The 72,089-nt window shown below is 43.5% G+C and overlaps 1 protein-coding gene across 1 annotated transcript; it reads right to left on the reverse strand.

Moving 5' to 3' along the window:
• Positions 1-735: 735 nt before the first annotated feature.
• On the reverse strand, positions 736-40,410 carry LOC115666824 (leucine-rich repeat extensin-like protein 2). Its single transcript, XM_056307817.1, is given in 4 exon segments — positions 736-1,076; positions 1,124-1,212; positions 1,214-2,179; positions 40,154-40,410. Coding segments are annotated over 4 exon segments (1,653 nt in total).
• Positions 40,411-72,089: the final 31,679 nt, after the last annotated feature.

Below are 72,089 nucleotides of genomic sequence, written 5' to 3' on the forward strand. Positions count from 1 at the left end.
AGGGCGTGGGGGGTGGAGGAGCTTGGTCATGCTGAGTCTGACTTGGAGGTGCATAGTAATGATCTGTAGGGGTTGTTGACGGTGCAGCAGCCAAGGGGCTACGTGATTGTACAGGGGGCATTAATCCTGGAATATCGATGCAACCAGAGGAAGGAGATGGAGTATCTTGCTCTGACAGTTTGGACGGAGGAGCTGATGCAACAAGTGGTGGCAGTGCCGAATGCTCATGTTCTCTTGGTGAGGGTGGAGGCACGTTTGCTGTTGAATACTCATGCTGCGGAAGCAGCAGCGGCGGCGGTGGCATTGAGTACTGGTGTTGTGTGGGTGGCGGCGGCGGTGGCGGCAGTGTTGAGTATTGGTGTTTTGTGGGGGGTGGTGGTGGGGGATAAGCAACCATAATTGGCGAGGGGGCAAGGAGAGGTGTGTTAGGAGGGGGAATCGTTAAGTCCTTGTAGGGTGGAGGAGGAGGAGGAGGAGAGTACTCTTCAGGAGGTGTATACTCTGACGTTGGTGGGGGCGGCACAAGATGTTTGCTCCGTGAAACCTTTTCTGCTGGAGGTGGAGGCGGTGGTGTGAAGGTTGTTGAAGTGCAGCAGCCATAGGGCTAGGTGATTGTATAGGGGGCATTGATCCTGGAATATTGATGCAACCAGATGAAGGAGATGGAGTATCTTGCTCTGACGGTTTGGGGAGATGAGCTGATGCAGCAAGTGGTGTCCGTGTCAAATGCTCATGTTATCTTGGTGAAGGTGGAGGCAGGGGTGTTGTTGAATACTCGTGCTGCGGCGGTGGCAGCGGCAGTGGCGGCGGCGGCATTGAGTACTGGTGTTGTGTGGGGGGTGGTGGTGGGGGATAAGTAGCACGAATTGGCGAGGGGGCAAGGAGAGGTGTGTTAGGCAGGGGAGTTGTTAAATGCTTGTAGGTAGGAGGAGGAGGAGGAGGAAGAGGAGGAGGAGGAGGACGAGAGTACTCTTCAGGAGTTGCATACTCTGATGTTGGTGGGGGCGGCATAAGATGTTCGCTCGGTGACACCTTTTCTGCTGGAGGTGGAGGCAATGGTGTGAAGGATGGTGGAACTTAAGCCTGAGCATGAGGTGGACTTGAAGGAACAATGAGTGGCAACGGTGGTGGTGGGGGAAGACGGGTAACAGCTGAAACTTTGTGGGGGGTGGCGGAGGCTGGTGGGATCTCGTGGAAGGAGAAGACTGAGGATGGTGGTGGGGGTGAAGGGCCAATGAAAGAGCGAGGCGAGTGGGATTGAGCAGGTGGCGGTGGGCGAGGACTTCTAATTCTTGACTCTGGAGATGAAGCGGATCGATAAGAGCATTTCAACTGGCTGCACTTCACATGGCTTGCAGTTGCAGAGGAGCACTCTCTTGAAGATCTCTGGTATATCTTTCTAGGAATGCAATTTTGATGTCCATCTAGTGTTCTAATTTGAGCATTAGAACAAGTTGGGGCTTCCCCATTGAAATAGTTGAAAGAGTAGGTGAAGTTTTGCAGCATAGGCAGGCGGCACACTCTGCTTGGTATGATCCCAGTGAAGCCATTGTGGGCGACATTGAGCTGCTCCAACTTCTTCATAGCCCCAATGCCAGAGGGGAGTGGTCCTTGGAGGCGGTTGAAGCTCACGTCGAAGACGGTGAGTTGCTTGAGCAATCCCACCCGTGGAGGAAGGCACCCCGTGAGGTTGTCATTTAGCAGGATGATCTCGTTTAGGGTCTTGCCCATCTCCCCAATGTTACTTGGAATGCATCCCCCAAGGTCGTTGTTTGCCAACACAAGCACTGACACTGGCGACTTGCCCAGGTTCCGTGGGATGCCGAATCGGAACCTGTTGTCATTGAGGAAGCTGGCGTCCAGATCTTTGTCAAAGAGCTGGGAAGGCACGCCACCCTCAAACTCATTGTATCGGAGATCCGAGTACTTGAGGGATGGCAACCTCAGAACCACCTCTGGGAACTTGCCAACGAAGTGGTTGTTGCTGAGGTCAAGCTCTCGTAGCAGCTTCATGTGGCGGAAGGTGGAGGGCACGCTACCGCAGAAGTGGTTGGAGTTGAGGTGGAATAGAGCAATATATTTCAACAGGCCAAGCCCCGGAGGCAAGTGTCCAGCGATGTCGGCATGGTTAAGATCGATGCCGGCTACCACTCGGAGGGAAGAATTAGATGGAGAGGGAATGATGCCGGAGAAAGCTTAGAGAAGTAGGAAGCAACATAAGTGAGAACTGAAATGGAAAGGTCACTCGCCACTCATAAGTAATTAACCTAAGAGATAAGAGCAATACTCGCCATCCGTAGGAATCCATCCGAGGGATAAGAGTAAAACAAGAACTCTTTCTTGTTCTCAAGCTAAAAGCTCAATTAGTTTTTATCAAAATATCTCTCTTTCTGTTATTCGTCATAGCACGTCTATATAGAGCATGGAACAACCCTCCAAGCTTGAGTAATTACTAAGACTCTTTGGGAAGACAAAAGACTCAAAGAAAAGACAAACAACATTCACAGCCATAAATAAACAAGGACTTTAGAAACTTGAACAACATTAAGTAGACCCTGAAAATATACGAGAATTAAATTTAACCAATTGAAAGTCCCCATGACTTTACCATTTCCAAAATAGACAATTAATGGCCATCTAAGGAACCGAATAGCCTTCGGTTCGTTGTGATCGAAAAGTTGACTAGGAATGACAATATCAACAAGAGCCGACTTGGTATCGATAACATCGACAAGAGCAGACTTGGTACCGATAATATCGACAAGAACTCGATGTCTAAAAAATTCTCCGGCATCAGACGCTTCTAGTGCGCGTAAACTCGTCCCTGAGTTTTCTTAGTCTTCATCATCATGGTAGGGAGAAAGATCCGCAACATTGAACGTTGCAGAAACAACATACTTACCATGAAGTTCAATTTTGTAGGCATTGTCGCCAATCCTTTGCAACACCTTGAAAAGACCATCAGCCCTAGGCTTCAGCTTCCCGTGTTGACCCCGAGGAAATCTTTCCTTTGTAATATTGTCGCGACCTACCTCACGAGGGCCGAACTCGATGAAGCAGGTTTAGATGTAAGTGTTCATGAAATGGTCCGTATGGCACATCATAAAAGACGGCTTACCGAAGCGTCAATCTTTTGGTCATCCATACGGTCCATTGATCATGAACGTGGATTTTCCCTAAATCCAACCTCGCGTGACAGCGGATCGATTTTATCTTTTTTAGGAGTCGCCACTAGCCTAGGTTGGGGGTCGGCTAGAATACTTAATCGGAACGCAGGAGCTTCGTTTCGATTTCTATGAAAATCAGAGATTATGGGTTTAGGGACTACCTTACGTTAATATTTCTATTAACGCCCTTTCGGTACCGCTAAACTTATCGTGGTTGTTATCTAAGTTGTCATGCATTTGTTTTTTACCACTTTTCATGCCAAAGTCTTAATCTACTAGATGATCATGCATCTTGTTTTTTGTGTTTTCTTTTAAAATTCTAAACTAATCCTATCTTAGTCTAGAAAGGAAAGAAACAATCAATTGTATTGAAAGACATTGCGTAAAGTAAACAACCAAGGTATTGAAAGGACAAGTTAATTCTAAGTGCAAGAAATTAAAATCTGCAACTTGTCGGGTGTTTATTACAACACGAATTGAAAACCCGAGACATGATTGGGAATGAATGATTTGAATACAAATTGAGACCGGATCGGACATCGGTCTATCGCCTCCATCAATTGAATACAAATTGAGGCTGGATTGTCCATCGGTCTATCGCCTTGGTCTTTTACTATTTTGGACTATTCCCTCCATGGACCGCCTCTTGGGTGTCGGTGTTTACATCCATAAGATACATTCACGACAAACAATGCACAAAGGAACAACAAAGCAAGGCAACGATGCAAGTAATTCACTAATCAAACACGGGCCTCGAGATCGGCCGTTGCTTTTCATATATTTCAATTTACCTACCCACATAATCATCGGCAAAAGTACACCACAAGTGCCATAACTTGTGTACGGCGATCACTTTGGTGCCATAACTTTTTTTCGGATCACTTTGATGCCAAGTCGGAGGAAAAGAGACCACTTTAGTGCCAATTTGGCCGGAAATCTGACGTGGCATTTTTTATTAATTTTTGACGCTGACGTGGCTCGGCGGAGGCTGAGTCAGCGTGTACAGTCAGCATTTTTTATTTTAAATAATTTTTTCCAGCGTGTACAGTCAGCATTTTTAATTTTAAATATTTTTTTTCCTTTTTTTTTTCTTCTTTCCTTTTCTTTTCTCCCCTTGCCGGCCGGTTGCCGGTGGCCGGCCGGCCACCGGCGAAGCCCGGGAAGGGCTGGGCGAGGGCGGCCTTGCCCATGGCCGGCAAGGGGCGGCCTCGCCAGATCTGGGCGAGGTGACCCTCGCTGGCGATAGGCGAGGCCGGCCCTCACCGGCCCAGGGGAGGGCGACCCTCGCCGGCGTCGGGCGAGGGTCGCCCTCGCCCAGATCCGGCAAGGGCGACCCTCGCCCGCCTAGGCGAGGGCTTCCCTTGCCCAACGCCGGCGAGGGTCACCGGACGCCGGCGAGGGTCGCCCTTGCGATCCGGCGAGAGCGACCTCGCCGGCGCGTAGGGCGAGGAAGCCCTCGCCCGGGCGGGCGAGGGTCGCCCTCGCCTCGAGTCGGGCGTGGCGACCTCGCCCGATGCCGGCGAGGGTCGCCCTCGCCCGATGCCGGCGAGGGTCGCCTTCGCGCATTCGACGAGGGTGACCGTCGCCCGCCCGTGCGAGGGCTTCCCTCGCCGGATCTCGGGCGAGGGCGACCCTCACCGGTGTCGGGCGAGGGAAGCCCTCGCCCGGGCGGGCGAGGCTCATCCACGCCCGACTCAAGGGCGAGGCGACCTCGCCCGCCTGTGCGAGGGCTTCACTCGCCAGATCCGGCGAGGGCAGCCCTCGCCTGGGCCGGCGAGGGGCGGCCTCGGCCTCGCCTGTTGCTGGCGAGGGTCCCCTCGCCCAGATCTGGCGAGGCCGCCCCTCACCGGCCATGGGCAAGGCCGCCCTCGCCCAGCCCTTCCCGGGCTTCTCCGGTGGCCGGCCATCGGCAACCGGCCGGCGAGGGGAGAACAGAAAAAAAAAGAAAAGAAAAGAAAAAGGAAAGAAGAAAAAAAAAGGAAAAAAAAATATTTAAAATTAAAAATGTTGACTGTATACGCTGGAAAAAATTATTTAAAATAAAAAATGCTGACTGTACATGCTGACTCAGCCTCCGGTGAGCCACGTCAGCGTAAAAAATTAATAAAAAATGCCACGTCGGATTTCCTGCCAAATTGGCACTAAAGTGATCTCTTTTCCTCCGACTTGGCACCAAAGTGATCCGAAAAAAAGTTATGGCACCAAAGTGATCGCCGTACACAAGTTATGGCACTTGTGGTGTACTTTTGCCCTTAATCATCTAACATTATTTGATTAATGGTTAACGATAACGAGCTACCATTTGCATTCACAAAATGGCAACTTGTATCAGTTAACCCCTAAAGTCGGGTTCTAAGTGACCACCGTGGGCTATCCGCCGAACATGCACTGTGTCTAATATACATCTAGCAAACACATACAAGACAATGGATAATGCATGCATTTAGGCCCATGGGCCTTGTTTCTCAACTAATCAAGCAATGGGAAGTGGGCCTCATAAGAGGACTACTTATTCAGTTATTGTTATCAAATTCGAACCCTTTATGTTTAGATGTGATTAATCAGTCTAATGATGTTCAAATGAAGTGATTTAGGTATCATTAGAAAGGTTATGTCATGAGGATCAAAAGTTAAGAATACCACTTTTCTAATTCTCCACGATTTTCATGAAAATGACAAATTTACCCTCGGGGACAGTTTGGACCCAGTTTGAATTTGAATTCAAAAAATTGCGGGAAAAATAGTGAACGTTATCAAAACCCAGCCAAAATTTTTTGACAGTTAGGATTCTCTGTGTGTGACAGCTTTTATGTTTTGAATTTTCACTAAAAAAGCCCTCCAAATTTTTATAAAATTCGGTTTTCACCGAGGACTCATTTGCAAATCGGATTTTAGCCCGGGAGGATCTTATCTGAGACTTTTAGCAAATTGACTCCCTAAAAATTTCTATTAGATCCCCAAAATTTCCGGTCTATATAATAAGTCCCTAATGAACAACTTTGTAGTTTTTAGTTTTAGAAAAAGAGGACTTTAACTTTATCAAATTCGGAGAAACATATTTTGGATTTCAGAGAAAGGAAAATCAGATCTGAATACGGATACTGACTAAATCATAAAAATTAGTTTGAAAATAAAAATGAAATCCGATTTTGATGAAATTGATGTCAAAGGAAATCTCTAGATCTCAGTATGAACTTTCATGAAGAACACTTTTTCAGATTTTGAATACACGAATTTATAAAAATCGAAGAACACATGAAGGTCAGTCAGAAACTCATCTATCACAAGAACTGAGGCTAGATGACGTTGCTAATCGTCCTAACCTAACATGCTTGGAATTTTATGAAATTTTTACGGTGGACATATCTGAATGTTCTTGACAACTTGCATGAAGGAAGTTTTCTCAAATAACGAACTTAGAAAATCATAAAAATCATCAAACTGAGCAAGGTCATTCAGTATCATAGAAGAAGAGAATACAACATTCTCATTCAGTATCTCGACTTTCGAACGAGTTTTGACCTAGCAAACAATATCTGTTTAAGGCATGCAACATATCAAATTGAAGCTCGAGACGTATTCTACGACTCTCTAGTTCATCTTTTCACAAGATTTCGACATTTATGAGCTAAAATCAACATTTCAAGCATGCAGACCTCTCTGCACATGATTTTACAGGATACAATCCAAGAGTACCTACCTTGTTCAATGATGTTGCTGAGCTCAAACGAGTTATTTTGGCCACCAATGAACTTCGAAATGGCGCCAAATATAGCTCCCGATAAATATGTCACAAGGTAAGAAAATTGACATAAGATTGTGATCTAAAGAAGAAGAAATAAAATCAATCTTAAAATTGAACTCTGGTGACTTTTCCGGTGGAAGCCGGCCACCACAGCTTCAAGATGAAGTTGAGGATGCTGATCGCAAGTCTCGGACTACTTAGGAAAGATATCGAGATGCCGGAATAGCCAGAATCACTAGCAGGACAGATCACCGGCAGTAGCGCCGGTGATTGTGTCGTGATGAAAACGAGGCCGGCGAGGAAGCTTTGGCCACCAGAGATGGCGACCAACCTTGCAACCAACTCTGGGATGTCCGAGGGTTGTCGGAGTAGCGACGGTGCGCCGGAAACCGATCGGCAAGTGTCCGACGTGAGTAAGGAGAGCTCACGACCAAGAGTAGAGGGGAGAGAACGTGAGATAGAGAGAGAGGGAGGGAGAAGAGAGAGAACATATCTGAAAATGAGAGTTCCTTCTCCAATTTTGGAGGGAAAAAGCTTATATACCCCCAAACTTTGAATCCTAGCCGTTAGATCAATCTAATGGCCTAAAATGCATCATTAATGATTAAGAATATTCTTTAAGGGCTAAGGATAGGTGACATGGCATTATGGATGGCCATGATCTGTTCTAAATGAATGGCTATGATTGATTTGCTTAAGCCCTAAGTAATTTGCTTAATCCTTAAGTAAGGGTATTTTGGTAATTTTGCTTTTGGGGTATTTTTGTAATTTCTATTTAAGGGCATTTGTGTCATTTTGGGCACAAAGGGATGTGGCCGGCCTTGGCTGGTCGGAATGACCGCCGACCGCCAGATTTTTGATCGAAAAATGGTCGGTTCGATTGGACCGGTTCAATTCTAATCCAACAGAGTTGAACCGGTTAGACCGGTTTAACTCGATTTTGACCGGGTTGAACCGGTTCAATTCCTGGACCGATTTGTTCCAATTTTGTACAATTTAATCCCTATTATGTTTAATTGACCCGATTAATATTGAATTCGATTAAATTGGATTGAACCAATTTTAAATTCAAGCACAAATTAATCCAATTTAACTTGTTTGGCCCAATTGTTCTTTAATTTGAGTTAAATTGCATGGCCAAGCTACACTGATGGATTTAATTGAAGTCCAATTGGCCAAATTGAGCTTCAATTCATCAAATTAGTGCTAGTCTAGAGTGGGTCGAATTGAATTGCACTAATTGGACTAATAACGCTTAGATTTCTCAATCATTGGATCACTAAATTGATCAAATTGGCTCAAATTCATGTGAATCTTCCAAAATTAATTTCGAATTTAAATTTCATATAAGAAATTAGGCTCATTCATGGCTCAATTGTGCAAATCATGAAGAACTGATCGGAATCACTAATTAGGGTCTAAATTGGGAGTTTTCATTCTTGGCTTGAAATTCTAAAATTCACTTAAAAATTGAATGTAATACGACCTCTAGATCAAATGTCGTGAAGGAAATCGTCCTAAATAATGATTACTGTGACATTCTGAAATCCGACCCACTTGGGATTTATGAAATGAATAGTTTATGGACGTGCTTGTAGTTAGATCTCGCTCGGAATTGATCACTTCGGGAATACTAACCGTTAGGGAAAGGCTAATTGGGGATTTAGATTCGCACGATCAAAGAACTCGATCGTGAACTGACTTTCGACCATGAAAATCATCGAGGTGACATTTTGAGCCAATGTAGGCCGATCCAAGGATAGTTAGGGATCAGTTCGCCATTGTCATACGAGTGGATCGCGGGTGATTCCGCTTGACCACAAAATGAATTGACGAATGACCTTAAATCTATACCAAACGATCGTGCCCGTCGGATCTAGCGATCGATCCTCGCGATTAAGTGACAACCGAGGTCATCACGACCCGAGTAAACTTGAACGTGGTTTGATTTAGTATCGGCCACGGGTCGACAATGTGAATTTCCCCAAAAGCCACCCGTTAGTATGAGATATGCGCAAGTTACGTTATTTAGAACTTAGTCATTAATTAGAGACCAAGTTGGGCATTGGAATTTTGGAAAGTCACGACAGATCATTTGGACGATGTTGTCATTTGCTCGGGTAGCCTCGGATTTGCCCGAATCCTTCAGAAAAAATCGAATTTCGGCGAGAAATGGAAAATGACCGTTTTACCCCTGGAGGTTTGTTAAGGCCAAGTGTATTTGGGGAAGGGCAATTTGGTCATTTCGCCCTAGCCTTATAAATAGAGATTTTTGGACAATTTTGCCCTTGGACTTTTTGTGAAATCCCCAAATTACCCTTGGATATTTTGAAAAAGATTCGATCTGGACCGTCGATCTTAGGATAAGATCGAATCCTGACCGTTGATTTGATTTTAGAGAGGAGGGCATGATGGTCAATTGGCATCTCAATTATTTGCCTTGGACTATTTAGTTCAAATTACCTCTCTCTCTCTTCTCACTCTCTCTCTCGTCCAAAACCCCCCTCACCGACCGACCGTCTCCCCTCCCCCTTGGCCGTACTGCCGCCGTGCCGGCCACCGTCCGCCCATCGCCGCCCGTCCGGTCAAGAGCCGTGCCCTCGCCACCCTCTCATCGCTGTCTCTCTCTCTCTCCCTTCCGTGGCCGGGAGAAGCCGGCCTAGCAAGCCGGCCGTCCACCGCCTGGCCGGAGCAGCCGCTCGCCGGAGCCGCCAATCGCCCCCACTGCCGCTCACCTCACCATCTCTCTCTCCCCTGTTCTACCTCACCGAATCACCTTCATCCCCATCTTGTCCTGTTCAGCCGCCGTCCAGCCAGCAAACCGCCGCTCGCTGCCGCCGCCGCCGAGCCGCTCGCCGCCGCCGTGAGGCCGACCCATTTCCACTCTAGCCAAGCTAGCCTAGAGTTCGTGTAAGTCGCCCTCTAAACCCTATTTAGAGTGTCGGGTATCGATAGACGTAATTATGGGTGGATTTAATTGGATTAGGGGCTATTTAGAGGTTAAATTAGTGGACTGAATTGGAGACTGATATGAACTGATTTGAGGCTAAGTTTGTGATGTTTCGGGACTGAATTAACGTCGAATTGAATGCTGAAAATTGGGACTCGTAGTGACGAGCATATGGTTCGGTTTAAGGGCAAATGGTGTCGGTTTGGTGCGTTGAATAGTGGCTGACTTGTGATGTTGGTTGTGACTTGAAATGAATTTAGAAATGCCGAATTTATGCTCACGATATTGGCTGTGATTGTGGGCCCGTTAGTGGCCTTGTATGTTTGTTGAATCGTGAGCTGAGTGATTTAAATGTGGGCTATTATGTGTGCGCATGGGCTGAATTGATTTAATTGGTAATCGGCCATCATTTAGTGTTGATTGAGCATGAGAAATGTATGTGGTTTGGTGTGTGCACGGGCCAAGTGTGATTGGCTAATATATTGGCCTGTTAGTGTTGAGCAAGTGAACGAGTGAGGAATCGTGTGTGGTGTGGTATGCGTGGTTACGAAAATCCCTGAGACGGTACCTTTACGCGGGGAATTGATCCGTCTTGATGCGGTATGACTACGCGGGACGATGCCCGGTATTACCGGAGGATGGCCAACCTGAGGCGGTACTATTACGTGGGTTGTGTCGTGGGTGGTGGGTGTTGAGCCTGAGGTGGTACCATTACGCATGCAAGATACACGGCATGAGGCGGTACCATTACGTAGGCCACGAAGTATTGTTTTCATGAGTTAGTCACAGTGAACCTGAGGCGGTACTATTACGCGGGTCACTGGCGAGTTAAATGGAAAATATGAGCTGGTCGCAGTGAACCTGAGGCGGTACCATTACGCGGGTCACTGGCGAGTTGGATGAAAAGAATATGATGAGGCAGGAACGAGTGCGTAAAATATAATTAGAATGTGCATGTGGTTGGAATTGTGCTATTGTGGCTAACGTGCAGGTTGCACGTAAGAAAGGCCTAGGAAAGTATAAATTGTGTGCCTGTTATGTTATGGCTGAGTGTGGTTGTGTTTGTGATTGTCTGGAGGTACGTGATAGCCTAGGTGGGGTTTAGGGGTGTACTTATTGAGATGTGATCTCATGGTTGTTTCAACAAAAAATTTCAGAACCCCGGCCTGAGTCATGAATCTTCCGCCACCGCCGCCGCAGCGTTTTGGGATTCCTATGCACACCGACCACGATGTTGTAGAATACCCGATAGATGACAATATGACCTGGGTTAAGCATACGACGGTAGTTTGGGTAGACATAGGACTACCCCTCTGGCAAGCCCATACATACACAGCCTGGATGTTTAGAGACGGGGTGGATGAGTTTGGTCCCGTCCGTGGCTTCGATGTCCCCTTTGATGGAGTTGGGGATTGGGATCCATCAGCCATACCCCTTCCTGATGGTGAGATGACTAGTTTGGAAACTAGTCTAGCGCAGTCCGGACTTCAGCCTGTGCCTGCAGCACCTGAGCCCCCAGGGGCCGAGCATGATCCGGAGCCGGAAGAATCCCAGGCGGGGTATGATCCTATGGACGTGGATCTCGAGGTGATACCAGAGGAAGAAGAAGACCCTGAAGTAGAACCTGAAGATGCCCCAGAAGTAGAGCTTGAAGATGAGCCTGAAGAGGAACCAGATGACGTACCCAAGTATGAGCCAGAGTACAATCCCGAGTATGAGCCAGAGTACGGTCCCGAGTTTGTGCCAGAGGACGAGTCAGATGAGGAGCCAGTTGAAAAGGAGTTGGTCGAGGTTCTAATGAAGTCGGGTGATATAAACAACCCGATTGAGATCGAGGCCAAGCTGGAGTCCTCGAAGGAGCAGACAGTTTAGGGGGATTCAGATTCAGGTGCCGAGGAGTCGGATTCAGAGTGGACGCCGTCTCGAGGACGTAGGGACTAGCGTAGGGGCTAGTGTAGGGGCTAAGTATAGGATTTTTGAAGTGTACCATTTTTGGAGATAGGGTACCCAGGCTGCTGATCCTTTTTGACATCGGTGGCATATAGTGTAGAGGTTCGGTGTGCTTGTATATATTGTGGTTTTGTAAATAGTGGATGTTGTAAAACCTTGAATCGATAATGGATGTGTTTAATCTCCCATTTTTACTCTAGTTGTTATTGTCCGGGTATTTGTGGTTTTCGCTGATTGATATAAATCTCTGATAAGTCTAATTGGGTAGGCGATACCCTGGGACGTCGCATTATTCGACCAGAGAAGTGTGTCGCGTGCTCGATGGGGTTCGGGGCGTGACATCACGGTTTGATTTGGTATCAGAGCGAGGACAGCTCGATCTAAGTTGGTCGAAGTCTGGAGTGATAAGGAGCAGAGACCCTGGGGTAGTAATCTAGGGAGACCTTAGCGAGTCATAGGGTGGAATAAGCTACACGTGCCTCCAGATTGTTTGTTGTGATTGTTGGGTGAATTGATTGTTATAACAATTGAAATGCAGGTGCGTCTGGACCTGAGGTAAGTGCACAGACCCTATTGATTGTAGCCTTGTGCTGTGGTGATTGATTGCATGCTGAGTGAATTATTGTGTTAATTCACTGCCTAGGACTAGACTGATATAGCTGGCCTAGGTTTCTAATTCCTAAGTGGAATTATAGTAGGTAGACGAGTGGTAGAAATCGTGAGAATGAGTTCATGAGGTAGAGGAACTGGGGGTCCGTCCAGCTCACGAGCCCGACCTGCAGGAGATCCTAGGATGGATGCGGTCATGAGGACCCTATAAGAAATTGGTAATCTGATAGGACGGCAGACTTAGGAACGAACTGCCACTATTGCCCAAGCTGCCGAGGCTGCTGCTGCCAATAATAATAATAATGAGAATCAAGGGCAGGGGCAGGTGAATGCGAATAGGCAAATGCACTAATTAGTCGAGCAGTTTCTGAAATTAAAGCCTCCTAAGTTTGATGGTAGAGGCGATCTTGAGGGTGCATCGCTGTGGGTGGAGGAATTAAAAAAGGCTTTTGAAGTATTGGGGTGTACAAACGAGGAGAAAGTGACATTAGCAGTATATCAATTGCAAGGAAATGCCAATGATTGGTGGAAAGCCACCAGAGGAAGGATATTCCCAGCTGGTACCGCCCAGACTTGGGCGATGTTTGTGGAAACCTTTAATGGTAAATATTTTTCTAAGAGCGCCCTGGAACAGAAATTATCTGAGTTTATGAGGCTACGTTAGGGGCAGAGAACTGTAGATCAGTACGAGGCTAAATTTGCTCGGTTGTCTAAGTTCGCCCCGAAGATGGTTGAGGACCCGTTGGATAGGGCTCGAAGGTTCCGAGACGGTTTGAAATCGGACCTTCGCAGCCAAATGATTTTATTGAATTTAAGAGAGTATAATGAGATCTATGACAGGGCTCAAGCGATTGAGCGGGACTTGGCGGATAGGGCCGCTGCTTCTGGGTCGAGGTTTGCCTAGGGTAGGGACAACCGACAGTTAGGAAAGAGGCCAATGACGGGTAATCGACGTTTTGTCTCTCCTGTTAGAAGGAATATAGGGAAACCGGCCACGTAATCAGAATGGTCCATATCGGGTGTGTGGGGAAAGACATGGAAATGGACCTTGTCCAACCAGGGGCGGAGCATGTTTCGGACGTGATGGATTTGGTCATCACATAAGGTTTTGCCCCAACCTCAAGCAGAATAGATCGCCTGCGTTGCCGCCATCCCGGAACGGGAACCCAACCGGAGCTGCCCAGACAGCTAATCAGACTAGGCCACAGGCGCAAGGACGGGTGTACGCCATGGCCAGAAGAGAGATTGAGAATGCGCCAGGGATTGTCACAGGTACGGTTTCTCAGTGCGATCATGCTGCGTACGCTTTATTTGACCATGGGGCATCACATTCATTAATATCTAAGCAATTTGTTGAGTTGACTGGTATAGAACTGCAGTTACTTGATGTTGTGTTATGTGTTACAACTCCCTTGAATGATAAGATGCTAGTCTCGTTGGGGTGCCCGAATTGTAAGATTGTGATTGGGGATAGGGAGGAAAGGATTGATTTAGCGGTTCTAGCCATGTATGATTTTGATGTGATAGTGGGTATGGATTGGCTATCTAAGCATAGGGCCGTAATGGATTATAGTAGCAGGGTGATCCAATTTAATCCTGTTGGACATCCGGAATTCAAGTTTGGGGGAAATCGAGGGGGACCCTCGATTCCATGGATTTCGTCGCTAGAATTGACTAAGTTGTTGAACGAAGGGTGTCAAGGATTTCTAGCGGCTGTAGTGGATTCGACGGCTGAGGAGCTGAGGCTAGAGGACATAGCCGTGGTGTGCGATTATCCTGATGTATTTCCTCAGGACTTGCCGGAATTGCCACCAAAAAGAGAAGTAGAGTTTGTAATCAAGTTGGCCCCTGGAACTGAGCCAATCTCGAAGGCACCTTATGAAATGTCGTTGTCGGAGTTAAAAGAGTTAAAGGTGCAAATGCAAGAATTATTGGACAAAGGATTTATTCGTCCGAGTGCGTCCCCGTGGGGAGCGCCGGTTTTATTTGTGAGGAAGAAAGATGGATCGTTGAGGTTATGTATTGACTACAGGCAGCTAAATCAGGTAACGATAAAAAATAAATATCCCCTGCCGAGGATTGATGATTTGTTTGATCAATTACAAGGGGCTTCGGTGTTTTCTAAAATTGATTTGAGAACGAGATATCATCAATTGAGGATTAGGAAGGAGGATATACCGAAGACGACATTTAGGACGAGATATGGACATTATGAATTTACGGTAATGCCGTTCGGATTGACAAACGCCCATGCTGCCTTTACGAACTTAATGAATCAGGTGTTTAAGGAGTTCTTCGATCAATTTGTGATCGTTTTCATAGACGACATACTGGTGTACTCGAGGAGCCTAGAGGAGCATGAGTTTCACTTGAGTAAAGTTTTGCAGACTTTAAGAGAGAATGCACTGTATGCTAAGTTTAGCAAGTGCGAGTTCTGGCTCAATCGAGTAGCATTTCTCGGACACGTGATCTCTAGGGAAGGAATCTCAGTGGATCCAACGAAGATTGAGGCAGTAATGAAGTGGCTGAGACCGACGATGGTAACAGAGGTTAGAAGCTTTCTGGGTTTGGCAGGATATTACCGACGCTTCGTGGAAGGATTTTCGGCAATAGCAACATCGTTGACACATTTGTTGAAAAAGGAAATAAGGTTTGAATGGACCGATAAATGTGAAAAGGAGCTTTCAGGAATTAAAACATAGATTGACCACGGCACCGGTGTTGACTATTCCATCAGGACTAGGAGGATATGAGATTTATAGTGATGTGTCATTAAAAGGACTGGGGTGTGTACTCATGCGAAATGGACAAGTAGTGGCCTACGCGTCAAGACAGTTAAGACCGCATGAGCTGAACTACCCGACGCATGATTTAGAATTAGCCGTTATAGTATTCGCCCATAAAATTTGGCGACATTATCTATGCGGAGAGAAATTTCAGATATATACAGATCACCAGAGCCTTAAATATCTGTTTTCTCAAAAGGAGTTAAACATGAGGCAGTGTCGGTGGATGGAGTTGTTGAAGGATTATGATTGTGATATATTATATCATCCCGGGAAGGCCAACCGGGTAGTCGATGCATTGAGTCGGAAGTCAAGCATCGCACACTTGATAGTTAAGGAATGGGCATTGTTGGAAAAAGTGCGAGACTCGGAGTTTAGATTCAAAGTAAGTCAAGTCTCGAGCTTGCTAGCCACGCTAAGGATTGAACTAGAGATCCAGGCAAAAATTAGGACTTTACAGTCTACGGATCAAGAAATCCAAAGGATTCTAGAAATGGATGATACCAAGAGAAAACCGGACTTCCAGATATCCGAAGACGGGATATTGAAGTTCCGTGGACGATTATGCGTACCTGACGATGCGAAACTTAAGGAAGAAATTTTGTCAGAAGCGCATCGTAGTAGTTATAGTATCCACCTAGGTAGTACCAAAATCTATCAGAATTTGAGGCAGTATTATTGGTGGAATGGCATGAAGATGGATATAGCCAGGCATGTGGCCAAGTGTCTGACGTGCCAGCAAGTGAAAGCGCAACATTATAAGCCCGGAGGATTGTTGCGACCTTTGGAAATCCCAGAGTGGAAATGGGAACATATTACTATGGATTTTGTGAAGGGATTACCAAGAAGCCAAAGAGGCCATGATACTATTTGGATGATTGTCGATAGATTGACAAAGTCGACACACTTTTTGGCTGTGCGAAAAGACTTCGCATTGGATCGATATGCTGAGTTGTATGTGCAACAAATAGTTCAATTGCATGGGGTACCAGTGACGATTACCTCAGATCGTGATCCTAGGTTTACCGCCAATTTTTAGAAAAGTCTGCAGACGGCATTAGGATCAAAGCTGCAGTTTAGTACAGCTTACCATCCACAAACGGATGGCTAGTCTGAGAGGACGATTCAGACTTTAGAGGACATGCTTAGGGCATGTGTATTGGATTTTCAAGGTAAGTGGGAAGAGCAATTGCCCTTAGCAGAATTTGCGTATAATAATAGTTTTCAGCAGAGCATCGGAATGGCGCCCTTTGAAGCGCTATATGGCAGGGCTTGTAGGACGCCCGTGTGTTGGGACAAAGTAGGAGAAAGGAGTATAACCGGGCCAGAATTAGTTCAACAGTCAGTTGAGGCTGTTAAGGTAATTCGTGAAAGGCTGAAAATAGCTCAAAGCCGTCAAAAGAGTTAAGCAGACAGAAGGCGAAGACCTTTGGAGTTTCAAGTAGGGGATCATGTATTTCTTAAGCTATCGCCCATGAGAGGACTGTCCAGGTTCGGTAAGAAAGGGAAGTTGAGTCCGAGGTACGTAGGACCTTTTGAGGTTTTAGAAAGGATTGGAGAATTAGCTTATCGCCTTGCACTTCCGCCAAATTTGTCGCAAGTGCATAATGTGTTCCACGTATCGATGTTGAGAAAATATGAACTCGACCCAACTCACGTGTTGAATTATGAAGAGATAGAAGTCGACGATAGGGTGTCTTATGTCGAGAGACCAGTAAGGATTGAAGATCGGAAAGAACGGGTTCTAAGGAACGAGACGATCCCGATGGTCAAGGTTGTTTGGGAACATCACGGGACAGAAGGCGCGACGTGGGAAAATGAAGAGTGAATGCAACGTCAATACCCCCACTTGTTTGAGTAGTTAGTTTGATTTGTAAATTTCGTCCTCGAAATTTTTATAAGGGGGGAAGAATTGTGACATTCTGAAATCCGACCCACTTGGGATTTATGAAATGAATAGTTTATGGACGTGCTTGTAGTTAGATCTCGCTCGGAATTGATCTCTTCGGGAATACTAACCGTTAGGGAAAGGCTAATTGGGGATTTAGATTCGCACGATCAAAGAACTCGATCGTGAACTGACTTTCGACCATGAAAATCGTCGAGGTGACATTTTGAGCCAATGTAGGCCGATCCAAGGATAGTTAGGGATCAGTTTGCCATTGTCATACGAGTGGATCGCGGGTGATTCCGCTTGACCACAAAATGAACTGACGAATGACCCTAAATCTATACCAAACAATCGTGCCCGTCAGATCTAGAGATCGATCCTCGCGATTAAGTGACAACCGAGGTCGTCACGACCTGAGTAAACTTGAACGTGGCTTGATTTAGTATCGGCCACGGGTCGACAATGCGAATTTCCCCAAAAGCCACTCGTTAGTATGAGATATGCGCAAGTTACGTTATTTAGAACTTAGTCATTAATTAGAGACCAAGTTGGGCATTGGAAACTTGGAAAGACACGACAGATCATTTGGACGATGTTGTCATTTGCTCGGGTAGCCTCGGATTTGCCTGAATCCTTTAGAAAAATCGAATTTCGGCGAGAAATGGAAAATGACCGTTTTACCCCTGGAGGTTTGTTAAGGCCAAGTGTATTTGGGGTAGGGCATTTTGGTCATTTCGCCCTAACCTTAGAAATAGAGATTTTTGGATAATTTTGCCCTTGGACTTTTTGTGAAATCCCCAAATTACCCTTGGATATTTTGGAAAAGATTCGATCCGGACCGTCGATCTTAGGATAAGATCGAATCTTGACCGTTGATTTGATTTTAGAGAGGAGGGCATGATGGTCAATTGGCATCTCAATTATTGGCCTTGGACTATTTAGTCCAAATTCCCTCTCTCTCTCTTCTCACTCTCTCTCCCTCTCTATCTCGGCCAAAACACCCCCCTCACCGACCGACCGCCTCCCTTCCCCCTTGGCTATACCGCCGCCGTGCCGGCCACCGTTCGCCCGTCGCCGCCCGTTCGGTCACGAGCCATGCCCTCGCCATCCTCTCATCGTCGTCTCTCTCTCTCTCCCTTCCGTGGCCGTGAACAGCCGGCCGAGCAAGCCAGCCGACCACCGCCTGGCCGGAGTAGCCGCTCGCCGGAGCCGCCGTTTGCCCCCACCACCGCTCACCTCACCATCTCTCTTTCCCCTGTTCTACCTCACCGAATCACCATCATCCCAATCTTGTCCTGTTCAGCCGCCGTCCAGCCAGCAAATCGCCGCTCGCCACTGTCGCCGCCGAGCCATTTGCCGTCGCCGCACGCCGCCGTGAGGCCGCCGGCCCGCCGCCCCATTTCCACTCTAGCCAAGCTAGCCTAGAGTTCGTGTAAGTCGCCCTCTAAACCCTATTTAGGGTGTCGGGTATCGATAGACGTAATTATGGGCGGATTTAATTGGATTAGGGGCTATTTAGAGGTTAAATTAGTGGACTGAATTGGAGACTGATATGAATTGATTTGAGGCTAAGTTTGTGATGTTTCGGGACTGAATTAACGCTGAATTGAATGCTGAAAATTGGGACTCGTAGTGACGAGCATATGGTTCGGTTTAAGGGCAAATGGTGTCGGTTTGGTGCGTTGAATAGTGGCTGACTTGTGATGTTGGTTGTGATTTGAAATGAGTTTAGAAATGCCGAATTTATGCTCACGATATTGGCTGTGATTGTGGGCCCATTAGTGGCCTTGTATGTTTGTTGAATTGTGAGCTGAGTGATTTAAATGTGGGCTATTATGTGTGCGCATGGGCTGAATTGATTTAATTGGTAATCGTCCATGATTGAGTGTTGATTGAGCATGAGAAATGTGTGTGGTTTGGTGCGTGCACGGGCCAAATGTGATTGGCTAATATATTGGCCTGTTAGTGTTGAGCAAGTGAACGAGTGAGGAATCGTGTGTGGTGTGGTATGCGTGGTTACGAAAATCCCTGAGGCGGTACCATTACGCGAGGAATTGATCCGTCCTGAGGTGGTACGACTACGCGGGACGATGCCCGGTATTACTGGAGGATGGCCAACCTGAGGTGGTACTATTACGCGGGTTGTGTCGTGGGTGGTGGGTGTTGAGCCTGAGGCGGTACCATTACACGGGCAAGATACACGGCCTGAGGCGGTGCCATTACGCGGGTCACGAAGTGTTGTTATTATGAGTTAGTCGCAGTGAACCTGAGGCGGTACTATTACGCGGGTCACTGGCGAGTCGAGTGGAAAATATGAGATGGTCGCAGTGAACCTGAGGCGGTATCATTACGCGGGTCACTGGCGAGTTGGATGAAAAGAATATGATGAGGCAGGAACGAGTGCGTAAAATATAATTAGAATGTGCATGTGGTTGGAATTGTGCTATTGTGGCTAATGTGCAGGTTGCATGCAGGAAAGGCCCAGGTAAGTATAAATTGTGTGCCTGTTATGTGATGGCTGAGTGTGGTTGTGTTTGTGATTGTCTGGAGGTACGTGATAGCCTAGGTGGGGTTTAGGGGTGTACTTGTTGAGGTGTGATCTCATGGTTGTTTCAACCAAAAATTTCAGAACCCCAGCCTGAGCCATGAATCTTCCGCCACCGCCGCCGCAGCGTTTTGGGATTCCTATGCACACCGACCACAATGTTGTAGAATACCCGATAGATGACAATATGACCTGGGTTAAGCATACGACGGTAGTTTGGATAGACATAGGACTACCCCTCTGGCAGGCCCACACATACACAGCCTGGATGTTTAGAGACGGGGTGGATGAGTTTGGCCCCTTCCGTGGCTTCGATGTCCCCTTTGATGGAGTTGGGGATTGGGATCCATCAGCCATACCCCCTCCTAACGGTGAGATGACTAGTTTGGAGACTAGTCTAGCGCAGTCCGGACTTCAGCCTGCAGCACCTGAACCCCCAGGGGCCGAGCATGATCCGAAGCCGGAAGAATCCCAGGCGGGATATGATTCTATGGACGTGGATCTCGAGGTGATACCAGAGGAAGAAGAAGACCCTGAAGCAGAACCTGAAGAGGCTCCAGAAGTAGAGCCTGAAGATGAGCCTGAAAAGGAACCAGAGGACGTACCCGAGTATGAGCCAGAGTACGATCCCGAGTTTGTGCCAGAGGACGAGTCAGATGAGGAGCCAGTTGAAGAGGAATGGGTCGAGGTTCTAACGGAGTCGGGTGATATAAACAACCCGATTGAGATCGAGGCCGAGCCGGAGTCCTCGGAGGAGCAGACAGTTCAGGGGGATTCAGATTCAGGTGCCAAGGAGTTGGATTCAGAGTGGACGCCGTCTCGAGGACGTAGGGGCTAGCGTAGGGGCTAGTATAGGGGCTAAGTATAGGCTTTTTGAAGTGTACCATTTTTGGAGACAGGGTACCTAGGCTGCTGATCCTTTTTGACATCGGTGGTATATAGTGTAGAGGTTCGGTGTGCTTGTATATATTGTGGTTTTGTAAATAGTGGATATTGTAAAACCTTGAATCGATAATGGATGTGTTTAATCTCCCCTTTTTACCCTAGTTGTTATTGTCCGGGTATTTGTGGCTTTCGCTGATTGATATAAATCTCTGATAAGTCTAATTGGGTAGGCGATACCCTGGGACATCGCATTATTCGACCAGAGAAATGTGTCGCGTGCTCGATGGGGTTCGGGGCGTGATAATTACAAATGAAGTAATTTCATTTTTGGCCGATTTGAACCAAATTCCGTAAATTGAGGAAAAGTTGATTCTAAACCGATTTTTGTAAAATTGATGATGCCAAAGTGAAATTAAGCTGAAAATGAGTTGATTTAGGGGTTTTGAAATTTTTGAAATTTTTTGAACAAAGTGTTGACCAAAAGTCAACATTTTAGTACTTATGTACTAAAATTTCAATTAATAGGTCAAACTTTGAATTTTTTGAAAATTGATTGTGCAAAAGTGAAGTTGACACTATTTTGGCTTTTTTTTATGCAAAAAACCAAAATTTGACTTTAGGTTGACTTTTGGTCAAAGTTTGATAAAAAAGTCAACTCTTTGACTTTTAAAATTGAAACTCAAAAAGCTAGAAAATGAATGGCTAATGCTAATTTAAATGCTAAATGACTCTTTTTAGTTGAGGATTGGGTTTTGTCGCTAGCAGAAACCCTAATCTCAAGATTTTACTTTTAGGACGCGTTGGTTAAAAATCAGGTGTCAACAATGATGTAGCCAGACCAAATCTCGTTCTTTAAATGCTGCATGCTTTCGATGCATGTTTGCTCTCGCTTGGCACTTCGCATTGTGCTTTATTATCCTTTCCCGAATTTGCTCATGAAGTTTCTTTAGATAGTTGGCATGTTCCTCGGCATCCCCGCTAAAATGTTGAGAGATAGGAAGTGGAGCTAAATCCTTCGGACTAATAGGATTTTTGCCATACACAATCTCGAAAGGACTCTTCCCGGTTGTTTGACTTGAAAACTAGTTGTAAGCAAATTCAGCTTGAGCCAAAGTGAGGTCCAATTGATGTAGGTTACTTCCAATTAAGCTCCTTAAAAGATTTCCCAAACTGCATTAACAACTTCAGATTGCCCATCGGTTGGGGGATGATGAGAAGAGCTAAATTGAAGTGTGGTGCCTAGCTTCTTCCAAAGTGTTCGCAAAAAATGACTAACAAATTTTGAGTCCCGATCAGAAGTCATCGTCTTCGAAATACCATGTAGCTTCACGATCTCCTAAATGTAAAGATTTGCCACATGAGTAGCATCCAAAGTCTTGTTACATGGTACAAAATGTGCTATTTTTGAGAACCGATCAACGACCACCATGATTGAGTCTTTACCCCTATGTGTCCGAGGTAAACCAACCGCAAAATCTAGGCTCACATTTTCCCAAGGGGCTGTTGGTACCAATAATGGAGTATACAAGCCAGTATTTTGAGAATGGCTTTTGGCAATGTGACAAGTTCGGTACTGCTCCACCTATCTCATAACATCTTTCTCCATTCGAGGCCAATAAAATTTTTCTTTGACAAGAGAGAGTGTCTTGTCTCGTCCAAAATGACCGGCCAAGCCTCCACCATGGGCTTCATTGATAATGACCGGCCAAGCCTACGGCTTAATGCATCCACCACTCGATTGAGAGTTCCCGCGTTATGTTTAATAAGAAAAGTGAAAACTTGCAGAAACTCTACCTACTTAGCATATTGATTGTTGAGCTTATGTTGAGTGTTTACATACTTCAAGGCTTCATGATCCAAATAGAGAACAAACTCTTTAAACAACAGATAATGTTGCCAATGACCAAAGCCTGAACAATAGCATAAAATTCCTTATCATAAGTTGAGTAATTCTTGCGGGAATTATTCAACTTTTCACTAAAGAATGCAATATGCCTTCCTTCTTGGCTAAGAACCACACCAATCCCCACATTGGAAGCATCACAAGAAACTTCAAAGACCTTATTAAAATCTGAAAGTGCAAGAATAGGAGCCTCGGTTACCTTCTTTTTAAGGAGTTCGAAGTTCTGTTGCGCCTCTTTGGTCCACTTGAAACTCCCCCCTTTCGAGCATTCGGTGATAGGAGAAATAATGGAGCTGAAATGCTTGATAAAATGACGATAAAATGAGGCCAAACCATGGAAACTCCGAATGTCATGTATAGATGTTGGAACGGCCAGCTGATAATTGCTTCCACCTTGCTAGGATCCATCTTGATGCCATCTTCAGAGACAATATAGCCTAGAAAGACAAGGCTATTAGTAAAGAAGTGACACTTCTTCAAGTTGGCATATAACTTTTGCTCCCGAAGAACCTTGAAAACTTGGCGAAGATGCTCCAAGTGTTGTTATGGAGTAGAACTATAAACAAGAATGTTATCAAAATAAACAAAAATAAAGCTACCGATAAATGGTTTGAAAACATGATTCATGAGGCACATAAATGTACTGGGAGCGTTAGAGAAACCGAAAGGCACAACCATCCACTCATAGAGGCCATCTCTTGTTTTGAAGGCAGTTTTCCACTCATTTCCGGTTCTCATTCGAATTTGATGATATCCACTTCAAAGATCAACCTTGGAAAAGATAGTAGCGCCATGGAGTTGATCGAGAAGATCATCGAGTTGAGGAATGGGAAAGCGGTATTTGATGGTAATCTTATTCACCGCTCTACTATCGATACACATATGCCAACACCCATCCTTCTTTGGCACGAGAAGAGCAGGGACATCACATGGACTCATGCTTTCTCTCACCATTCCTTTAGCCAAGAGTTCATCTATTTGTTGTTGAAGCTCTTCACGCTCCTTAGGACTCATTCGGTAGGCAGCTTTGTTTGGAATGATGGCTCCCGAAACAAAATCGGTACAATGCTGAATGTCTCTTATAGGCGGAAGACCGGATGGAATTTCTTCCGAAACAACATCCTTAAATTCTTGGAGAAGATGTGCTACTTGAGAAGGAACAATATAATGTTCTTCATTTTCTTCTAACACCACAAGGGCATGTCTCCAAGGAATCTTCCAAAGCCTTATCGACTTCAAATTTTGAGAGTAAATTATTTCCTTCCCCATTAGATGGTTTAGGAGTGCTCTTTGTGTTGGAAGGACCCAAGATGATTTTGACTCTATCCTTTTTAAAGGTGTAAGTATTCTTGAACCCATCTTGCTTAGTTTTTCTATTGAATTGCCAAGGCCTCCCAAGAAGCAAATGGCAAAGCAACCATGGGAACAAAATCACACCAAACTTCATCATTATATTTTTTTCCAATGAAGAATTGAATAAGGCATCGTTTATCAACCCTTACCTCATTCTCTTTGCGGCTTGTAAGGTTGTGGGTGTTTCTCCATCTTGAGGTGCAATTTATCCACCATTGTTGTGGCCATGACGTTCTCGCAGCTTTCTCCATCGATAATAACATCACAAACCTTCCCATGGGAAGTACATCTAGTGTGAAAAATGTAGTTGCGAAGCCACGCACCATCTTCACTAGGAATAGCATTCAAAACCGACGAAGAATTAGAGACTCTCAATGATCTCCATAGATAACTTCATTTCCCTCTTTCGATCCTTCATCGGAACTAGGGAAGTCTTCAAGATTGTCTTCTTCATGCTCTTCTTCTACTAGAGAGACAATCTTTCGATTTGGACAATCAGAGGCAATATGTCCAACCCTTGGCACTTGAAACACTGAACAGAGTTAGGACGCTTTGAACTCGATGCTCCTTCATTCTTAGGAGTGGACTTTGGAGTGGCTATTTTATTTTTAGTAGGAATACTCCCACCTTTGAAATAGCCCTCCTTGTCCTGATATCAAGAGCTACTACCACGAGCTTCCTTAAGTTGCCGTTCCACCTTTAGAGCAAGTTGACAAACATCATTATAAGTCCAATAAGGTTGAAGTTGGACAACGTTACCGATTTTGAAGTTGTGACAATACCAACATGAGCCGTGACGTCCCAGGCCGTCATAAAAACTATTTGGCTTAATTATCAAATTTTATTAAAAACGCAAGCGGAAGACAACAATACAAAACAAAGATATTATAAGAACATAACGGACAGCTTTTTATTTAGGTTATAAGTATAATTACAACATAAAGGAAATGACAACTGGGAAGCGAGAATTAGTCTACTCCTTCTACCAGCTACAAAAGTCACATCCACTCCTGACTTGAAGCTGTCATACCAAAAGTCCTAGGAGACTACTAGCCAGTGGCCATGATGTAGCTCAAACAAAAAGGGGTTGCTGTACCAACACCTAGCTTGATCAACCACTGGCCGCGAACCTCCTCATACTCTCGCATGGGAAGGGACTGGGTCTATACAGGCGACCATCTAAGCGAAAGTAGTCTGCTACAAAGCGATATGGAAAACGACCCAAAGGAGTAAAGCAATCGACCCAAACGGTGGTTGAGTAGTGCTCCTACACCACACCAGGAACAACAGGATCGGGATACTCGGCAAACGATCCCTCGATATCTAAAACTAAATCATAAGTGGAGATAGGTCCAGTCGACGGAAAGAAAGCCATGCTAACGGTATGAAAAGCATGGAAAGCAACAACAGTGAGATAAACTCAGCAAGTAAATCAAGCCATGACTATTCAATCTAAACAGTTATATCACAATTAAAGGGTCTACCACGAGATTATCGATTGCCATCATGATATGAATAATGATAATATGCATATGAGAATGCATATGATATGCCCATGAATTCCTCACGAATGCCACTCCATTCATAATCATCAGTTTTAAGAACCGATCTTCTGCAGACCACACAGCAGCAGGCATCTCGCTTCTACTTCGAGGTTATGCGACTTACTTGCGCATTTGCCACCAAGACCACGAAGCACGGCCTCAAGGTATACGACCTTGAGCTTCCCGATTTCCCTCGCTGACTCTCACAGGGCATCATCGGTTCGCCATTCGATGATCCTTACCGTAATCCTCTCGATGTAATGTATATGTATGAAATGACGGAAATGCAAAATACCACTTCAATGCTCGACAATAATTACATCGATATCGTCAGTAAGATATGTTCAACAATCATCGAAATAACCATCATACAAAGCATCCACGGCTATATTATTAACCAAACCATCTCGATCCCAACACCACCGAAAGTTCTAATATAAATCACATCATTGTGATAATCACAACCAGCTCGCTATACATATAGAAAGTTGTAGAAGCATGTAAATAGTGAAAGCTAATCATGCAAAGCAATTCACGTTCGTCTTTCATGCACATAATCATTACACGATCCCATTGTGCCAATTTAACTATGAAATGAGTGTTTTCTCTTCTTCAAAATAAGCACCAGCCGCAACATCAACATGGTCAGCTACCAACGGAATTTCCGAATCGATGGAAAATCGCATCTTTCCTCCATCTCTAAAGCAAACAATCTCATTATCACAAACCACTTCATTTCGAAGTTTCCACCATCAATCACAAGTTCCGCATGACTACCGGTCGGCTTCATACACATCACATAACCCAAGCTCCACCTCTAACTATAACATAAAAGGTTGAAAAGAAGAGAAATGGCGAGAATACTTGCCTTAAACACAAACGTAAACTCCGTCCTCCGTCTTCCTCGAGGTACATCGGAACCCAAGCTTCAACGATTGAGATTTTCAAGAAGCAAAACATGAGGAAATGAGAGAAAAGGGAGAGCACAGTGGAGTGAGGGGGCTGTTCGGTGATGAAGAAGAAGATGTGAGAGAGCAAGAGAAAGAAGAAGAAAGATGAGAAGAAGAGAGCACAAAGTCAATATCATCATAAATTTTCAATCAATGCTACCTAAAACATTATCCAATGTAATATATCAATTGATATAAGACAAGAACAATGAAGGGGAAGGGATAGCTTCAGCCGAGTGAAAGGAGAGGAGAGAGAGAGGGAGACTTTCTTGGCAAATTCATTATCACTTCTCAATTAATTGAAAAAGGAGACTTTCTTGGCTAAGTCATCATCACTTCTCAAATAATTGAACTCCAAAATATCCAATGAAGCTTATAAAGTGATGAGGAGAGAGAGAGAGAGTAATGGCCGGTTAGTCTTGAGCGTGAGAAGGGAGAGAGAGAGGGGCAAAAATGCTTTTGGCTTTGTCTCTTCAATTGAAATAATGGGGAAGATGACAATTTAGAAGTTATAATTAAAGACCAGAAGAAGATGGGTGGTGACAGAATCAACGTGAAGAAGGGGGTCAAAGCTTTCCAAATGAAAATCAAATTTGACTTATAATTGGCCTCTTTCCCAAAATACCTTTGAAGTTTCCGAAAATTACGATATTGCCACCGAGCCGATTTTTATAAGCTAATAAACACCATGAGCCAAAAATGCAAGGCACCACCAATACTAGGCCCTTTAGATCACACGCCACAACAACAAAAATTATAAACAGCTCATGTATCTTAAAATCACAATTATCACAAAATTGATAATTTACAGAAGAAAGGTAATTAAATCAGGAATTAATCACTTAAGGATTATTCTTCGATAGCTAAAGCGAAATGGAAAAACCTATCATGCTCCGATCCCCACGAGCACGCGTCATCCCGCCACGGACATCATTTGTGCGACATCCCAGGATTTGTCGTCGACCCAAACTAACGAACTAAAGAGCAGCACACGCGGAAGCAATATCAAACTCTCCATACAACATCAATTAAACATGATAGTAAAGAGACAATGGAATCACATCCACAAAAACACTTTTATAAACAAAGCGTTACAAAATACAATTGCACAGGTACAAGCCTTATTACAGGCCACTAGCTAGGCACCACACACAATAAAAAGGGATCGGTGGTTGGTTAGCCTAGCTTCTCGATCAAAAGGGGTACCCAAAAGACGGTGGAATAAACCTATCTTCAACCAGTGCGGTACCTTGGCGGCATCACCAGATCTTGCATATCATCATAAGGCTCAGGGGTCTGAAATGGTTATAATTCAACAATAAGAATAAATCTCAATAAGTTACTACCTAAGCCTCACTTAGGCTAACGCGTACCGCAGGACAGATTAGAGCATGCAATTCCAACAATCAACGTGCCACATCAATCATAGGCGACCTTACCTCGCCTTGGCACACGCATGCAGCCTGCACATTAGTAAACCGCCACAACATGGCAACCATTCATCGAAACATAATAGCCTGAATCGAGGCAAGCACATGCATAGCACACTTAATAATCCAGACATGCCCAACATTATCTCAAACATGGCATTCCACGATATGGACCACACTCACGAAGTCCAAATTATTAACGGCCGAACCCATGTAAAAACATATCAGGTTGCTAGGCTCCCCCGAGCCCGTGAAAAACGCATCAGGTTGTCGGGCTTCCGACGTAACCGGGCATCGTCCCGGTACGTTGGCGACGACATCGTCTCGCGTCACACGCATCAAGCCGGCTTCCATGAGGAGCATCAATCCGGCCTCCCCACGATTGGCATCCAGTCACCCACTAGGTATCCGATAAATCGGGCATTGTCTTGTGTAAAACGCATCAAGACGGGTTACAACCCCGCGTAAAATGCCTCAGGGTATTATATAAGCATATGGGCATTCAATACTTAAACCAATTTCTCATCTTTCGATTAGCCAATTGCCATTCAATTCATGCTCAGCTCACAACCAGCCACGCCCTCATGGACAACAACAACATTAAAAAGCTCCCGAGAGACAGAAACCACTTTTGCACATAATCGGGCTGAAATTTGGCAATTGCGCAGTAACCGAAATCCTTTCGAAATAAATAGTAATTAAACTCCAAAAATCCTAAATTTTGGATGTCATTGGAAACATCTTGATAAATATTTTTCATGAAGGATGCAAAATCCAATTCCAACTTTAAACTGCTCTTTTTATCACCCAAAGTCAGATCGAAAATTTGCCTACTAGGACAGACAGTTTAGCCTTCAAAATCCATTTCAATTAGTACCCAAATTTCCTTGGAAAACCTTGAAATTTTTATATGTTATAGAAACCAGTATCCTTGATAACTTTCATGAAGGAAGTTTATTGCAAATAGGTTTGAAAAATTTTACAAAAATTCAGAAAGACACACTGGTCGAGTGAATAGTAAATCCGACAGAGTTGTGATGGTTCGAAAATGGACTTCCGAATAACCCAAAACGGTCTCCAAAAATTTCAGATTTAATATATGACATACTTCAAGATGTTAAGGTCAACTTTCATGAAGAACACCTCTTCAAATTAGGTCCACATTGATATCCACAAAAATAACAAAAAAATTAGGCACCTTAGGAGTCATATCTGAGAAATATCTTAGCAGCCACAAATCATTAATCAAGCACAACCAGCCATCAAACTAACTCTAATCAACCCCTAATTAGTCCCTAAACATGCCATTGATAACCCATTATCCTAATCAAGGCTTAGGGAGTACTTACTAGGAGCCTACGCTTAAAACCAGCAAGATCAGCCCAGCAAGCAGCTGCTGTTCTGGCGGCTGGACGAGAAGAACAATGGCGACTTCGGTCACGGCGGTCCACGACTGAGGCAAGCATAAGCTGGTGGTCACGGTGAGGGGTGGTTTTGGCTTCGGTGGTGGTTGGTGAGGTCGGAAAATAGCAAGAACAAGAGGGAAAGAGAGAGGAAGAAGAGGTGGTGGCGGTGTGGTGTGGGATTGGTGGCAAGCGGTTGTTCCGGCGGCTTCACGGTGACTGGTGGTGGCTGAGAAGAGCTGAGCTAAACAGCAAGGTGGAGGGGGAAGTGCTCGGCCGAAATGGAGGGCAAAGGAGGAGAGAAAGTGAGCAAGAGAGAATGAGGGAGAGAGAGAAGACAACATGATTAGATTTTTCTACTAACCCTTTTAACAAAGCCTCATCGCCCACCCCCACTCACCAATCGAAGGGTTAAGATTAAACTTCCCATCTCATCATCCAAATCCAATGGTCAAGATTGGTCAACTCCACTAACTCCTAAGGGCAAAAGAGGAAATGAGCAAGAGGAGAGAGGGGCATGATGGTCCAATATTTTCGGCCAGCATGGGGCAGCAACTTTACCAAAATGCCTTTTCACTTTTCAAATGAACTCAAATAATTTCAGGGGCAAAATGGTTATTTTCCACTCTAGATCCAAATTTCACTTTTTCGACAAATTCGAGTGGCTCTAAGGATGGCCACGCCAAATGTGAAGTCGTCCAATGAATTAGTCGTGGCTTTTGAGAAATTCGATTCCCAAGTCCAGATTCCAAGTAATGGTCAAATTCAATTAAATGCAACTTTAGTGTGTCTCAAACTAATGGGTGGCTTTTAGGAGTCGCGTGTATCGACTCATGGCCAATTCCATATCGGGCCATATTTAAGTTTACTCGAGCCATGATGACCTTGGTGGTCATGTAATTGCGAAGGTCAATCACTAGTTCCAATTGATGTGATCGTTTGGATTAGGTTTAGGATTGTTCGAAATTCATACAATGGTCAAGCGGAATCACCTGCGATCCAATTGTATATCATTTGCGAATCGTTCCGTCGCCATCCTTGGATTGGTCTATAATGGCCCAAAATATCTCATCGTCAATCCTTATGGTCGAAGTGTCGATCCATAGCCAAATTCTTAGGTCCACGTACTTAATTCCTAGCTAGGCATTCCCTAATAGTTAGTCTTTACGAGAGTGATCAATTCCGAGTGAGATTTAACTAAAGTGCATCGATGAGATAATCATTTCATAAATCCCGAAAATGAGTCGAATTTCAGAATGTCACAACTCTTCCCCCTTACAAAAATTTCGTCCTCGAAATTTACAATCAACTACACTACTCAAATAAATGGGGGTGCTGACGTCTTATGATTTCTTCACTTTCCCATGTAGCTCCTTCGGTACCGTGATGTTGCCAAACGACTTTAACTAGTGGGATTATCTTGTTCCGCTTGTTCTTTTCTGTCCTCTATCCGGATAGGTCTCTTCACGTACGACACTCTGTCATCCACGTTTATTTCTTCATAATTTAGCATGTGGGTCCGATCTGGTTCGTACTTCCTTAGCATGGACACGTGGAAGACGTTGTGAACATGAGACAAATTCGGTTCGGATCCGGTTCGTACTTCCAATCTTTTCTAATATCTCAAACGGACCTACGTACCTTTGACTCAACTTTCCTTTCTTTCTAAATCAGGACATTCCTTGCATTGATGACACCTTAAGGAAGACATGATCTCCCACTTGAAATTCTAAAGGTCTACGTCTCCTATCCGCATAACTCTTCTGACAACTCTGAGCGATCTTAAGCCTGTCTTGAATGATCTTAACTGCCTCAACTGACTGCTGTACTAACTCTGGACCTATTATGCTTCGTTCCCCAACTTCATCCTAACAAACTGGAGTTTTGCAAGCTCTGCCATATAATGCCTTAAATGGTGCCATTCTGATACTCTGCAGATAACTATTGTTATAGGTAAACTCGACCAAATGCAACTGTTCTTCCCATCCACCTTTAAAATCTATCACACAGGCTCGTAACATGTCATAGAGTGTTTGAATCGTCCTCTCAGACTAACCATTTATCTGCGGATGATAGGCCGTGCTATATTGCAGCGTCGTCCCCATAGCCGTCTAAAGACTTTTCCAAAAGGTGGCTGTAAACTTAGGGTCTCTGTCTGACGTAATCGTCATTGGCACTCCATGAAGACGGACTAATTGTTGCATACACAGTTCGGCGTACCTATCCATTGCGAAGTCCTTTTGCACTATTAGAAAATGTGCCGACTTAATTAATCTGTCAACGATAACCCAAATTGAGTCGTGACCTCTCTGACTTCTCGATAAACCTATGACGAAGTCCATGGTGATATGCTCCCATTTCCATTCTGAAATTTCCAATGGTCTCAACAGTCCACCAGGCTTGCAATGCTGTGCCTTTACTTGTTGACACGTTAGGCATTTTGCCACGTGTTTGGCTACGTCTACTTTCATTTCGTTCAACCAGTAATGCTAATGCAAATTCTGATATATCTTCGTACTGCCTGGATGAATACTATAGTTGCTACGATGAGCTTCTGCTAAGATTCCCTCCTTAAGCTCCTCATCATTCGACACGCACAATCGTCCTCGAAACTTTAAGATTCCGTCCTCGAAGACTTGAAAGTCGGTTTTCCTCTTAGTTGCATCCATACTCAGAATCATTTGCACCTCAAGGTCCGTGGATTGCAATGCCTTAATCCTCGCCTGAATTTCCGGCTCGATCCTCAAAGTAACTAATAGACTCAAGAGGTGTCCTACCTCGAACTTAAATTCTGAATCTCGTATTCCTTCGAGTAGAGTCCACTCTTTAACCATCATATGCGTGATGCTTGATTTCCTACTAAGCGCATCCACTACTTTATTAGCCTTCCCAGAGTGGTATAAGATGTCGCAGTCGTAGTCTTTAAGAAGTTCCATCTAACGGCGTTGTCTCATATTTAACTCCTTTTGGGAAAACAAGTACTTTAAGCTTTGATGGTCCATGTAGATTTGAAACCTTTCCCCACAAAGATAGTGCCTCCAAATCTTCAAATGCAAAGATGATAGCCGCAAGTTTCAAATCATGCGTTGAGTAGTTCAGCTCATGAGGCCTTAATTGTCGCGATGCGTATGCAACCACTCTTCCATGTTGCATTAGAACACATCCTAATCCGTTTAGCGACGCGTCACTATAGATCTCGTATCCTCCAGGTCTTGATGGTATTGTCAACACTGGGGCAGTCGTCAACCTTTGCTTAAGCTCTTGGAAACTCTTTTCACACTTATCCGTCTATTCGAACCTTGTTTGCTCTTTTCGTAGACGCGTCAAAGGAATAGCTGTCGCCGAGAATCCTTCCACGAAATGCCGATAATAACCCGCCAGACCTAAGAAGCTTCGAACCTCGGTTATTGTTGTAGGTCTTGGCCAATTCATGACGGCTTCGATCTTTGTCGGATCCACTGAAATTCCTTCCCCAGAGAACATATGTCCAAGGAATGCCACTCGATTGAGCCAAAATTCGCACTTACTGACTTGGCATAGAGTGCGTGTTCTCTTAAAGTTCGTAGAACCATCCTTAGATGTTGCTCATGTTCTTTAGGGCTCTTTGAATACACCAAAATGTCGTTGATGAATACAATAACGAACTGATCCAGAAATTCCTTGAATACCCAAATCCATAAAGGCAGCAGGGGCGTTAGTCAATCCGAACGGCATCATTGTAAACTCATAATGCCCATATCTCGTCCGAAATGCCGTTTTTGGTATATCCTCCTTCTTGATTCTCAATTAATGGTAACTAGTCCTTAAGTCAATCTTAGAGAACACTGATGCCCCTTGTAATTGATCGAATAGGTCATCTATCCTTGGCAATGGATACTTATTCTTAATGGTCACTTGATTCAACTGCCAATAGTCAATGCATAAGCGTAATGACCCATCCTTTTTCCTCACAAACAACACTGGTGCTCCCCATGATGACGCACTCGGACGAATAAATCCCTTATCCAGTAGTTCTTGCATCTGAACCTTCAATTCTTTCAACTCTGACAATGCTATTATGTAGGGCGCTCTAGATATTGGCTCCGTCCTAGGTGCCAACTCAATTACGAATTCTACTTCTCTTTCAGGTGGCAATCCCGGCAATTCCTGAAGAAAGACATCGGGAAAATTACACACCATGACTATGTCCTTTAGCCTCGATTCCTCGATCGAAGAATCAACCACAGTCGCTAAGTAACCTTGGCATCCTTCATCTAACAACTTAGTCACCTCAAGTGACAAAATCTAGGGGATCGAGGTTCCTCTTGGTTTCCCACAAATTCATAACTAGGATGATCAATTGGATTAAATTGAATCACCCTGATACCACAATCCATCACAGCTCTATATCTAACCAACCAATCCATAACAATAATAACATCGAAATCAAACATAGCTAAGACAACCGGATCAATCAAATTCTCCTTACCAGCAATAACAATCTTACAGCCTGGGCATCCTAACGAAATTAACACCTTATCATTCAATGAAGTAGTAACACACAACATAACTTCTAGCGGTTTCAATTCAATTTCTGACAATCTAACGAATTGCTCAGATACAAACGAGTGCGACGCCCCCGGATCAAATCAAGCATATGCAGCATGATCATAGAGAGAGACCGTACCTGTGACCACGCCAGGCGCGTCCTCAGCTTCCTTTCTCGCCATAGCATATACTCTTCCTTGGGCCGACGTCCTATTCTGATTAGCTGGCTGAGTAGCTCCAACCTGATTTCCATTCTGGGGCGGTTGCGGCTGCACAGGCAGCCCAGCCTGTCGGTTAGGGCAGTTCCTCACTTGGTGACCTCGTCCACCGCATCCAAAGCACGCTCCACTCCTACTCGGGCAAGGTCCATTTCCATGTCTACCCTCACAACTCCGACATACATCATTTGAGTAGTGAGCTGGCTTCCCGATATTCTTTATGATAGGAGGGACAAAGCGCCTATTTCTTGCCATAGGTTTCTTTTTAAAATGGCGGTTGTCCCTAGCCGGGGCATACCGTGATCCAAAAGTGGCAGCTCTCACCATCATATCTCGTTCCACCACTTGAGGCCGTTCGTACATCTCATTATAATCCCTCAGATTCAACAGTATCAGTTGACTACGGAGGTCCGGCTTCAGTCCATCTCGGAACCTCCAGGCTTTATCCAATGGGTCCTTTACCATCTTCGGTGCAAATTTGGATAGTCTTACAAACTCTGCCTCATATTGGTTCACGTCATCTGACCTTGACGAAGCCTCAAGTTCAGCCATCTTTTGCTCCCGGACACTTTCCAAGAAATACTTTCCATTGAAAGCCTCAGTAAAAGCAATCCAGTTCTAGGCCGTGTTAGTAGGGAAAACTCTACCTCGGGTGGCCTTCCACCAGTCATTTGCATTCCCCTGAAGTTGATACACCGCCATGGTCACTTTTTCTTCTTCTGTGCACCCCAGCAGCGCAAATGCTTTTTCCAACTCTTCAATCCAGAGGGAAGTAGCCTCGGGACCACCTTTTCCATTAAACTTAGGAGGCTTCATCTTTAAAAAAAATGTTCCACCAGCTGATGCATCTGACGATTTCCATTATTCCCATTGTTTCCAGGGTTCCTATTATTTTCGTTATTTCTATTAGCCCGTTGGCGGCGGCAACAGTGGCCTCTGCAGCAACAGTAGTAGTAGTAGCAGCTCACTCTTGGGTCTGTCTACCCATTAAAATTTCAACCTCTTCAAGTGCCCTCAATATCCCATCCACTCTGGGATCCTCTGCAACTCTAGCTCGCGGACCCAATCGGCCTCTTGTCCCTCTTCCTCGGTTGCTCATTCTTACAAGGTTCTCACTACTCACCTACTTGCTATAATTCCATCTAGGAATTATAGACCTAGGCCAACTATTCAAGTCTTTAGTCCTAGGCAGTGAATCACAATAATAATTCACAAAGCAGGCAACCATTCACAACCAGCACAAGGTCACAACCAACAGGTTCGTGCACTTACCTCAAGTTCTGCTACACCTGCAGTTCAAATGTTATAGCATAGAATCATCCAGCGATCACAAACATATACCCAATGAACATTCATAGCACAACTTATACATATGTTTTGCGAGGGTCTCCCTAACTAACTATCCCAAAGGTCAACGCTCCTTATCACTCTAGGCTCCGACCAACTTGGATCGAGCTGACCTTGCTTTCATACCAAATCAATGGGGATGTCACGCCCCAATCCCTACGGGCACGCGTCATCCCGCCACGGTCGTCATTCGTGAGACATCCTAAGATATGTCACCAACCCAAACTAACGAACTAAAGAGCAGCACACGCGGAAGCAATATCGAACTCTCCATAAAACATCAATTAAACGAGATAGTAAAGAGACAATGTAATTACATCCACAAAAACACTTTTATAAACAAAGCATTACTTACAAAATACAATTGCACAAGGTATAAGCCTTACTACAGGCCACTATCTAGGCACCACACATAACAAAAAGGGATCGATGGTTGGTTAACCTAGCTTCTCTACCAAAAAGGATACCTAAAAGACGAGGGACTAGACCTATCTTCAACCATCACGGAACCTTGGCGGCATCCGCAGATCTTCCATATCATCATAAGGCTCAGGGGTCTAAAATGGTTATAATTCAACAATGAGAATAAATCTCAATAAGTCACTGCCTAAGCCTCGCTTAGGCTAACGCATACCGTAGGATAGTTTAGAGATTGCAATTCCAACAATCAACATGCCACATCAATCACAGGTGACCTTACCTCGCCTTGGCACACGCACACGCCCTGCACGTTAGTAAACCGCCACAACATGACAACCATTCATCGAAACATAATAGCCCGAATCGAGGCAAGCACATGCATAGCACACTTAATAATCCAGACATGCTCAACATTATCTCAAACATGGCATTCTATAATGCGGATCACACTCACGAAGTCCAGATTATTAACGGCCGAACCCGAGTAAAAATGCATCAAGTTGTCAAGCTCCCCCGAACCCGCGTAAGATGCATTAGGTTGTCGGGCTTCCGGTGTAACCGGACATGCTCAACATTATCTCAAACATGGCATTCTATAATGCGGATCACACTCACGAAGTCCAGATTATTAACGGCCGAACCCGAGTAAAAACGCATCAAGTTGTCAAGCTCCCCTGAACCCGCGTAAGATGCATTAGGTTGTCGGGCTTCCGGTGTAACCGGGTATCGTCCCGTTACGTCGGCGACAGCATCTTCTCGCGTCACACGCATCAATATGGCATTCCATGAGGAGCATCAATCTAGCCTCCACCGTGATTGGCATCCTGTCACCCACTGGGCATCCGATAAATCGGGCATCGTCTCACGTAAAACGCATCAAGACGGGTTACAACCCCGCGTAAAGCGTCTCAGGGTATTATATGAGCATACGGGCATTCAACACTCAAACCAATTTCTCATCTTTCGATTAGCTAATTGCCATTTAATTCATGCTCAGCTCATAATCAGCCACGCCTTCACGGGCAACAACGACATTAAAAAGCTTATGAGAGTGAGAAACCACTTTTGCATAGAATCGGGCTGAAATTTGGGAATTGTGCAGTAACCGAAACCCTTTCGAAATAAATAGTAATTAAACTCCAAAAATCCTAAATTTTGGATATGTCATTGGAAACATCTTGATAAAAATTTTTCATGAAGGACACGAAATCCAATTCTAACTGTAAAAAATTTGTCCACAAGGGCAGGCTGTTTGGCCTTCAAAATCTATTTCAATCAGTACCCAAATATCCTTGGAAAATATTGAAATTTTTATATGTTATAGAAACCAGTGTCCTTGACAACTTTCATGAAGGAATTTTATTGAAAATAGGTCTGAAAATTGTTATAAAAATTCAGAAAGACACGCTAGTCGGGTGAACAGTAATTCGGTAGAGTTGTGACAGTCCGAAAATGGACTTTCGAATAACCCAAAACGGTCTCCAAAAATTCCAGATTTAATATATGACATACTTCAAGATGTTAGGGTCAACTTTTATGAGGAACACCTCCTCAAATTCGGTCCACATTGATCTCCACAAAAATAATAAAAAAATAGGGCACCTCAGGAGTCAAATCCGAGAAATATCTTAGCAGCCACAAATCATTAATCAAGCACAACCAGCCATCAAACCAACTCTAATCAACCCCTAATCAGGCCCTAAACATACCATTGATAATCCATTATCCTAATCAAGGCTTAGGGAGTACTTACTAGAAGCCTAAGCTTAAAACCAGCAAGATCAGCCCAGCAAGTAGCTGCTGTTCCGGTAGCCGAGCGGGAAGAACGGCGGCAGATCCAATCACGGCGGTCCACGGCTGAGGCGAGCACAAGTTGGTGGTCACGGTGAGGGGTGGTGTTGGCTTTGGTGGTGGCTGGTGAGGTCGGAAAACAGCAAGGACAGAGAGGGAAAGAGAGAGGAAGAAGAGATGGTGGCGGTGTAGTGCGGGATCGGCGGCTGGCGGTTGTTCCGGTGGCTTCATGGTGGCTGGTGGTGGCTGAGAAGGGTTGAGCAGAACAACAAGGTGGAGGGGGAAGTGCTCGGCCGAAATGGAAGGCAAGGGAGGAGAGAGAGTGAGCATGAGAGAATGAGGGAAAGAGAGTGAGAGAGAGAAGACAACATGATCAGATTTTTCTACTAACCCCACTATCAAAGCCCCATCACCCACCCCCACTCACCAATCCAAGGGCTAAGATAAAACTTCCCATCTCATCATCCAAATCTAATGGTCAAGATTGGTGAACTCCATTAATTTCTAGGGACAAAAGAGGAAATGAGCAAGAGGAGAGAGGGGCATGATGGTCCAATAGTTTCGGCCAGCATGGGACAACAACTTTACCAAAATGCCCTTCCACTTTTCAAATGAACTCAAATAATCTTAAGGGCAAAATGGTCATTTTCCACTCCAAATCCAAATTTCACTTTTCCGATAAATCCGATTGGCCCTAAGGTTGGCCATGCAAAATGTGACGTCGTCTAATGAATTAGTCGTGGCTGTCAAGAAATTCGATTCATAAGTCTGGATTCCAAGTAATGATCAAATTCGATTAAATGCAACTTTAGTGTGTCTCAAACTAACGGGTGGCTTTTAAGAGTTACGCGTATTGACTCGTGGCCGATTCGATATCGGGCCACATCTAAGTTTACTCGAGCCATGGTGACCTCGGTTATTATGTAATTGCGAGGGTCAATCCCTAGTTCTAATTGACGCGATCATTCGGATTAGGTTTAGGATAGTTCGAAATTCATATAATGGTCAAGCGGAATCACCCGCGATCCAATTTTATATCTTTTACGAATCGTTCCGTAGCCATCCTTGGATCGGTCTATAATGGCTCAAAATATTTCCTCGTCAATCCTTATGGTCGAAGTGTCGATCCACAGCCAAATTTTTAGGTCCACGTACTCGATTCCTAGCTAGCTATTCCCTAATGGTTAGTCTTTACGAGAGTGATCAATTCCGAGTGAGATTTAACTAAAGTGCATCGATGAGATAATCATTTCATAAATCTCGAAAATTGGTCGAATTTCAGAATGTCACAAAACCAAATGTTATTCTCTGCGTATTAAAATAGGCGAGCTAGAATTAGGATGTCACAGAAGTCGACCAAGGTAGAGGGCAACAGTTTGCTCCTCGGGCTCAAAGATATCACAAAGCATCATGAGGTGACCAAACTCCGCTTATATTCTTCCACGAACAACTCCTTTTGTTTGAGGTTTTGAAACTGAAGGAAGGTGTCTTGTCGATAGTTCGTCGGTAAGAACTTCTTCTTCAATTCTTTCCTCATCTTTTCCCAAGTTACGATACGACTTCTTCCTTCACGAGCTCTTTGCTTCTTCAAGTGCTCCCACCAAATAGACGCATGTTTTTTTGAGCTTGATGGCGAATAGCTTCACCTTCCGATCAGTTGGTATATCTTTGTAATCAAAGACTCTTTCAACCGCGTGTAGCCATTCCATGAATTCTTCTGGTTGCATCTTCCCTTGAAATTCATGAATTTCAACCTTCAGATAGGAATCTTACTGACTTTCATGGAACATTTGATACTGACGTCGAGGAAGTCCCTCCTCACTCGAAGCATGACTTCGAGCACTAGCGATAGGGTTAACATCCTCTTCATTAGAGAGAGCATCTTTTGAATCGTGACGTAAATCATCACGTTCTAGAAGTTTGAAGCGTTGCAAACGCTCCTGCAGTTTCTGCACTTGTCTCCTTAAATCATCCACCTCCACATCTCTTAGGTCTCTTTCTCGAGCTGTAGAAGACTCAACGTTTGGTCCACGTCGATGACGACCGACCATTGAACCGTGCTCTGATACCAATTTGATGCCGGAGAAAGCGTAGAGAAGTAGGAGGCAACACAAGTGAGAATTGAAATGGAAAGGTCGCTTGCCACCTTTCCATTTCAGTTCTTATAAGAGATAAGAGCAATACTCGCCACTCGTAGGTAATTAACCTAAGAGATAAGAGCAATACTCGCCACCCATAGGAATTCATCCAAGGGATAAGAGTAAAACAAGAACTCCTTCTTGTTCTCAAGCTAAAAGCTCAATTAGTTTTTATCAAAATATCTCTCCTTCTATAATTCATCATAGCATGTCTATATAGAGCATGGAACAACCCTCCAAGCTTGAGTAATTACTAAGACTCTTTGGAAAGACAAAAGACTCATAGAAAAGACAAACAACATTTACAACCATAAATAAATAAGGACTCTAGAAACTTGAACGACATTAGCTAGACCTTGAAAATATACGAGAATTAAATGTAACCGATTGAAGGTCTCCATGACTTTACCATTTCCAAAGTAGATAATTAATGGCCTTTGAAGGAACCGAACAGCCTTCGGTTCGTTGTGATCGAAGAGTTGACTTGGAATGACAATATCGACAAGAGCCGACTTCGTACCGATACTATCGACAAGAGCCAACTTGGTACCGATAATATCGACAAGAACTTGATGTCTCAAAAATGCTCCGGCATCAGGGAGCGCAGAAGATATCCTTGTAGGAGCGGACATCAGGGCCGTGCCATTTAGCAGTGAAGTTGAATGGGTCGGACAAGATGGCCAGTTTCCATGCTTGCAGGGCAATGTAGGCTTTCCTGAGCCTCCCATTCTCGAACTTGAGGCTTGGATCCAATTTGATGGCGGCCAAATCATCGCCACGTTCAACTTGAGCTTGGGAAGTACTGCTGAAAGCAAGAAGAAGCCATACAATCAAGAGGAGGGGACGAGGGAGAGACATTGGACAGAAGGATCGGAAAACTAGAAGCATGCATTGGGCATAGAGTGTGTAAAAAAACTGAGGAATTTTGGAATGAGAATTCTGTTCTTCATTGCCACAGAAACGTAACATATATACAAGAAGATACAGCTATCAAACAAACTCCTAATTACGCTAAACTACTAAAAATACAAGGATCACACAATAAAAAGTAATAAAAGATGTGCACACAAAACTTCCTAAGTAAACGGCCTAAATAAAAGCAGATCACAGCTGCCTTTCCAATACCCCCCCTCAAGTTGGAGCATGGGGATCTCGAATGCCCAACTTGCGAAGAATAAAGTTAAATTGATCCTTTCCCAACGCCTTCGTGAAGATATCAGCTGGCTGCATTGAACTACGTACGTAATCTGTTTGAATGTTACCATTAAGTATCTCATTACGAATAAAATGACAGTCCACTTCAATATGCTTGGTACGCTCATGATAGACAGGATTGGCGGCTATATGTAAAGCTGCCTGATTGTCGCAATACAAGTGCATAGGTTGAGAATGTGCCACACCAAGAGAATCCAATAATCCTTTCAACCACTTAAGTTCACAAACTGTAGTAGTCATAGACCTGTATCCCGCTTCAGCGGATGAGCGAGACACTATCTGTTGCTTCTTAGTCTTCCACGAGATAGGAGATTCTCCCAAAAGAACAAAGTAACCAGTCAAAGATCGTCTCGTCAAAGGACAACTAGCCCAGTCAGAATCGCAGTAAGCAGAAAATTTCAGGTCACAATTGGCACGCAACATAATACCCTAACCTGGATTTCCTTTCAGATAACGCAGAACTCTCACAGCTGCCTCCCAATGAGCTTTCTTTGGCCGCTACATGAACTGTGCAAGAATATGCACACAGTAAGACAATTCAGGTCGAGTTATTGTTAGATAAATAAGCCGACCCACTAGGCGCCTATACTGAGCAGGGTTGTCTACATCATCGCTCTCAGTAAGGGCTAGCTTGTGATTTTGTTCAAGAGGAGTTTTAGCCGGCTTGGAACCCAGTAATCCGACCTCAGAAATTACATCCAACACATACTTACGTTGACACAAGAAAATACCATCCGAGTTTCTCGCCACTTCAATCCCCAAGAAAAATTTCAGCTTCCCCAAGTCTTTCATACGAAAACAACGACTCAAATAGTTCTTGAACTTTTGCATAGCGGAAATATCATTACCGGAGATAATGAGATCATCAACATAAATAAGCACATTCAATTGAACAGTCTCAACTCGAAAAGTGAACAAGGAGTAATCTGAATATGATTGTTGAAATCCATAAGCTTTCAAAGATGCAGCCAATTTCGCAAACCAACATCTAGGTGCTTGCCGCAAACCGTATAGAGATTTCCGGAGTCTGCATACCTTCCCTGATGATTGAGAGGCAAAGCCAGGTAGCATCTTCATGTAAACCTCTTCCTCTAAATCGCCATGTAAGAAAGCATTTTGAACGTCCATATGATGAAGTTCCCAATTCTTTGCAGCCGCAACGGCAAGAAAGGTGCGTACAGTGCACATTTTTGCCGTAGGAGCAAAAGTCTCCTGATAATCTATGCCTTCAACTTGATTATTTCCCAGTATCACCAATCGCGCCTTGTATCGTTCAACACTTCCATCAGAATTGTACTTAATTTTATACACCCACTTGCTCCCAATTGCTTTCTTTCCAGGCAGCAAATTTTCGACTGTCCATGTGCCATTATCTTCTAAAGCCTGTATTTCTTTACTCATGACCTCTCTCCACCGTTCATCTTTAATTGCTTCCGCATAAGAGTTTGGTTCATGTCCTGCAGTAATTGCTGCCAAGAAACACCGGTATTGCGCAGAAAATTTTTCATAACTCACATAACGTGCTATAGAATAAGGCGTACCTGAGGAATCAGATTGGGTAGATGAGCATGTCGAGGGGCTTATTCTGATGGCGTTTGTCACATAATCTTTCAAACGAACAGAAGGTTGCTTGACCCTTTGTCCCCTGCCTAGCTGCTCTTCGACGACTTCACTTTTTTCCACGTCCTCATTGTTTGTGTGGATCAATTCCTTCCATTTCATGATTCACTTCATTTTCTCTATCTACACTTTCGGCGACGACTTCACTTCTTTCCACGTCCTCATTGTTTGTGTGGATCAATTCCTCCCTCAAGTCACTTTTTAAATCATCAACTTCATCACCCAACTCCATAACTCTATTTTTAATGAGTTCATCACTTACTGTTTTCTCATCAGCATATGGAAATCCCGTTTCAGCAAACACTACATCTCTTGATACAAAGTATTCATCAGCTTCTAAATCATACAATCTCCACCCTTTCTTTCCCAACGGATAACCAACAAAAATACACCGATGACTTCTACTAGCAAATTTATCTTTATCCCGATTCTGATTATGCACATAGCACAAACAACCAAAAATCCGAATATATTTGTAAGAAGGAGGTTGGCCAAAGATAATCTCATATGGGGTTTTACCGTTCAATAATATAGATGGAGTCCTGTTAATCAAATACCCAGCTGCGAGTACACATTCTCCCCAAAATTCTATGGGTAAATTTGCTTGGAAACGCAAAGCTCTTGCAACATTAAGGATATGGCGATGCTTTCTTTCCACTCGGCCATTTTGTTGAGGTGTTCCAACACAAGAAGTTTGATGCAATATCCCATGTTCATCAAAATATTCTTTCAAACACAAAAATTCACTTCCGTTATCATTTCTAACGATTTTCACATTTTTCTCAAATTGGCATTTAACCATCGCAACAAATTTCCTAAGAACACAAGCCACTTCATTTTTTCCATTCAGCAAATATATCCACACAGCACGAGAGTAATCATCAACAATTGTCAAGAAATAAATTGCTCCACATGAAGCTGGGACTCTATAAGGTCCCCACAAATCACAATGCATCAATTCAAAACAATCTTTAGCTTTATTGTCACTAGAAAAGAAGATCTCTCTTGTTTGTTTTGCTCTAAAACAAACCTCACAAGTTTTATTGGTTTTCCTAACCATTTTGCTAGCTTCTGGAATTAACTCCACCACCTTAGAAGAAGGATGACCCATTCTTTTATGCCAAAGTTCAAAGGATTCCATATCATCCACCTTGCAAGCATGTACCGAAGTCACTCCCTTGAGAAAGTAAAGCCCCTCGCGTTGCTCACCCGCTCCAATCAGGTTCCTCGAATTTAGGTCCTTTATAGCACATATTTTGTTAGTGAGTTGGATAACCAAATTTGAATCATTAAGAAGTTGTGATACAGAAATCAGATTGCATTTCAAATTGGGCACAAAAAGAACTCGTCGCAATTTCAAGTCTCCTCCAAGCAACACAGTTCCTTCTTTCACTGCCATGGTCTTTTCTCCATCAGGTAATTCGACTGAGCATGGCATAATGTCACGCAATTCTCTAAAAAATGCCAACATTCCTGTCATATGGTGGGAAGCTCCTGTGTCAATAATCCAAGGAAAAATACTCTGCTTACCTATCAACCTCTCATGGGCACCATTCTGATGAGAACTTAACATTCCTAGCAAAGTCACCCACTGCTCATCATTCAATCCACTAAGACCCTTTCGATCTGAATCCGTCACAACTCCTCGCCCACCATCAACTCCAGTTGCCTGTGAGACGTTGGCACGAGCACCTCCTCCCTTGTTTCGTCCACCTCTATTACCACGCTTTTGACCACTACCTTATCCAGCAAAGGTTCCACGTGGTCTATTACCCCACCATTCTGGATATCCTATCAGCTGGAAACAACTTTCAGCATCATGTCCCTCTCGGTTGCAATTAGAACAAAATGGGATTTTATCTTTATCCCCCCTTGAATTTTGACCACCTGCCCGGATTGCAAAACTCATGGGATTGCCTCTTTCATCCTTGGTTCGTGTCATAGTTCGCACTCGCTCTTGCTGAACAACCATAGCATAGACACGATTCAGATTAGGCAAAGGTTCAGTGCTCAAAATATTAGCGTGCACTGTTCCATATCCTTCTTTATCTAAGCCCATCAAAAACTGATGAACTCTCTCTTCTTCACGCTTTCTTTCCAATACAATGGTAAGATCGCATCTGCAACCTGTACAAACACACACTGGTATCTGATCATAGTTATTTATTTCATCCCATAAGGTTTTGAGTTTATCGAAATAAGACACGATGGGTTGACCATCCTGCCTACAATTGGCCAAATCCGATCTTAGTTGCTGCATTCGTGGACCATTCCCAATCGAAAATCTCTGCTTGATATCCTCCCACAGATCTTTCACATTCTCCATGTGAGAGATAGTCAAGCGAAGTGTCGGTTCAATGGTATTAAACACCCAAGAAACCAACATGGAATTAACCGTCCACCAATCTTCAAGTTCCAGTGAATCATCTGCTGGTTGCTTGACAGATCCATCAATAAAACCATATTTCTTCTTGGCTCATAATGCAGTCCGCATAGCTCGCGCCCATTCTTCATAATTCTCGCCCTTCAACTGAACTTGGGTAATCAGGTTACCCGGGTTGTCATTCGAATTCAGTGTGTAAGGACTAAAGGTTTTCTTGTCCGCTCCAGAACTCTCCTCATCGTTTTTTCCATCAGCCATGGCTCTGATACCATGTAAAAAAAACTGAGGAATTTTGGAATGAGAATTTTGTTCTTCATTGCCACAGAAACGTAACATATATACAAGAAGATATAGCTATCAAACAAACTCCTAATTAGGCTAAACTACTAAAAATACAAGGATCACACAATAAAAAGTAATAAAAGATGTGCACACAAAACTTCCTAAGTAAACGGCCTAAATAAACGGCCTAAATAAAAGCAGATCACGGCTACCTTTCCAATACGCTGGATCCTGGAAGCGGTTCCCTAAACTCTCTCTTTAATCCATGCATTAGATTCAATAAAATAACCAAATTACAAACATGGCAGGCCACTCACCCTGGGCAGTATCTATCCTCTGGTCAAACTAAATTGCACCGTTGGATTGGCTTTGGTTGGCCAGTGATCATCGCCTTTGCTCTCTCAATTCTGACATGTTAGCACGCCACCTCTCTGCTATGCTTCTCCAATTCACGACGCTATGCAAGACGTGCAGCTTCATACTGACGACATGTCTCCCTCTTTTCTTTCTTCCCTCCCTCTCCCTCTCTCTCTCACATCCTCAAATCTGGTGTCTTTTTTTAGCTGATCCCCCTTTACTATTTCGCATGAATGTCAACATCTATAAAAAGAAGAAAAAATTGCGAATCCCTGATAGTTAAAGAGTTGCTATTGTCATTGACCAATATAATGAGTGTCATGAGTTCTAAAATTTTTTCATTCAAGTACTAAAACTTTCATCGATCACCTAAATGACAAATTTTCAAAAATATTCACAAGTGCCACGCCACGTTGGATTTGTGGCACTTGTACCGAATGTTTTTAAAAAATATGACACTCAAGTAATCAATTTAAAAGTTATGCCATTCAAACAAACGCCACATAAAATTATGTCACTTTAGTGATCAATTGAAAAGTTAATGCACTGAAATGGATATTGTACCAAAATTATGACAGTTGTGGAGTCATTTTCCTAAAAAATTCACTATTCTCTAAGTTACTTTTAATCTTTGAAACTCACTTAGTTATTGATCAATAAGGCTCCATTTCTTTTGCAGGAAATGAATGATTTGGAAAAAAGTTTCTAAAAAATAATCGCTTGTATCACTTAAAATAATTAGGTAATGAAAAGTATTTTTACTATCAACAACAATTTATCTCATAAACTTTTCATGAACGATGAAAAAAATTTCGTTCATTTATTTTTGTAAATGATATAAATGATCAGTTTTAGGAAAATATTTTTTAGATCATTCATTTCCGCAAAACAAACGGGACCTAATACAAGAAATTTTTTTATTGAAATTGAGCAAGTCACTGATAAATTTGAATAACTTATTTTCTTTCGAAATAATGTTAGAAGTGAACACTCTGTTTCTTTCAAAAAAATAAATAAAGTCGTCTTACTACTTTTTTTAGTCCAAAAGCGTTTTAAAATTGTGACATTCTGAAATTCGACTCATTATCGGGATTTATGAAATGATTATATCATCGATGCACTTTAGTTAAATCTCACTCAGAATTGATCACTCTTGAGAACATTAACCAGTAGGGAATGGCTAGCTAGGAATTAAGTATGTGGATCTAAGAACTTGGCCGTAGATCGACACTTCGACCATAAGGATTGACGAAGAGATATTTTGGGCCATTATAGACCGATCCAAGGATGACTACGGAACGATTTGCAAATGATATACAATTGGATTGCAGGTGATTCCGCTTGACCATTGTATGAATTTCGAACGATCCTAAACCTAATCCGAACGATCGTGTTAATTGGAACTAGTGATTGACCCTCGCAATTACATGACAACCAAGGTCGCCATGGCTCAAGTAAACTTAGATGTGGCCCGATTCGAATCGATCACGAGTTGATACGCGTAACTCCTAAAAGCCACCCGTTAGTTTAAGACACATTAAAGTTGCATTTAATCGAATTTGATCATTACTTGGAATCCGGACTTGGGAATCGAATTTCTTGAAAGTCACGACTAATTCATTGGATGACGTCACATTTGGCGTGGCCAACCTTAGGGCCACTCGGATTTGTCGGAAATGTGAAATTTGGATCGGGAGCGGAAAATGACCATTTTGCCCTTGGGATTATTTGAGTTCATTTGAAAAGTGGAAGGGCATTTTGGTAAAGTTATTGCCCCCATACTAGTAAAAAATATTGGATCATAATGGCCCTCTCTCGTCTTGCTTATTTACTCTTTTGCCATTGGATATTTGTTGATTTTCTTCCAGAAGCTTTAATGTGAGCCATTGGATTTTTGATGAGATTGTCTAGTTAATCTTAACCCTTGGTTGAGTCATCGTGGGGGTAGTTGACTCACTCAAGTCACTCAACTTACCATCTCTCTCTCTCTCTCTCTCTCTCTCTCTCTCTCTCTCTCTCTCTCCCCTTCATTCCCTCCCCCATCCGGCAGACCATCTCCCCCCTCCTCTCTTCACTTTTAGCGACCACTCCTCCCTTCCAGCCTGACCAGCAGCTTTGCCCACCTCCCTCAGCCACCGTCCGCCCGCTGTGTGTGCCGCCATCTGCCCGCCTAGTCGCCAGAGCCACCGTCGACCGGTGTTGCTGCTCTCGCCTCATACCACAGCTATTCTCTCCCATTCTCACCCTCATCTCCCTCATTCTCGGCTAGCTTCACCCCTCACCATCACCACCACCCCGTGCCCGTCTCAGCTGTGGTCCGCCAGTGACCAGCGCTGCCGCCGAGCCACCCGTATGGCTGCCAGAGCTGCCGTGGCTAGGCGTGACTTGCGCTACCCTTCTTGTTTGGTCTTGCTTGCTTAGGCTTTGAGTAAGTGGCTTCCTAACCATTGACTAGGCTAAGGGATTACTAATGGACATGTTAGGGGTTGATTCATGGCTGTGGATAGTTGGTTTAGTGGAGATGAGCTTGAATTGCTAAATGGTTCATGTTGGTTGATTCTCGGATTCGTTGCTGCTATGCGTTGTGTTTTACTATTTTGTGGAGATCTTTGTGGGAAGAATCTGAGGTGGTGTTCTTCATGAAAGTTGACCCTAACATATTGAAGTATGTCATATATTAAATCTAGAATTTTTGGCGACCGTTTTGGGGTAATTGGAAGTCCATTTTCGGACCGTCACCATTCTGCCGGGTTTACTGTTCACTAGTCCAGCGTGTCTTTTTGAATTTTTATTAAATTTTCCAGACCTCCATTCAACGAACTTCCTTCATGAAATTTGTTAAGGACACTTGTGTCTAGGACATATAAAAATTTCAAGGTTTTCAAAAGACATTTGGGTACTGATTAAAATGGATTTCTAAGGCTGAGCGGTCTGCCCTAGTGGGCAAATTTTTTATCTGACTTTGAGTGACAAAAAGAGCTGTTTACAGTTGGAATTGGATTTTGTGTCCCAATGAAAAATGTTTATCAAGATGTTTCTAATGACATATCCAAAATTTATAATTTTTGGAGTTAAATTACTATTTTATTTCGAAAGGGTTTCGGTTACTGCGCAATTGCCAAATTTTAGCCCGATTATGTGCAAAATTAGTTTCTCTCCCTTGGGAGCTTTTCGATGTTGTTATTGCACTTGAGGGCGTGGCTGGTTGTGAGCTAACCATGAATTGAATGGAAATTGGTTAATCGAAAGATGAGAAATTGGTTTGAGTGTTGAATGCCCGTATGCTCACATAATACCCTGAGCGTTTTACGCGGGATTGTAACCCGTCTTGATGCGTTTTACGCGAGACGATGCCTGATTTATCGGATGCTCGGTGGGTAACTGGATGCCAATCGTGGTGGAGGCTGGATTGATGCTCCTCATGGAATGCCGTCTTGATGCGTGTGACGCGGGATAATGCCGTCGCCGACGTAGCGGGACGATGCCCGGTTATGCCTGAAGCCCTATAGCCTGATGCGTTTTACGCGGGTTCGGGGAGCCTGAAGGGCTGCTAATAATCTGGACCTTGTGATTGTGATATATGCATTATGGTATGCTATGTGAGATTATTATTGGGTGTGTCCGGATTATTAAGTGTGCTGTGCATGTGCTTGCCGCGATTCGGGTTGTTATGTGCGATGAATGGTTGTCATGTTGTGGCTGTACACTAACGTGCAGGGCTTGTGTGTGTACCAAGGCGAGGTAAGGTCGCTTGTGATTGTTGTGCACGTTGAGTGATAATCTTGCATGCTCTGAACTGTCTTGCGATACGCGTTAGCCTAAGCGAGGCTTAGGTAGTGACTTATTGAGATTTATTCTCATTGTTGAATTACAAACATTTCAGGACCCCGAGCCTTATGATGATATGGAAGATCCGAGGATGCTGCCAGGGTACCATGGGGATGATTAGTAGGTTTAGCGATCCCGTCTTTTGAAGTACCCCTTATGGTAGAGAAGCTAGGCTAACCAATCACTGATCCTTTTTGAATGTACGTGGTTTGTAGTGACGGCCTCTAGTAAGGCTTGTATGATGTAAATTTTGTAAGTAACGCTTTGTCTATAAAAGTGTTTTGTTGATGTGATTCCGTTGTCTCCTTACTACCCGTTTAATTGTATGTTGTATGGAGAGTTTGATTTGCTTCTGCATGTGTTGCTCTTTTGTTTGTTCATGTGGGTCGGCGACAAATCTTGGGCTGTCACATTCTTAACAACCGTAGTGAGATGACGCGTGTCCGTGGGGATCGGGGCGTGACAAAAATGTTCAATGTTAGTCAATTTGCTATATTTTTTTCTTTTGCTAATAGTTATTTGGGGGAAGAACAGCATTGGTGCCAAAATTTGTGTACGGAGGCCACTTTGGTGCCAAAACTTTCATTTGGATCACTTAAGTGCCAAAAGTTTACGCCGGCGATCACTTAAGTGCAACATCGGAGAAAAAACGATCACTTAAGTGCCAACGGCGAGAAATTCCAATCAAATTTAATACGTGGCTTTTATATTTAAATTTTAATGACACGTGGCATTTCCATATGTATAATTCAATTTTTTAAATATTTTTTTTCTGATTTTCTTCTTTCTTTTCTTTTTTTTTCTTTTCTTTCTTCTTATTTCCGATGGCCGGCGTCCGGCCACCGGTCACCGGCCATCGGCCACCGGCCATGGCCGAGCATCGCCTTCCTCCGGGCGAGGCCCAGCGAGGCCGCCATGGCCTCGGCGAGGGCCGGCCTCGCCGGGGCTCGCCTCGCCGGATCCGGCGAGGCCGGCCTCGCCGAGGCCACGGGCTGCCTTGCCGGGCCTCGCCCCGCCCGAGTGAGGTCGAGGTCGCCGGGCGTGGCGAGCCCCGGCGAGGCAGCCGTGGCCTCGGCGAGGGCGGCCTCGCCGGATCTGGTGAGGCGAGCCTCGCCGAGGCTCGCCCGCCCGGGCGACCTCGACCCTCGCCCGGGCGGGGCGAGCCCCGGCGAGGGCTCGCCTCGCCAGATCCGGCGAGGGCTCGCCTCGCCAGATCCGGCGAGGCCGGCCATGGCTGGTGGCCGGACGCCGGCCATCGGAAATAAGAAGAAAGAAAAGAAAAAAAAAGAAAAGAAAGGAAAAAAGAAAGAAAAGGAAAAAAAAAGAAAAGAAAGGAAAAAAGAAAGAAAAGGAAAAAAAAAAAGAAAAAAAATGCCACATCAGCCTCCGGTGAGCCACATCGGCCTCCGCCGAGCCACATCAGCTTGAGAAATTAATAAAAAAATGCCACGTCTGATTTCCGGCGAAGTGGCACTTAAGTGATCGTTTTTCACAACTTTTAGCACTTAAGTAATCCGATTGAAAGTTTTGGCATCAAAGTGGCCTCCATACACAAGTTTTGGCACCAATGCTGTTCTTCCCCCTAGTTATTTTTCCAACATGGACAATCAAATTGTTGAGTTGGATGTCGGATATACATGTCGTGTTATGATTCGCTCGTAATTTTTATGTGGCTCCAATATTTACCAATTCAACAACATAAAAAAAATTGAAAAATAAACAAAACCCTAACTCTAAACCACCCGCACATCCAAGCACTACCCCTCCGACCACCACCTTTGCCACACTAGACTACCTCACTTACATTGATGACGCGGCTTGCCACCGTCCCCGACGCCACCTTGAGTGCTAGCAAGAAGTTTGAAAGGGCAAAATTTTTAGAATACCTATCTCATCGTTGAGGAAACTTTTTTAGATGGTCTTCTGTTTTATTATGCAGAACTTTCAAGAGTGTTTCATGGAAAACATGAAGTTACTCAAAAATATGCGGAACCAAGCTATTAGCGCACATCACCTCATACTTATCCTATCGCAAGAAGTTTGTGCGGATAAAACTTCAGGAGTACCTATCTCATCAGTGAGACAGCTTTTTTGGACGATGTCTATTTAATTATGCATAACTTTTCGAAAGGAATAAAATGGAAACATGAATTACAAGAAATTAGGAAGAATCAAGCTACTAAAGTATGTCTCCTCATAGTTCTCCAATTGCAAGAAGTTTGTCAGGGTAAAAACTTCGGGAGTACCTATCTCATCACCGAGACAACTTTTTTGGACAATCTTTTTTTTATTACGCATAACTTTTCTGAAGGAATCTCATTGAAATGAAGTTACTAGAAAATAGGAGGAATCAAGCTATTGGAGCGCGTCTTTGCTTACTTCTCCTATTGTAAGAAGTTTGTTTGGGGAAAATTTCAGGAGTACCAATCTTACCGCTTCGGCAACTTTTTTGGATGAACTTTTTTTTTATACAAAATTTTTTAAGCGGAATGTTTCAAAAAGTAATGATTTACGTAAACTAGTGCGAAAAGGTCATTGCAAGACCTCTCCCATTTTTTGCTCTTTTTCAAAGGTGTTCAAGTGTGTTAAATTTAGGGATAGTGGAAATGAGTCGTTTAACGTCCTTTTGGGGTGATCCTTTTGGGGTGATCATTTATTTTTTCATTCTGCAAATTTTTTCGAGGGGAATGTCTCCAAAAGCTAAATAATTTACCTAAAGCAGCGTGAAAAGGCCATTACAACACATCCCATTTTTTGCTCTTTTTCAAAGGTGTTTGATTGGGTTAAATTTCGGGACAATGTAACTCACTCGTCTGGCGTCCTTTTGGGGTGATCTTTTTTTCATTAACGCAAATTTTTTCAAGGGAAATATCTCCCAAAGCAATAATTTACATAAAGTAGTGAGAAAAGGCCATTGCAACATATCTCCCATATTTTGCTCTTTTTCAAAGGTGTTTGATTGGGTTAAATTTCGGGATAGTGTAACTTATTCGTCTGGCGTCATTTTGAGGTGATCTTTATTTTCATTCTACAAATTTTTTGAGAGAAATGTATCCAAAAGAAATAACTTACGTAAAACATGGCGCAAAGGCCATTGCAACACCTCTTCCGTTTTTTGCTATTTTTCAAAGGTGTTTGATTGGGTTAAATTTCGGGATAGAGTAACTTAGTTGTCTAGTGTCCTTTAGGGGTGATCTTCTTTTTCATTATGTAAATTTTTTCGTGGGGAAAGTCTCTAAAAGCAATAATTTTTTATGTGAAAAGGCCATGCAAGACTTCTCCCGTTTTAAGCTTTTTTTCAAAGGTAAATGTATTCAAAAGCAATAATTTACGTAAAGTAGTGCGAAAAGGCCATTGCAACACCTTTCCCGTTTTTTGTTCTTTTTCAAAGGTCTTTGATTAGGTTAAATTTTGGGATAGTGTAACTCAATCGTCTGACATCTTTTTGGGGTGTTATTTTTTTTCATTCTGCAAATTTTTTCATGGGGAATGTCTCCAAAAGCAATAATTTACATAAAGCAGTGCGAAAACACTAGTGCAACACCTCTCCTGTTTTTTGCTATCTTTTATAGGTGTTTGATTGGGTTAAATTCCGGGATAGAGTAACTTAGCCGTCTGGCGTCCTTTAGGGGTGATCTTTTTCTACATTTTGCAAATTGTTTCGTGGGAAAAGTCTCCAAAAGCAATAATTTACATAAATAAGTGTGAAAAGGCCATGCAACACCTCTCCCATTTTATGCTCTTTTTCAAAGGTATTTGATTAGGTTAAATTTTGGGATAGTGTAACTCATTCGTCTAGCATCCTTTTGGGGTGATCATTTCTCCATTCTGTAAATTTTTTCGAGGGGAATATCTCCCAAAGCAATAATTTACGTAAAGCAGTGGGAAAATGCCATTGCAACCCCTCTCCTGTTTTTTGCTCGTTTTCAAAGGTGTTTGATTGGGTTAAATTTCAGGATAGTGTAATTCATTCGTCTGGTATCCTTTTGGGGTGATCCTTTTTTTTTATTTTGCAAATTTTTTTGAGAGGAATGTCTCCAAAAGTAATAATTTACCAAAAGAAATGCAAAAAGGCCAGTGCAAGATCTCTCCCATTTTTTGCTCTTTTTCAAAGGTGTTTGATTGGGTTAAATTTCCGGATAGTATTACTCATTCGTCTGGTGTCCTTTTGGGATGATCCTTTTTTCATTCTGCAATTTTTTTTTTTGGGGAATGTATCTAAAAGCAATAATTTATGTAAAGCAATGCGAAAAGGGCATTGCAACACCTCTCCCTTTTTTTGCTCTTTTTCAAAGGTATTAATTGGGTTAAATTTTGGGATAGTGTAACTGAGTCGTTCGGTGTCCTTTTGAGGTAATCTTTTTTTTCATTCTACAAATTTTTTCAAGGGGAATGTCTCCAAAAATAATAATTTACGGAAAGCAGTGTAAAAAGGCCTTCGCAACACCTCTCCCGTTTTTTGCTCTTTTTCAAAGGTGTTTGATTGGGTTAAGTTTCGAGATAATGTAACTCATTCGTTTGGCGTCCTTTCGGGGTGATCTTTTTTTTATTCTACAAATTTTTTCGAGGGGAATGTATCAAAAAGCAATAATTTACGTAAAACAGTGCGAAAAGGCCACTGCAACACCTCCCCTGTTCTTTGCTCTTTTTCAAAGGTGTTTGATTGGGTTAAATATCGGGATAGTGTAACTCAATCGTCTGACGTCATTTTAGGGTGATCTTTGTTTTCATTCTGCAAATTTTTCGAAAGGAATGTATCCAAAAGCAATAACTTACGTAAAGCAGTGTGAAGAAACTATTGTAACACCTCTCCCGTTTTTTTCTCTTTTTCAAATGTGTTTAATTGGGTCAAATTTCGGGAAAGTGTAACTAAGTCATCTGGCGTCCTTTTGGGGTGATCTTTTTTTTTTCATTCTGTAAATTTTTTTGAGGACAATATCTCCAATATCAATAATTTACGTAAAGCAGTGCGAAAAGGCCACTACAACACCTCTCTCACTTTTTTCTTATTTTCAAAGGTATTTGAGTGTGTTAAATTTTGGGAGGGGAATGTCTCCAAAAGCAATAATTTACATAAAGCAGTGCGAAAAGACCACTGCAACACCTCTCCCATTTGTTGCTCTTTTTAAAAGGTGTTTTAAGTGTGTTAAATTTTGGGATTGTGGAATGAGTCGTCTGGCGTCCTTTTGGAGTGATCTTTTTTTTCATTGTGCAAATTTTTTCGAGGAGAATGTCTCTAAAAGCATTAATTTACCTAAAGGAGTGCGAAAAGGCCATTGTAACACCTCTCCCGTCTTTTGCTCTTTTTCAATGATGTTTGATTGGGTTAAATTTCGAGATAGGATAACTCATTTGTCCGGCGTCCTTTTGGGATGATCTTTTTTTTCATTCTGCACATTTTTTGGAGGGGAATGTCTTCAAAAGCAATAATTTACGTAAAGCAGTGCGAAAAGGCCTTTGTAATACCTCTCCCATTTTTTGGTCTTTTTCAAAGGTATTTGATTGGGTTAAATTTCGGGATAGTGTTACTCATTCGTTTGACGTCCTTTTGGAGTGATCTTCTTTTTATTCTGCAAATTTTTTTGAGAGGAATGTCTCAAAAAGTAAAAATTTACATGAAGCAGTACGAAAAGGCCATTGCAACACCTCTCCCGTTGTTTGCTCTTTTTCAAAGGTATTAGATTGGGTTAAATTTTGGGATAGTGTTACTCGTTCATTTGACGTCCTTTTGGGGTGATCTTCTTTTTATTCTGCAAATTTTTTTGAGAGGAATGTCTCAAAAAGTAAAAATTTACGTAAAGCAGTGCAAAAATGCTATTGCAACACCTCTCCCGTTTTTTGCACTTTTTCAAAGGTATTTGATTGGGTTAAATTTCGGGATAGCGTAACTCATTTGTCTGGCGTCCTTTTAGGGTGATTTTTTTCATTCCGCAAATTTTTTCTAGGGAATAGTATCCAAAGGAAATAATTTACGTAAAGTAGTACGAAAAGGCCATTGCAACACTTCTCCCATTTTTTGCTCTTTTTCAAAGGTGTTTGAGTGGGTACTTAAATTTTAGGATAGCGTAACTCATTCGTCTGGTGTCCTTTTGGGGTGATTTTTTTTTCATTCTGCAAATTTTTTCGCGGGGAACGTATCCAAAAGGAATAATTTACGTAAAACAGTGCGAAAAGGCCATTGCAGCACCTCTCCTGTTTTTTGCTCTTTTTGAAAGGTCTGAATTTCTGGCTCAATCCTCAAGGCGGCTAGTAAATTCGATACTCGACTCATCTCGAACTTGAACTCGGAATCCCTGAGTCCTTCCAACAGGGTCCACTCCTTGACTAATAACCGCGCCAAACTAGACTTTCGACTCAAGGCATCTGCCACTCGATTGGCTTTCCCAGGATGATACAAGATGTCACAATCATAATCCTTCAGGAGCTCCATCCATCGGCGCTGCCTCATGTTCAACTCTTTCTGCGAAAATAGGTACTTGAGGCTTTGATGATCCGTTAAATCTGGAACTTCTCCCTACATAAGTAGTGCCTCCAGATCTTAAGTGCAAACACTATAGCAGCTAATTCCAAGTCATGCGTCAGGTAATTCATCTCGTGTGGTCTCAACTGACGTGACGCATATGCTACCACTTTTCCATGCTGCATCAGCACACAGCCCAATCCTCTTAGCGACGCATCGCTATAAATCTCAAATCCTCCTGGGCCTGACGGAATGGTCAATACAGGAGCAGTCGTTAACCAGTGTTTCAGTTCCTGAAAACTTCTTTCACACTTGTCATCCCATTCAAACTTCACCTCCTTCTTAAGCAATCTTGTCATTGGCATGGCTATTGACGAAAATCCTTCTACGAATCGCCTGTAATAACCGGCCAATCCCAGAAAACTTCGGATTTCGGTTACTGATGTCGGTCTAGGCCACTTGGTAACTGCTTCAATCTTAACTGGATCCACAGAAATCCCATCCCCAGAAACGATATGTCCAAGAAATCCTACTCTGCTGAGCCAAAACTTACACTTGCTGAACTTGGCATACAATGCATGCTCTCTCAAAATCCGTAGCACTTCAGTCAAGTGTATCTCATGTTCCTCAAGGCTCTTGGAGTACACTAGTATATCGTCAATGAAAACTATCACAAACTGATCCAGGAATTCCTTGAACACACGATTCATCAAATCCATGAAAGTGGCTGGGGCATTCGTTAATCCAAAGGGCATAACCGTAAATTCATAATGCCCATACCGAGTCCTGAAAGCAGTCTTGGGAATGTCCTCATTTCTAATCCTTAGCTGATGGTACCCGGTCCTCAAATCTATCTTGGAAAACACTGAGGCTCCTTGCAACTGATCAAACAGGTCATCAATTCTCGGCAGTGGGTACTTATTCTTCACTGTCACTTGATTCAACTGCCGATAATCTATACACAATCTCAGAGTTCCATCTTTCTTCTTGACAAACAAGACTGGCGCTCCCTATGGGGACGCACTAGGGCGAATAAAACCTTTATCCAGTAATTCCTGTATCTGAACCTTCAACTCCTTCAATTCTGATAAGGACATCCTATATGGCGCTTTCGAAATCGGCTCTGTTCCTAGCGCCAATTCAATCACAAACTCTACCTCTCGCTCAGGCAGTAAACCGGGCAATTCCTCAGGAAACACATCGGGAAAATTGCTTACTACAGGTATCTCATCCAACTTAGGTTCAACAACTGTTAGATCCACAACATTCACCAAATATCCTTCACACCCTTCGTCCAACAGCTTACTTACCTCGAGCGAGGAAATCCAAGGGATCGAGGTTCTTCCTCGGTTTCCCTGAAATACAAAACTAGGGCATCCATCCGGATTAAATTGGATCGTCCTATCGCTGCAATCCACTACAGCTTTCTGTCGAACTAACCAATCCATTCCAATAATCACATCAAAATCGAACATGGCTATTACTGCCAAGTCGATACTCTCTTCTTTACCTCCAATAATTATCTTACAGTTAGGACATCCAAAAGAAACTAGCAACCTATCATTCACAGGTGTCGACACGCAAAGCACATGCTCAAGCAGCACTGGTTTCATAGCAACCAACGCAATAAATTGCTCTGAAACGAACGAATGGGTTGCCCCCGGATCAAACAATGCATACGCGGCATGATCACACAAAGAAATCGTACCTGTGACCACGCTCGGCGCATTCTCAGCTTCCTTGCGCGCCATTGCATAAATCCTTCCTTGAGCTGGCGGTCGTCCCTGATTAGCCAGTGGGGGAGGTCCGGCTTGATTTCCAGCTCGTGGTGGCGGCACTCTAGACGGTCCTGATGGCTGCATCTGCGGGCAATCACGGATCTGATGTCGCATACTCCCGCACTTAAAACACGCCCCATATCTACCCAACCGGGGACTCGGTTTCCCAATGTTCCGTCTGGCTGGCGGGACAAATCGCCTATTTCCAGTCATAGGCCTCTTTCCCAAACGGCGATTATCTCTATTTTGAGCAAACCGTGATCCTGAAGCGGCTGCCCTTTCCTGCTGATCTCGTTCCATGATCTGCGCCCGTCTATGCATCTCCCCGTAATCTTTGATGTCATGGGACAAAATAAGGCTCCGAAGATCCGGCTTCAGTCCATCCCGGAATCTTCCCGCTCTATCCCTTGAATTCTCCACCATAGTCTGTGCAAACTTAGCCAATCTTGCAAATTCCGCTTTGTATTAGTCAACAGTCATTTGTCCCTGGCGCAAGCGCATAAATTCCATCAACTTCTTCTCTTGCGCATTCTCCGAGAAATATTTTTCGTAGAAATTTTCCACAAACACAGCCCAAGTCGGGGCCGTTCCTACTGGAAATACTCTATTCTCCACGGCATTCCACCAATCATTAGCACCCTCTTGAAACTGGTAAACCGCCAATGTCACCTTCTCCTCATCGGTGCACCCCAGAACTTTGAAAGTTTTCTCCAGTTCCTCAATCCATCTTGGCGCAGCCTCGGGGTCACCACGACCATGAAATTTGGGCGGCTTTAATTTCATAAACTGTTCTACTAACTAGGGCATTTGTCGAACCCCGGCTGGCTGAGCCTGTCCCAAATTGGCTTGATTCTCATTCACAGCAGCGGCGGCTGCAGTCTCAGCGGCTTGTGCTGCCACATTATCTCGCCCTTGAGCCTCCCTATCCAGCACATTCCCATTCCTTTCCAATACCCGTAGAACCCCTTCCATATGTGGATCTTCCACCGGTCTAACATCAACTTGAGGGTCTACTGCAGCTCCCACATTAACTCCAAGGTTTTCCACTGCTCTAACTCGAGCACGACCTCCACCTCTAGCCCCTCTTCCTGCACCTCTTCTAGGGACTCTTCCTATACCTCTCCCCTCGCTACTCATCTTGGCTACTCGATTCTACGACTACCTGCTATAATTCCACAAGGAATTAAAGACTTAATTCAATCTATCCCAGTCTAAGTCCTAGGCAGGTATTGAACAACACTTAAACAATCAGCATGCGGTCTAACAATTATCCAACACATCACCCAAGGGATTCGCGTACTCACCTCGAATCCTGCCGCACCTGCACTTACGGGTCACACAATCACAATTCAAAAACAATCACAAGCTGTCAGGAGATGCATGTAGCACACGAGGTCACCCTATTGGCTACCCAGGGTCTCATCGCTCCTTATCACTCCAAACCTCGACCAAAGGAATCGAGCTGACCTTGCTCTGATACCAATTCAAACAGGGATGTCACGCCCCGTACCCCACAAAGCGTGAGCATCCCACCTTCGGTCGATAAGTTGGCGACGTCCCAGGAAGCGACGCCGACCCACGCCCATACAGAGATCAAGCACAAGCGGAAGTATAAAATAAACAAACCCAGACAACTACAATATGAGCCGAGGATAGCCATACATTAAATACCATCATAGAAAATAATTACACATTTGTTTTACTATTAAAAACCATTTGTACAACATTTACAGGAACACACAAAAACTACACAAGATTAACAGCCACCTGGTCAAAAAGGGATAAGCGGCTAGGGAGGTCAGACTAAACTAGGGGAGAGGGCGACAGTTCAAAAAGTAGCAGCCCTCATTGCTAGCTAAGGACACTGGGCGGCCCTAAGGCTCCCAGTCAGGATCGGACGACTCGGTGGGGTCATCTGATAACTCCTCGGATGCGTCCTCGCTAGGCCCTGACTCCTCCGAATCCATAGCTTGAGCTCGCTCGTCCTCGGAGTCCAGCTCCAACTCTGGGTCAAGGTAAAGCTCCATCCCTTCCTCATCCGATCCCAGCTCTGCCACCTCTCCGTCCTCCTCTCCGTCCTGCTCCATGGCCTCGGGTTCGCCATTCTGATCCTCCTCCATCGGTTCAGGGTCCTCTGCTATTACCTCGAGCTCCTCGTCCATGTCCTTCTCCTGCCTCATCCATTCGGGCGTGGCCTCTGGATTGATCACCTCACCATCCGCTATAATCGGCTGTATCAACCCAATACTATCGACCGAGATATCGAAGGTCCTGAAGGGCTCTCCCTCATTTCCAGCGGCATCCCGGTGGCACCATGCCACGTACTCCTGCTTCTGATAATAATACTCGCCTATATTCACAATCACTTCGGATCGATATCTCACAAAAGCCTCCCCGTTTTCCGAGGGGTAGGTACCGGTATATTGCTGGATCTGCAACGAGATCCCAAAAAGAGGCAGTGGCCTCTCCATCCTCACGGCCGGGGGTCTGAAATGTTTCGATTTACACAACCGTGAGACGAATCTCAATGAGTTCAACCCCTAAACCTAGGCTAGGCTAGCATGCAATCTCCTGACTGTAAACAATTATTCAAATCACAATACCACAATAGTCAAACAATTATCTGACCCTGCAGGTTAGGCAGATTAACATATAATAGTTACGGCACATGCGTGGCACGCATAATCACACGTATGTCAATCACACGTTCATGCACCGATTCTCATACATTCGCATGCCAGTCTCTGCATGTTCCATGCATGCAAATGTCATCTACATGTCATACGCATTTTCCGGTCCACTGGCCCACACTGGCAATTTCCCAATTTATTATTAATTACGACTCGAGTCCACATTATTAACGACCCGGTGCGTCTAGCTCGCTTCAAAGTGCATGAGGCGCAAAGAACCGATCCGGCCCGTGTCTCTAGCCTCGCTTCAAAGTGCATGAGGCGCAACACCGATCTCCTTACGAACCGCAGCCTCGCTTCAAAGTGCATGAGGATGGTCGTTTTCCGGACGTACCGGGCATCGTCCTGCTTCAAAGTGCATGAGGACGGTATCGACCCGTAGGTCATGACCCGAAGGTCCTTAGGTGATCACACAACTCATTATTATCTGAACCCAGCGTAAAACGCTTCAGGGCATTTTAGGTGATCACATGCTCATGGCAGACACGCATTCTCACACAATTTCATCACATACCTCACTCTCGGCATACACAATGCGTGTCCATGTTATGCAATGCAATGCACCATGAGCGCCAATTAAATTCAAACACTCAATATCACCACACGTGCTCAATTGGCCCAATTAATACTGTGTGGCCCAACGTGCGATTCACAAATCAGCAATTCATTGTAAACCAAACAATGGCCAATCGCACTCCACAAAATCAGCCATACAACATACGACATAGCAGTACGAAATTAATCACAATTGACGTACAATCAGTCAACCCGGGTACACCCGGCAATTTCACCAACGAGCTCCTAAATTGGTCATTAAACCCCATTATCCTCCCCAACGATTCTCATTAGTCCACTAAATTTTTCCGATAATAATTTTTACCAATCAATTCTCAACCCAGTCTGAAATACACACTGCTATTATCTAAGCCAGTCCAAAATGCACCGATAATACCTAAACCAGTCTAGGAAAAACGCATTATCAGTCCTAATCCGGGTTTAGGAATTTTACTCACCTAATCCAAAGTCACGACGTCGGGGAACGGCGACCGATCACTGGTGAACAGTGAAACCGGCGGCGGAATTCCCGGCGGACGGCGGCGCGGGTGTACGACGGTGAACAGTAACCCCCCCCCCCCCCCCCCCCCGTGTACGGACACTGTACTGACGGGCTGGGACGGTGGCCGGCGAGGTGCCGGTGACAGCCGCGGCATCCGTATGGTCCGGCGTGAACAGTGATTCGTACGGGGGGCGTGAACAGTACCCGTACGGATACTGTACGGGGACGGTGCTGGGCGGCGACGTATGGACGTGCTGGACGGCCGGGCGTCGACGGAACGACGGTCGGAGCTCCGGCAAAGCTTCGGCGGTACTGTTTGTAAAACATAAAAATGAGAAAAGAGGGAAAAAGGAGAGAGAGGGCTGTTTCTGGACTATAACCGGGGTTGTGGTGGCTGAACAGGTGAGAGGGAGGTCCAAGGGTGCTGTGGCGACGGCTGGTGGGCGGCCAGCAGCTCCGGCTGGTACTGTTCCGGCGTGAACAGTACCAGAAAATGCAGAAACTTGCCCACGGTAGAGAAAAAAAACGCTGAAGAAGAAGAGGAAGAGGGGAATTGGTCTCGGCAGATCAGGAACACACGAATGAGAGAGAGGAAATTCTGGTCAAATGAGTCAAATATAACTTAATGGAATCCAAGTGTCAAAATCTTGGCCAATGGACAATTTTGCCCTTGATCCAAGGGCTAAGATTTGATCTAATCCATTAATCCAAGGATGAAATGGTCATTTGTCCTTAACCATGGTTGACCAGACCTGAGTTAAGCCTAACTAATCTTGGTTAACCCCCAAAAATTAACTAAATTTCGGAATTAGTGAAAAATGGCCTAGGGGCATTTTCGTAATTTTCCGATCCCGAACCGAAATTCCAATTTTCGCACATACGTGTTCCATATGTGTGTGGCCAACATAATATGGCATCGGAATCGCGAAATTCATCGCGCAAGCCCTCGAAAATCCATGTCAAAGTTTCGGGAATAAAATAATATTATTTTTCCAATTTTTGTCGAAATTCCAATTTTTGGCCAAAACGACTCCTGGTACGCGTGGCCACCCAAAAATGGCGTCGGCCAAGAAAAATAACCTCATTTGGCCTCGAAAAGCAACGCTGGCATCCCTGGGGCAAAATCGTAATTTTTCACCCCCGGACCGAAATTCCAATTTTTACTCGTACTAACTCCACATGCGTGTGGCCAGCGTAATATGACGTCAGATTCCCAAAAATAGTCTCTTAAGCCTTCGAAAATTGATACCGAAATCCGGGCCCAATTCCGTAAACAAAACCCGCTAAACTTCCAATTTCAGGGTCTCTCACTAACGGGCGGCAGTTTAGAGATTACGCGTATCGACCTAGGGCTACCCGTATCGTAATGGTCTCGATCATTGAGAGAATGAGAAATTATCACTAGCCCCAAAGGCTACGATCGTTCGGTTTAGGTTCAGGACTGATTGGCCACGTGCACTTTTCGGTCATGCAGATTCACCTGCGATCCGAGTGTACAACGTTGGCCTTGGACAAACCAAATCCGCTACCTTTCCTAAGATCGGCCCACAATGGTTCAAAATATTCCCTCAGCATCTCTCGCGATCGGTATCCGTTTCACGATAGGGTCCCCGGTCCACGTACCGCTTTCTAGTTAGCCATGCCCCATTAGTTAGTATCCCGAGAGCGATCAGCTCTGGGCGAGACTTACTAAAATGAAATGCGAATTAATATCCGTTTTATTGATCTTAGACTTACATCGAAATTCGGGCTGTTACATCTGGCGAGACCTCGCCGTTGCTCGGCGAGCTCGACCTCGCCCGTGGCCGGCGAGCTCGACCTTGCCCGTGGCCGAGCGAGGCCGAGCTCGTCCAGCGACGGCAAGGCCTCGCCAGATCTAGGCGAGGCCTCGTCGTCGCTGGGCGAGCTCGACCTCGCCGGCTATAAGCGAGGTCGAGCTCGCCCGGCGACGGTGAGGCCTCGCCCAGATCTAGGCGATACCTCGCCCATGGCCGGCGAGCTCGACCTCGCCGGCGAGCCTCCCCCTGGCCGGACCGGCCAAGGGGAAGAAGGAAAAAAATATTAAAATAATGCCACGACAGCCGGCCGGCGTCCACGTCAGCGCCGGCCGGCCAAAAGTGGCCGGATGGACTGAATCTGCACAATTGCAAAAGGTTTAGGACTGAAATGGCAAAAAAAAAGGTTTAGGACTGAATTGGCATAATTGCAAAAGGTTTAGGACTGAAATGGCAAAAAAAAAGGTTTAGGACTGAATTGGCACAATTGCAAAAGGTTTAGGACTTTTTTGGTCATTTTTCCGAAAAAAAATTGAACATGAAAAGAGTCGCAATCCAACCCCAGGCATGATGAACCAATGATGAAGGGATCACACCATCTTCCATCAATTCACGAGTTTGAATCATGTCATGAGCGAACTTTCACTGGTCAATATTTCAGGCATCCACAGCATTATGTGGAAGGATTTTCAAGCTTTTGGCATACTAGTTACGATGATAGGCTCATACACTTATCGATGTACCAAGTGGTTTGGCTCAAACAAGATATCATGTGACGGATATAGCACTTTATCTAACGACAAGAATGGATAATCATATTGATCATCTCTTCCGACATTTCTTAATTGATCAGGAAAGAAAAAATCGCAACCCATTGTGACTCGGGCAGAGAAATGACTTGAAGAAAATGATGCTGCTATAAAACATGGAGCAGCGTGAACGGAGAAATGATGGAATAAGATGATGAAACAAGGATAAGAAAACTAAACAAGGTCCCTCAAAGTATTCTTACTAGTATAGATGAATCTAACACTAGATAACTCGGTCAGTACCTCACGGTGGACTTCGCACGAATAGAAGTACTGTAAGAGCTATTGTTGTGAACCCCCGACTAATTAGCAAGGGACGCATGATTTTAGGGGGAAAAAGTTATGTTGACTAACTTGCTAGACGTCGACTGTGTCCAATTCGCATGCTGGTTATAACGGACAAACATCAACAATCTCTATCTTAAAAGGGAAAATATATCTACGAACTCCCGAGATGGAAGGGGAAAGTCTGACATGGACTTCCACCTTAAAAGGGAATGTTGTATGACCTCAATAAAGCATATGCCCGAATGTCAAGGATTGAAGAGTGTACAAATTCTCTGCGCTTGGCATGGACTTCTGCCTTAATTGAGTATTCCGCAGTCACGGAAATTCCAGGCCTTGAGAGTCCGGAAAGTCTTAGAACTTTGGAGCCGAACAAGCTCATCCAACTGGGCAGATTGGATGATATGAGTGGCTTGAAGAAACTAATGGCTTTTCATTTACATCATTGTGGTAATCCGGTCGACCGGAATTGTTGGAAAATTTGTGGATCTCCTCCGGCAACTCTGTCCTGAAGTTTCCTAATGTATCAGCGTTAAAGAAATTAAAACGGATAGGCATACTTCACCATGGGTGATGGAAATTCAGCTCATTATGGAGTTGCTTGATCAAACTTGGCAAGTTTCTGCAAAAGAGAAAACAATGGACACCTGCTTTGTTGAGTACTTTTTTCTAATAAGAAGTGCCTCCTATTCTATTACAGATATGAATTACCTAGCGGTTTATGCAAATCTTCTTTTCATGTGCACTTCGCGTGTTGACTTCTTATATGGTTTCGTAATTCTATATACCCTTGTTCAGATCTTCTTTGTTTTAATTTGATTTGGTTTAGATGTTTCAGTGGCTTTGAATTGCTAATTAACTTACATAGTGAGGTCGAGTCAATTTGTATAACTTCTAAGTGCAATATTTTGTCAATTTACTTTATGGTGATTTATCGGAGGTATCCTTACTATTTTTGCTTAATTACTGAATCTGAAGTTGTTTGATGCCCATGCTTCACGCAAGAGAACGTTAACTTCATCATACCGTATAGGATAAACTAGTTGTTATAAAAAGTGTGAAATATCTCAGCACTTATGGTATCACCTCTACAGCAATAACCAACACAAAATTGCGACCCGAGGAAGATGGACCCTCTACATCTGTAAACGCATGTCCAATTTGTTTTTCAGGAAAAGCACGGGTCTTAAGTTGGATTTATAGGAGTTGAAGAGGAGGCATAACAATTCTTAATTAAATTAAAAAAATGTTTCCAATTGCAAATGGACTTGGGTAAATCTGAAATAATGACCTAAATCAATTAATTTCAAATGAATAGAAGTGTGGCAAAAAATTTTCCAATTCTAAAAATTTTACATGGAATAGTCTCGCACTGTCCGCAAGTTCTTATGCTTTCGCCTCTTTTTTTCTTTTTCTTTTGTAATACGTAATCCGCAAGCATTAATCGAGAGTGTGAAGAGCCACACCTTTGAAAACATTATTTGAAATAGAGAACTTGCATACTTGAGATTGGGGGGACTCAATATTCTTATTAATCATCATAGTCATTGGAGAGGCTTCACTGAACTTTTACCGGTCATTGGAGATGCTTCCGAGTTCGATCGGGAATTTGGAAATTCTAATTGAGTTGGCTTCCAAATGGGATCTAATAGGTCACATCAAGTTCGTGAACTTATTTATTGCACTTGTTAGTGGCTCAAAGTTTTAATACAACACTCGTGAACAATTTTTCCCATTTACGTTGACATAAGACTATGCTTACACATTGATTTTGTGTACTATATCTTGATAGTATTCTGTATAATAATCAACACAAAGCATGGATTTTATGTTCAACTACATCGCTTTGTGATGAGCAATTTATTGACACTAATGAGTGGTTAAATGCGAAGGATGGTTCCCCCGAAATAAAAGTGTAATCTTTTCTTAATTCGATTGATCGCTAGGAGAGTGTCTTTGATGAAGATCAAGCCCAATAATTCCACCGGGCTTTATGTTTCGGAGTTAGTTCGGGCCTTGGCCCGACCAGCCCATTAAACCGGACCGACCGGAGTTCACCTTAATTAAGACGGGAAACGAACTTGTTTGGAAGTTCGATGTCTGCTTTTTTTGTTGACTTGACTTCGAATGAATCCGCCCCTTTATTTGGGGGAAAAAGTTGATTCTCATCCCCGAAATTTCCGCACCACATAGTCCCAGTGATTTGCCGCGTTGAGAAACGTATATAATTGTTGACTTGGACGAGCTGGAGTGATGCTTCAAAGAAGCATCCTTACCGACCGATTTTACAGTAAAACTGGCCCACGACTCTCTCTGCATATTCTGTGGGAAAAGGAACAAAGGTGTTGATAGTTAAGGCCCGGATCTGTACGAAAAGTTTATGTTTTCCTTCGAAAAGAGTAGGAGTTTAGGCAGTGGGATCCCACCAACTTTCTCTTCTTCCCTGAGCTTTCGAGCTAGCGGAGGAAGCTCAATTTCGATTCAAATGGAAGGAGTCCAATTTTAAAAGAAATCCGCAACGCTACTTTTGGACTTCTGTTTACTAAAAAACTAAAGTTTAGTCGAATGTAATCAAAAGTGAAGCTATCGGAGAACAAATTCAATCTTCCATCGGTCTCAATTCAAAAAATTTGATACTTCTTAAGAGTCTTTTTTGACTCATCAAGTCATCGTAATTTAATAACTTCAATCTTACCATGAGAATTTATAAAATAGCATGCGTTCACCGTTTCACGTAACAGATGTCATTTCCATTAGAATTGCTAGCAATATGTACATTTTTCTTTGCTTGTAATGCTTTATTTCTTTCCATCATCACTTAGCTTTTTATGTTTCTTCTGGGCAGTATTTGATAATATTATTCTTTAGCCATCACCATTTGATAAATGATTCGGACCGCAATGTCAACATTTTCGAGTGGATTTTCAATGAAAAATTATAAAATATCATCTTTTCAATGTTTCGTACAACAGACTTCACTCCATGGCACTTTTTTATTTTAATTGCTAGCAAAATCTGGAGCAGGGAGCCTCTTGTGGTAACTAAAGTGCAATCTAGTTGACGAAGAATGCGATATATCATGAGGAAACAAAACATATCGACATCCAGTGTGCGTGATAAGGTTGTTAAGGGTATGGTTACGATGGAGAAAGTACCTATGACGGATAATCCAACGGATATGTTGCTCAAACTAGTTCCTTTGGCCAAGTCCAAGCATTGATTAGCGTTATCACCATTTGAGTTGCCTAGGCGGAGTTGGTGGTGCTTTATCCCTTATTTCCTACACCGAATACGCTCACATAAGCTTAGGAGTGTTCGTCAATATTGGTTCCGCCATTTGGGCGGTGGGCTTATGTGGTCACTCTTGGTAGTGAGGGCAAGAGGTTTTGTAGCGTTTGGCATAACACTCTTCTAAAGATATGAAGATGGAGATTTGTTGAGTTTTGACTTTCAAATTAGCGACAAGTGTTTTTTGGACCATGCGCATTTATTTTAGGACTTAAGAGGGACTATAAAAGGGATGTGTTGCATACAACATCTAACCCTAGCCTCCACATTCTCTTCTTTTTTTGTTATTCCTATCTTTAACATTTTGGATTGTACTCTTGTACTTATTGTCGAATATAGTGAAACTCCTCTCTCTCTCTCTCTCTCCCCGTGTTTTCCGGTCTTGGGTTTTCACATATATCTTGTGTTTTGTGTGGTTTTGATTTTGCTTTCATCCTTCTTATTTGTGCCTTGATTTGTGCATCTTTTGGTATTGTTCCGCAATATATCTATTTATTTATATTTTTTAGGTATATAAAAATGCAATCACTTCACTATGGTTGCTATCTTTTTGAGTCAATTATTTTCGATTTTAAATTCAAATCGATTTAATAACTTAAGTTATTCAAACTTGAAAGAATGTAACTGAACTTGAAAGACTGACGAGTTAAGCTTAACTGTGAATTATGAGACCCACTTCTCTTGAGTTGAGAGAGTTCAAGAAGGCGACTTGCTATTACGTATCTACTCTTGCATGCTCTATGAATAATTATGTTGCATAACACAGTGTCGCACAGGTCAATATTTTCACTACCAATATCAGATTTAACATTAAAGTTACATATATACCATTAGCATTAAAAAGCCTCTCTGTTTTAATAATACTTTCCTCTGTCACAATTCACAGCTCCATCATTGTCTTCCCATGTTTGGTGGCTCTCATGAATTTATATTTGTACACAAAACAAAAAACCGGAAATTAAATTAGGAGAAATTATTATGAAGAGTAAAATGGTCAATTTTACGAAGACAATTTAATAACAAAAATACCAAAAACGCCAACCCTCCTCTGCTTCCTTTGAGCAAATAAAAACGCAAACTCTCGGCGCACCTTTGGATAGTGAGGTTTCTAAGCGAAAGTGGAAGGAAAGCTTCCGAACCGAAAGCAAGGGATGGATTTTCTTTGGATCAAAAAGCGGAAAGGTCGGTTGGAAAGCGAGACGCCTTGGCAGGCTTTTGAATTTTTTTCCCAAAAAGCTATGTGCAGGTTTTTATTTAATTAAAAGAGTTTTGTAGCGTATGCTCCACATGTAACCACGGCCACCTATCTTACATGGGAATGGGAGGTGGGGTGTTCGATTTCCTATCTTCTCAAGGGTTGGGGTGGGAATATTTAATTTCAAATGTGAGGTTCAATTTTCACGCTCTATAAAAATGCATGATAAAAATTTAAAAGTTCAAGTACGACAGATCAAAAATAAAATGCGCGCACAGTAGTCTAATGGACTAGATAAATGCACGCCAAGCTGAAGCTGAAGCCGGTCTCCAAAACCAGAATCAAGTGGTTCATTTTCTATCCTCGCAAGTACTGCCTCACACACCGACTGCTCGACCTTCCTTAGCTCACCTTTGCGTCCACAAGCCGCGATCAGTTTGCAAATGGTGGAATCATCGCCGTCATAGGCGCCGGCGATGTGGGATGCAAAGTTGGAGGAGATGCTGGACTGCATGCTGACTCGATTTTCAAAGTTTTAATACAACACTCGTGAACAATTTTTCCCATTTACGTTGACATAAGACTATGCTTACACATTGATTTTGTGTACTATATCTTGATAGTATTCTGTATAATAATCAACACAAAGCATGGATTTTATGTTCAACTGCATCGCTTTGTGATGAGCAATTTATTGACACTAATGAGTGGTTAAATGCGAAGGATGGTTCCCCCGAAATAAAAGTGTAATCTTTTCTTAATTCGATTGATCGCTAGGAGAGTGTCTTTGATGAAGATCAAGCCCAATAATTCCATCGGGCTTTATGTTTCGGAGTTAGTTCGGGCCTTGACCCGACCAGCCCATTAAACCGGACCGACCGGAGTTCACCTTAATTAAGACGGGAAACGAACTTGTTTGGAAGTTCGATGTCTGCTTTTTTTGTTGACTTGACTTCGAATGAATCCGCCCCTTTATTTGGGGGAAAAAGTTGATTATCATCCCCGAAATTTCCACACCACATAGTCCAGTGATTTGCCGCGTTAAGAAACGTATATAATTGTTGACTTGGACGGGCTGGAGTGATGCTTCAAGGAAGCATCCTCACCGACCGATTTTATAGCAAAACTGGCCCACGACTCTCTCTGCATATTATGTGGGAAAAGGAACAAAGGTGTTGATAGTTAAGGCCCGGATCTGTACGAAAAGTTTATGTTTTCCTTTGAAAAGAGTAGGAGTTTAGGCAGTGGGATCCCACCAACTTTCTCTTCTTCCCTGAGCTTTCGAGCTAGCGGAGGAAGCTCAATTTCGATTCAAATGGAAGGAGTCCAATTTTAAAAGAAATCCGCAACGCTACTTTTGGACTTCTGTTTACTAAAAAACTAAAGTTTAGTCGAATGTAATCAAAAGTGAAGCTATCGGAGAACAAATTCAATCTTCCATCGGTCTCAATTCAAAAAATTTGATACTTCTTAAGAGTCTTTTTTGACTCATCAAGTCATCGTAATTTAATAACTTCAATCTTAAATTGTTTTGTTTTGGTCACACTCGGATTTATGCCTAAAAAGACTTTGGAACTTATGAATTGCGGAATGGAACACATTTATACTTTCGGATCTAGCGAGATTTTATAAAACATTTCATGAAACATGGAATGTTTAGTTACCATGAAATTGATTTATAAAATAGTAAAATCCTTGCAAACAAACACCATTTTTTAGAAATCTTTTTTTAATAGTTTATTCAATCGTGTCATCAATCAATAAAAAAGTTAATACCATCTAATACACTTAAATGGAAACGGAATGTGATTTTGATAAGGACGCCAACAATCTAAAACCTAAGCTCCCCGTGCCTCGTCTTAACGCGGTATTACCACTCGCGGAAAGAGAAAAAAAAAAAAAATCAGGCAGAAAAGCGTGTGGGCGGTGCAAGGAGACCGAAACCAATGATTGACCCAAGTCAAGGTCCACGAACACTTGGGCTACGAACAGTCCATGATGGACCCAGCTTGCTCAAGAAACACCTTTTCCATTCTCTTTCTTTTACTTCTCAACCGGACGCTTTTTTCACCGAACACTTTTTCCTTTTATTTTTATTTTTTTAACAAAAATTCGAATTTTTAATTATTTTTAATTTTTAATTTTAATTTTTTTCCTTTTCTTTCATTCTTTTTTTTTTTCCTTCTTTGGTCGGTCGTGGCCAATCGGCGACTAGCCATAGGCGACCTCGAGCCTTGCCATAGGCTGGTGAGGCTCCGCCTCGCCTTACACGAGCTCGCTCAAGGTCATCGGGCGAGCTCGGGCCTTGCCAGAGCGACAAGCTGGGCTGGGCATGGCTCGAGCCTCGCCTAGCTAGCCGAATCTAGCGAGGCCTGAGCTCGCTTGACAGCCTCACTAGATCCAGTGAGCTACATAGGGCTCGAGCCTCACTCGAGGTTGCTAGAGAGGCTCGAGCCATGCCTGGCGAGCTCGACCTCGCCATAGGTCGGCAAGGTCCAACCTTGCCGGTCCAGCGAGGGTCCATCTCGCTTGTGGCCAGTTGCACCTATATTCTCTTCTTCTTTGAGCTTTTGAGCTAATGGAGGAAGCTCAATTTCGATTTGAACGAAAGGAGTCCGATTTAAAAAAAAATCTGCAACGAGACTTTTGGAGTATTGTTTACTAAACAAAAGTTTGGTGGAGTATAATCAAGGGTGAAGCAATCGGTTAACAAATCTGATCTTCCATCCGTCTCAATTCAAAGAATTTGATACTTCCTAAGAGTCTTTTTTTTTTAACTTATCGAGTCATTGTGATTTAATAACTTCAATCTTAAATTTTTTTTGTCACAATTGGATTTATGCTTGAAAAGACTTCAAAACTTATGAATTCCGGAATGGAACATTTTTACACCTCCAAATCTAGCGAGATTTTTTGTTTTCTATCGTGAAACATGGAATGTTTAAAGCGCGCATGATAACCATTTTATTTCTATTCCGGGACTATTTTTCTGTTCCATACTTGTTTTTAGAATAGAAATCCATTCAGTGAAACAATTTTATTTTTCTATTTTTGGAGCAAATTTTTAGTCTAGAAATAGGTTTGGAACAGAAATGAGAACAAAAAAATTTCTAATTCTCTATTTCTAGAACATAAATGAGAAATAAAAACTCTTCTCATCATTTGTCCTCGCTACTAGCTGGCCGCCCACCCGTCGGCCACCGCCGCCGCCAGTCTCGCTGTCCGCCATTGTTGGTCACTGATCGCCAGCCGCCGTCAGCCGCCAGCCGCCGTCCGACAGGGAGAAATTCTATGTTGTTATTAAACGCGTATTTTTGCTTAGAAACTCATCTAGGAATAGAAATAGAAAAATCTTTCTGTTCCAAAAATCAATTTCTGACCAGAATGGTTATCATTCACAACTTTAGTTACTATGAAATTGATTTAGAAATAGAAAAATACTTGCAAACAAACACCATTTGTTCGGGAAATATTTTTTTCTTAAATCGTCTAGCCAATCGTGTCGTCAATCAATA

This window comes from Syzygium oleosum, unplaced genomic scaffold (genome assembly GCF_021117445.2).
Source record: "Syzygium oleosum isolate NSW1041296 unplaced genomic scaffold, Sole_v2.1 Sole_v2.60, whole genome shotgun sequence".
Classification (NCBI taxonomy): Eukaryota; Viridiplantae; Streptophyta; class Magnoliopsida; order Myrtales; family Myrtaceae; genus Syzygium; species Syzygium oleosum.